This window comes from Balaenoptera ricei, chromosome X (assembly GCF_028023285.1).
Source record: "Balaenoptera ricei isolate mBalRic1 chromosome X, mBalRic1.hap2, whole genome shotgun sequence".
NCBI classification, from domain to species: Eukaryota; Metazoa; Chordata; class Mammalia; order Artiodactyla; family Balaenopteridae; genus Balaenoptera; species Balaenoptera ricei.
In genome coordinates, this window is record NC_082660.1 from 51,234,103 (window position 1) to 51,306,191 (window position 72,089).

Sequence of the window (72,089 nt, forward strand, 5' to 3'; positions counted from 1 at the left end):
CTTCAGCTCTTCTTAAACTTTTACACTGGGCATACATGGCTGTTCTATAGAGATCCTGCATTTCTTTCTTCCCCTGCTTCCTTTAAGTATTTAATCAGGGCTGTAAATTTCTTTATTCCTCCTGGGATTCTATACTCTTTGTGTGAAACCACCCAGGATGATCCAGAGAGGCTGGTGGCAGAGCAATTCATGTTTCCCACTTAATTCTTCTCTACATGTGGCTGAGTTTCATCTAGCACTTATGGGACAGGAAAATACAAACATCTTTTCCTACTATATGTTTAGATGTGGAGGTAACACCGAGATTGCAAAATATTGGTCCAAAGTGTTTCATTCACAAGGTCATATTCAGGTTTTTCCTATTCTAAAGCTGGCCAAAACCTATGTCCCAAATCTGGATGCTGTTCCCCTCCACGGGTCCTGTAGAATAGTGACTTGGGCATCCATATCTAACAGAGCCATAAAAGTTTGATTCTCTCTCCTCACCAAAATTCTCCAACCTACTCAGTTGAATGCGTATGGCATCTGATCTCCATTGGGGACAGAGAGTACTCATTGTCATCTCTAATTATTTTTCTACTTATAGCAGCTGTGGTTGAGTAGGCCAGCTGTTTACATTCTTCATTTACAATCATTACCTGTCCACCACTCTCATCTCCCAAGCCAGTTACCAAAAGTTCTAAGGATTCTCCAGTTTGTGCCTGGGGTGCTTGTGATTTCCTTCCTTAACTCTGGGTCATTGTGTGTGTGTCTCTGTCACTATTATCTGAAAGGATACAAAAACTTCTGCTTACCTAGGATCAATCTTAGTACTATTTGTTACAATGTAGTGGGCCTGAGGTTAATGACCAGACTGAGGAGCAAGTTGTCTCACCAGGAGTTGAATTATCAAGAAATAATGCATGATTCCAGCCTGTCTTTGAACCTACTTCCTGGTACTCATCCTGCAACCATTTCCTCAATTCCTCCTTGTTAACAGTTTATTATTCACAGCAACAGCCATAGTCAGACTGATAGGCAGTTTTACCCTGAATCCCTGGGTCCCACTTAACACAGGGTGATAGGAAGTGGGCATGAGACACATGTACACACAGTAGATTGCATTAGAGGAAAGGAAACTAGTTTAATTAACTTAATCTTTTATAATGGGCAGTGAACATGCCTTCCTCTTGTTCTGGAAGGAGACATTATATTTATTATATTGCAGTAAGCATTCCTGCTCATTGCTACAGAGGGAACCACTATCCCATCTCGCAAAGGTGTTTGTTATTCAAACATCCTTCAAAGGAATGTGGTAAACCAAAACCATTCATTCCCTTGCTTGCAAAATGTACAGAGATCCATACAATATTGTCCTCCAACAATGTATAACAGTAAAATTATTGGAAATATGCCATCTTCAAACTCACTAGGTAATGGCAAACTTATCTCCAACTGAACTCCCACTAACAGTGGATGGGATCTCCCACTTTTTTATCTGGATGACAACAAATATTTTTGAACTTCAACATGCTGCTCATCTTATGCATATAAAAGCGTATGTGATTTCAATTTCCATTTTTCTGATTCCTAGTGAGACATAAAGCCAAGACATATTTCCTAAGCAACTACCACATGCTAGATACTATTTTAAGTATCTGTGATACCTCAGTAAAAAAAATAAGGAAGGAAAATCAAATACTTATGGACCTTATAGTCTGTCAAGGAGAAAAAAATAAAGTTATTAACTAAACTACATAGCATGTTAGAAGATATGTGGATGGAAAGGATAGACTAAGGTAATGGGGAGCAGATTAAGATAATGCAGGTTTACTGACCATATGATCTTCTATTTTGGAAATCTCTGTTCATATTATTTGCTAAGTTCTCTATGGGCTGTTTGTTTTATTCTTATTGAAATATTTTTATTTATTTCTTGTATTTTCACTATCAAAGTTAGTAGCCTAATCTTATTTTGTCCCAATTTGTATAGCATGATTTTTTCAAATTAGAGGATTCATATTTTAATATAATAACATTTATCAAAATTTCCATCAAAATCTGTCAATTCTTTAGCTTTAAAAGAAATTTTCACCAATTCCATGGGAAAAAATATAAACACTCTCTTCCATTTTATTTTAAAATTTTATAAATGTTACTTCCTAAATTGAATATTAACTTTTTAACCATTTGGAATTCATTTTGTATGCAAGGTATGATGAAGGGATTGGAGTGTATTTCCTAGCATATGGAAAATAGATTAATACTGCACAGTTTATTGAATAAAATGTCTTTTCTCATTCATCTGAAATGTCACCTCTATTATGATTTCAGTTTCTTATATTCAAATATCTTTCTAGGTCTCTCCTCTGTTTCACTGAAATATTTGATGTTCCTTTCTCCCTCCTTGTACCCCATTACAGATTATACTCCAGAGACTCCAGTGATCCTGTTAAAATATGAGACAAATCATGTTATGCTTCTGCTGAAAATACTCGAATGGTTCCCCATCACACACAGTGTAAAAGTCAAATTCCATTCTAGGCCCTCCGAGGCTCCAAGCTATCTGCTTCTCCCAGATCCCCATCACCTCTCTGAACTCACTTCCTGAAATTCTCTACCTTGCTCACTCAGCTCCAAGCTATCTGTTTCTCCCAGATCCCCATCACCTCTCTGAACTCACTTCCTGATATTCTCTACCTTGCTCACTCAGCTCCAGCCATGCTGGTATCCTCAGTGTTCCTTGAACATGCCAGGCTTACTCCTGCCTTGGGACCTCAGCACTTGCTGTCCCGCTACCTGGAATGCTCCTTCCCCAGACAGCCACAGGGCCAGTTCTCTCATTGCCTTCAGGTCTTTACTCAAAAACCAGGCTCTCAGTGAGGCCCACTCTTCAGCCTCCTCCCTGGAATTTCAGTCCCCCTGTTCTTTGCTTTATTTTTTCCTTCTTAACACTTATCACTTTGAAAATACTTTATATTTTACTTATGGTCTCTTGGCTACTGTCCGTCTCCCACACTAATATGAATGTTCCATGAAGATAAGATTATTTATTTGTTTCTTTTGTTTATAACCATATCATAAGGACCTGTGTCTAGAAGACTGCCTGGCAGAGAGACCACCTGAAGTAAGTATTGGTGAGACGAAGATAGATAGAGCAAATAAATTAAAAAGCAAATGGAGTTAAAGTAAGCCAAAGGGGGGCTAGGCAATTTTCCCTGGGCTTAGCCCCAAAACTACCAATGCAAGTGCCTCCAGGAGACAACTGGGCATTTTATTAGAGTGAAGCAGGCCAACTGGGGGCGTGGCCCCCTTGAGAGAGCATTCTGAGTCTAAAATGGCTGAGCCCTTCCTCAGAGCCAGCTGCTTGTATCCTTGTTGGAATGTGGGCCCTAATCCTTGGTCTATTGTTTTTGTTTTTATTTTTTCAGGTAAGCCAGAAATGTGGATTTTTGAAATGTGAAATCCCCCAAATGTCTAAGTAGCTAATTTTAAAATGGAGAATGATAAAAACATGACGATCAAGCAAAATATGACAGCGGGCTGAAATTGGCCCATGAGTGGCCTGCAGGTGTTTGCTAGCCTGAATTATGTGATGTATGAAAGAAAACGTATCCCTGTTCTGGTGAGGTGGGCTTGCCTTGTGTAATTCTTGAGGCAAACAGCTTCAGGCCGTGTTGGGTGGAGAGAATGAACTGGAATTACCAACTTCTTTCAACTCCTGGAAGCTCCCTGCCTCCCCCTCTCCCTGCTATGCCTGGAGTTAAGGAAGCCTGGGCAGTGGGGAGTCACCAGAACTGTTTCTTTGAGGGTAGGGGTATATTTCAGTGAAGTGTGGAGCGGGAAAACAAGATAGAGGGTTTTGAAGGAAACTTCCACAGCTGGACCGGGGAAAGGAAAGAAGGACAAAGACCCATGTGTTGGGACATTGTATCTCTGAGGGAATTTATTGGGGGTTACCACACCCTCTCCCCACCAACCACCTATATGGCACCATACAGTCGAAGGACTTAGTTATACAAAGTCACAACTCCCCGCCCAACTGCGCATGCCATCTATCTCACCTGGAAATAGAGCTGCGAAAATTTCCATCACAGCTCCCCGTGTGCGTGAAGTGGGCAAGACTGGTCAGGAGGTACCTATGAAAGGTCAGTAGCCACTGGCTTTGTCGGGATATAGCCAGAATGGGGCTTCTGGAGGCAGCAGACCTCCATCTGGTGAAGCACTGGGTGGAGCCACCTGTGGTTTCAGGCAACTGCTGAGAGAAGCATGGACAGTCAAGTATTCCCCATGCCCGGCAGAGAAACATTAAGCTCAATCCTCTGATGCCCCTCCTCTATAAGGAGGCCAGGTATAGTCCAGGAGGAGGAAGAACAGTGAGGAGAGTGCTGTACCTGGGTTTAGCAAGTTTCCATTTTTCTGGATAAAATGCTATCCAAATGCAAGGTGGCACATCTCTTAAGTTCTGAGCACCCCACTGACCCGTTCCCCACAAGAATCGCTTATTTAGTGTAGGGGAAGGGAACCAAGGCCTTCAGGTCTGAGATTTACTGCTCTTGGGTCCTCTGGAAAATACGAGGTGGCTGCCCACAGGCGCCTGTTTATGGAGTGCCATGTTAGTGTGTTTAGGCTGAGGGTTGGGGTTCTGCTCAGCAGGTGTGGCATGAACTCCCTGATATTATAAAAGCCTTTTAGGTATAAACTTGGCTCCTGCTTAACTCTTGAGACATTCCTGTCAAAATGTCCTTCTAGGGAAGCTCCAATCCATCTGGTTTCTTTGACTGTTGCCACCTCCTTTGTGCACAGAGCTAGGGAGGGCAATTTGGAAATTGCCAGAAGTCCTATTTTTCCTTGGGTCTTCCCATCTCTCATGGACCCCACTCCCCATATCTTGTTTTCTGTATTCTCACTCCCTCTGTCAGTCTTTCGTCTTAGAATTCCTCCTTCCTCCGTGTCCCTCTCCTCTGGCCCCTCACTCATGCATAGACCTCCATTTAAGTATCCTTTTAGCCTCTCCCCAGATCTCTGCCGACTTCATCTTTCTCTCCCTTGCTCTGGATCTCTTCTAAACGTCTTTGTGTCCCTCTCTACTCAATTTATTCTGTCTGTTTTCCTCTAAGCCTCAAGATCTCACTCTCCCTCTGTTATTCTTCACCCCCTCCCAGTTGGGTGCCTCCCCCTCTTAGGTCATCCCTCCTGCTAGGGAGCCTCTCCACTTCTGACCCCTCCCCACCTCCTCCTAAGCAGCCACCTCCCCTTCTCCCTTCCCCCACAGCCCATCTCTACTTCCTTCTCCTCCCCCCTCCCTAGACCAGACCAGCTAAGTCCTATTCCATTTTTAGATGACTGATTATGATACTAGCTGAACTTTATTCACAGCCTGAATTTACAGCTGTTCCTTCCTTTCATGCCCCATCCACCAAACACACCCAATCGTTTCAACATGACAAATTCCTTACACACAGCGTGTCATGGCCACATAAATTTGTATTTTTCAGGACAAAACAACAATTATGCTGGCAAAGATGTTGGATTAACAGGGACCCTAAAGCTTTCAATACACTGAAAAGTAACATTATTTTGCATGTCTACAAAGTACACATTTGTTTTCACAAATGTGGCAAAGTTTACCCTAACAGTTAGGACTTTTTCACCAAATCATAGACATAGATATGGAAATCATCATCAAACTTGATGAAATACACAGAGGGTTTGGCTTCCACTTGGTGAATGACCATGCCGATCCGTTTGGAGCCATCTTCTTTGGTATATTCCACATGTTTACCTATCAGGCCATCTACAACTCCTCCTGGCTCCCTCTCTGCTGGAGGAGACTCACTGGACTCTGGCATGATACGGAGGTCTCCTTCTTTATAATCATCTAGAAGCTGGTACATGTACAAGACAGGATCTTTCTCATAGGTAATATAAAACCAGGCTTTCATGATAGGTGCTTGGGCCAAGACCATTCCTCTCCATTCATCCTTAGAACCATGCTCACCCTCAAACATATGTTCCACAGCTTTACCAATTATGGTATTTGCAAGGTTTGCATCACTGACTTGAGATGATGCCACCCTGTCGGAAAGAATTTTAAGAGACAAAACTCTTTCATCTCTGTGAAGTTCCAGTCCATAGACACAGTCAATTCCATCATATTTCACCAGATAAAGAGAAGGATTTATAGGCACCTGATCCAGAACGGTTCCTTTCCACTGGGTGATGGGCTCATCGCCTTCCTTCCATCCGTGTGAAATCCTGCAGCCCACGATGTTCCTGCGGGGCTGGGACGAAGGTCTGCCTCTCTGCTTCTTTTGGGAGGCTTTTCTCTTCGTCATGTTTGCAGACCCAGTGGCCCGTCCTGCGACTGCCCTGGTTTGTTGCCCTTCGGCCTCCTGCGAGTTGGGGGTTTTCATGTCTGCAGGAGGAGGAGAGAAGATAAGAGAGGAACATTCAATATGCCATAAGGTGAAGTTCTCCCGACAGCGTCGTCTGCAGGTACCCTGCGCCAGCGCCTAAAATTTCCCCATGAGCCTGGCAGCAATGCTGGAAATCCTGGCTGTGTGCCTGAAAGTGCTCTCCCTTCTAGGTTCCTTGAGGCTGCGGGAGAAGGCGGCAGCGGCAGTGGTGCTGCCTGGGGTTAGGAACCCTGCAGGAGGGGGCGGGCTACCTCCTTGTTCAGAGACCCCAGCCTCCGTTACCCGCCACTGGCGCCCACTCTCAATCCCCTGCAAAACCCCTATCCCTCCACCGCCCTGACCCGCATGCACTCGCTCACTGTCCTCCTGCTCTGAACACCCTAGTCTGCTACCCACACGCCCCCGTCCACCCCCACTCTCTTTCGTGGCCCCCAGCGCCCTCGCCTCCCCGTGCTCACCTTCAATGTCTTGCTTGATTCCTTACGCTATTCCCCTTTCCTACTGCACATTGCACTCCCCCTCCCACCCCGGCGCCCGCCTCCACCCCTTATCTCCTGCAGGAGTCCATCCCATCCCCCTTTTCCATCCCAGCGCCCACCAATGGCCTTGCCTTGCCTGGCGTCCACCGCCCCGGATCTCGGGCTTCACGTGTGCAAATCGGACACCTCGCAGCTTCCTTTGCGGTGAGCCTGCGTCCAAGAAGGATCCTCAGGCGAGGAGCCGGGTGTTTGCAAGAGCTGGAAGGGGAGGATCCTTAGGCGAGGAGCGTGTTTAGGAGGGCGCCGGAGCAGGCGAGGAGGATGGCGGCGGTGTCTTCAGCACTCTGCTCTCGGGCCCTCCGCCTCCCCCTTGGTGGTGGCAGCCCCTCTGCCACATGGGGCTCCCACCAGCCGCTACTGGTGCAGTAGTCTCCTCCCTCTTTCCGTAGCGCAGCTTCCTGCCAGGAGAGAGGCCTCCCCTTCCTGCCAAACACTGCCTGCCCCACTGCAACTCTCAAGCCCACCAGTGCTTTGAGCGTGGGTGGTGCTCCTCGTCTCCCGATCCCTCCCTTTTCCCAAATCTGGAGCAGCTGGGCCTACAATCCTCCACCCTATTGCCCCCTCCTCTCTCCCCCCCTCCCTTTCAGGGCCCTTTGGCTCCTGTGCTCACCTCCACCTCCACCCTGTCAGTGCCCCTGCTCCATCTGCTTTCCACCTCCCAAGAATTTGTTTTTTCTTTTTCTCAGTGCCCTTATGTATTTATTCTTTATACATAAATATGCCTTTCCTGTCATTTACAGGAATTTGTGGTAGGGAGGGAGAAATGTGCTCAGTCTGCCATCTTGACCCAATCTCTGTGTAATCTTTCCTTACTGGTCATTACTGGAATTTACTTCTTAAGGATTTCCTCCCTTTTCTTTTTCTTTTACTTTTACTCTATTGCAAATGAATTCCTTCCACAATGTTAACACTGTGTAAATTTCAGAAAATTGATAGGAAGAAAACAATCAACTGCAATTCTAGCTCCCATTCCCTTGGGCTCCCAGCAAAATATTAATACTCGTTATTTGTCTTGCCATTTTTCTAGGCTCTTACGAAACTGGGATCATTTTGCATAGGCAAGTTAATGCCCTGATTTTTTCCATATAGAGTATGCATCTTCTAAGAATATTAAATATTTTGAAAACTATTATTTCTCTTATTCGTTCATCAAATATTTATTGAGTACCTACTGCATATATGGCCTTTGATCCATAAAACTCAGTTTTACAGGGACCACAATTTAACTTTTCTGCCATTATTGAACATTGGGATTATGTTTCCACAATAACTGATAATTTGATCTATTTGTCAGAAAAGATAGCCTCAGAAAAAAATAAGTTTATAAGAAACAATTAGGTAAAATGATGGTTTTATAATTCGTTGCAGAAGTATTCTTTAAGGAAGGCTAGAATGACTCTTTAAAAATTTGAGGAAAATTTTACACTGAATTTATTCTAATATCAACAGATCTATTAAAATGCAAAATGCAGCAAAATAATACAGAAGAAAAAGCAACTGAACAAACCAAAACCCAGTGAACAACCTGAATGTTTAATAGTTACGCATAATATCTGAATCAGATGATGGGTTAGATGTTAACAGAGCAGCTAAGCTTAAAAACAATAAAATAATTACTAAAAGGGAGAGAAGATCAATAAAAAATTTTGATTCAACGATCAAAGTATACAAATGTTAATATCGAGTGTGAAAAAAGAATTTCACATCTAGAGCTGATGCAAATAAAAGTTCATACAATTTTTTATGGATAGCAAATTACAGGTATGCTTTAGTTCATGGGAGAGTTTATTTAGTTTTGGCAAACTTTTATTCCTAGGATTTTACCCTTGGAGTCCCAAGCAAAAGTGAAGGAGTTTTACCGGGGCTCTGGACTCCAATTTCTGTATCCTTAGCTTCAACAAGAAGTCATAACCTCTCCTGTTCTAAGCCTTTCAGCAGTTCCCTCTAAAGTGGTTACATTTCCTCAAGGGAAAAACATCCACCAAATTCACTGTCTCTTGGACATGTTCTCCCCTATATCTTGGCTGGGTAATTATTTCCTATCTTCTTAGTTTTCAGATACCTTTGAGTTTATTGTTTTACTATTTCATCCAGCTTTGATTGTTTAATTAATGAGAAAGATTTTTGAACTGCTTAGTCTCCTATCACTAAAATCCAAAACTCTATATTTTTTGAAAAATATGTGTTCAACTATTTGTAATAGCTCCAAACTGGAAATCACCCAAATTTCCATCAACAGTGGACTGCATATGTTGTAGTATATTCATTCATACAATGGAATATCATACAGGATTGAGAATGAGCAAACTACAACTACATGCAACAACTTGAATGAATCTCACAAATATGTTGAAAAAAAGAAGACAACAAAAGGCCACACATTTTCTTTCCAATTTATTCAAATTTCAGAAATTGTAAATAGTCTATGGCCTTAAAAATTTTTAAAGCAGTTATTCTTGCAAATATATTTTCCAAATAGATAGTGGCAATTCACATTTCATCGGTAATTGATGAGAGAACACAATGGAGACATTTTTGAACATGTATAAATGGCAAGAATGGTTCATATGGTTGATGGGCAGCAAAATATATTGAATTGAACCATCACTTGGTATTGCAGCCTAGCATTCAATCACACCTCTTCTGGTAATAGTGTGCCCATTTTCCTCTTGGGAACAACTTAAGTCTGCCCTTTCAGAGAACTGAAATACTGTCAGAGTGATTGTTTTAAGACTAGGCACCCCACCTAGTCAGAGCCAATGAGGCACAATGATATTTTGCACAAACTCCTGGGTATGAAGTAAGTGATCTTGTCCACTGGACATGAGTTAAGCTGAGAGGATAAGAAGATCAAGCTGCTCTGTTCACCTTATCATCATCTGGAGACAGAGGACAAAGCAGCACAGAGAAGAAATCACAGCCAAGCTAAGCAAAAGAGGGAGACTGCTGTCCTAGTGACACATTCCGTACCTGTAGGTGGTCATGGCCACTGACTTCTCAATATTCATCCCACTCTAAAAGGTTACTCTAAGCTAATTGTGATAATGTTATTCCCCCTGCAAGTGATTGGCATAGCATTTGGCATATGATCTAATCTTGGCCAATTAAACATGATGATATACGTTGGGGTACTTCTGAAAGAAATTTGTTAAGGGAAACAGAAAATGATGTTTCCTTTTCTTCTTTAGGGTGATGCTATTTCTGTATATGACCCTTGGAATCTGTGTAACCAGCCTGAGGGCAAAACCAACACATTGAATATGGCAGAGGAGGAAATGAGAATACTCTGAGCCCTTTGATCATTTCATTTAGCTGCTGATCATACCATTCCTGGAGTCCTAGTTCTGACTCCAAGTGATGAGATAAGAAACTTCTTTATAGGTACAGCAATTTGAGTCTGGGTTTTCTAATACTTGAAATGGAAGGTATCTGAAACGGCAAAGAGTCTGTTTAATAAATGTATGTGCATCTGTGCTTTATACATAAAAATACCCACATACATAAAAAATAGCAAGCCTTATGTAGGGTTAAGAATAAATGAAATTTGAAGATAGAAGTTAAATTTAAAATTCACAAACTATTAACATGTAACAACTGTATTTGTTGAGTGACTTTTAATAGAATTTATTTACTTATATAAATTATAATGTATAAAATCTATGAATTGCAAATTAGCAATTTATATACATATCAGTATAATCAAAATATTTTAAATAATTCAAAACCTATTTTTCTAGCCAAAGCAAAACAACTGAAATTTTTAATTTCTTAAAAGTTATTTTCAGTGAATTCAACTTTTAACTTTTGCTTGATATGAGAAAATAAGTTTTAACTAGCTGCTAGATATTCATTCATATATCACTGACGTTTTTTCTTTTCATCATTTGACATAATAAATGATGTGCTAAATAACTTTTGTAGAATTAAATAAATACTATTTTTATTTAATTCTCAAAGCCCAAGTCATATACAAGGACATAGAGGACAAAATATAAAGGCCTTCAATGGCAGCCAATAGGCACACATAGGTCACTTCTCAAGATATGACTTCAGGAATGAACAATGAATTGAAAGCCCTCCAATCACAGCCATTATTTTTGCTAGGATTTTGTAATACTGATCTTGCATATATTTTGTATATTTCTATGTACTCAATGTCAATGTTGCTCATGCTATGTCTAAGAAAACCCAGTGAGAGTAATTAAATTCTAAGGAATAAGATTTTGAGCTTTGGAAGACCACAAACCATTCTAATAGCTAAGATTTTTTTCACCTCCCATACCAAGGATCAATTTTCTCCCCTTTGGGGGCAATGTCTTCCTGGTTGAGAATGCATGATCTAGGGCTTGCAGGGTAAAGCAAGAAGATCGGGTTGTATATCAACTGCAATAGGAAGCCTTTGGAGAGTTTTAAGCAAGAAGGTGATATAATCTCATTTATATTTTTAAAAGATCACTCCAGCTATTATGTGGAGATTTGAAAGGAAAGCAAGGAAATCTTCATTCCCAACACCCAATTTAATAAACTTAAGGCCTTATCTTCTATTCTAAATCCTTTAGTCACTGAGATAACACATTTCTCTCCCCAGCTGCCAAAGCATCAGGTCATGTGCTTACTGCTTTTGTTTTCAGTTATTTCTTCATCGTTGGCCCCTTGGGATTTTTCTCACAACCTTTAAAGTTCAGCTATATATTTAAAAGGAGACCTGTCATATTTTTTTTAATAAATTTATTTATTTAATTTATTTATTTTTGGCTGTGTTGGGTCTTCGTTGCTGTGCACGGGCTTTCTCTAGCTGCAGTGAGCGGGGGCTACTCTTCGTTGCGGTGCGCAGGCTTCTCATTGCGGTGGCTTCTCTTGTTGCAGAGCATGGGCTCTAGGCACACGGGCTTCAGTAGTTGTGGCTCGAGGGCTCTAGAGCACAGGCTCAGTAGTTGTGGTGCACGGGCTTAGTTGCTCCGCGGCATGTGCGACCTTCCCGGATCAGGGCTCGAACCCGTGTCCTGTGCATTGGCAGGTGGATTCTTAAGCACTGCACCACCAGGGAAGCCCAATCTGTCATATTTTATCCAACATTTTAAAGTGATTTAGTAAAAGAGTTTCCCTCTACCTACATTTTACTCTTTTTTTAAGCCAGTGAGTTTATTAGCCACTCTTTTGGTCAACTAGTGGTGTACTTCTCTTCCTTCATGATGGATACAAGAAGATTATAGGGGAGTCAGAGGAGTCATGCCCACACTTCATGAGGGCCCTCCTTCAATATCTACTGTTTTTTCTTTAATGAGTGAACTAGGCAGTTCATGGCTTATTTCAGAATCCTCTCAAATTGATTTTGAGGGGACATGGGGATATATGTATACATATAGCTTATTCACTTTGTGATACAGCAGAAACTAACACACCATTGTAAAGCAATTATATTCCAATAAAGATGTCGAAAAAAAAAGATGACAATAAAACCACACTGAAAATATTAATCCTTTAAACTATAACCCATTGCAAATTGTGCCCAGGTATGTTGTACAACATATTAACTGCACAACGTAAGAAACGGTGGGTGAAATGGGTGAAAGGGGTCAAAAGGTACAAACTTCCAGTTATAAAATAAATGTCATATAGACATAATGTACAGCAAGGTGACTATAATTAATAATACTGTGTTGCATATTGAAAGCTGCTAAGAGAGTAGAGCTTAAAAATTCTCATCACGGGCTTCCCTGGTGGCGCGGTGGTTGGGAGTCTGCCTGCCAATGCAGGGGACACGGGTTCGAGCCCTGGTCTGGGAAGATCCCACATGCCGTGGAGCAACTGGGCCCGTGAGCCACAACTACTGAGTCTGAGCGTCTGAAGCCCGTGCTCCGCAACAAGAGAGGTCGCGATAGTGAGAGGCCCACGCACCGTGATGAAGAGTGGCCCCCGCTCGCTGCAACTAGAGAAAGCCCTCGCACAGAAACGAAGACCCAACACAGCCAAAATAAATAAATAAATAAATAGAATTAAAAAAAAGATTCTCATCACAAGAAAAAAATAGTAACTATGAATGGTGATGGATATTAACTAGACTACTGTAATCATCTTGTAATATATACAAAATCAAATCATTATATTGCACACTTGAAACTAAGTAAGTTATATGCCAATTATATGCTTCAATAAAATGAAATATTTTTTGAAAATAAAATAAAAATAAAAATTATTTTTAAAAAAGAGGTTTCATTTTGTTTCTTCTACCAAGTACTATGTATAGTGGTTGTCAAGTAGGACCCTCATTCCCCTGGCTTCATATCTCCCAGTGACTTCTTTAATTGGTGAGATTAAGAGGTTGGACATGTCAGAAAACTTTTGAGTTCTTTTTTGTATTTATCTCTTTTAGGCACAATCTAATTTATTTAAAACATAGAGAAAACTCTGTGGGCCAGTGGCACCTGTAGTTATATCCAACTTTGCCTGTGACTGGGTGAAATATGAGGAAGTACTTGTGTCCTGAGAGCTAAGTATGTCCTCCAAGCCATCTTTTGTCAATTATAAAGGAGATATTTTGACCTCCATTTGTGTCATTATTTTGCCTGTCTCTCAAGTGGTTACAAACTTGCACGGAGAAAAAAGGCTTTAATTATTGGTCTTTGGGGACCTCAACCAAAACATTATGATGAGCTGTGGCACAATTTCAATCTGGAAGGGAAGGAACAACCATTATAGGTATGCCATGACCTGGCCTTACTTCTTCAAGATAAATACAGGACCTGGGTCATTAGGGGATGTACTGTCATCTCTAAGACATGAAAGGAAACTTTTGCCATTCCAAAGCAGCACTTTGTAGTTGTTTCCTGGGGGAAAGGGTTGGGAGAATCTGACAATATTCCTTTAAATGTAATGCATGACCAAACCAAGACTGATTGTGTGATCCCATAACTGATAATTAATCACTAATATCATACCTACCTCCATTTTAACTCAGAAAGGACAATATCACTTGGGCTTGGGGAAGGGGGATGGAATGTGATCTAGGCAATGCACTTAAAACACTTCTACATTAGTATATGCATCTATACAAATAAGAAAGTTTAAGACCTGCCCAAAACCAGCCTCCTTTTAAATAGCTAATTATGTTAAAGTCTTTACTAACTGATTTAAAACCATGATAAACTCTGGGGTACCTTCTGCTGTTATCATGATAGCAACATTTAGTTCTTACCTGGTTCCAATAGAAGGAGAAGGGAACATTCCAAGGAGGTGAAGCAACAGTAGGAATGTATACAGGTTTTCTTGGTCAGTTTCTCATTCTCACTTCATCAGAATTATACACTCAGTCTAAGGAAGGAAGAGCCCAAATTCTTCATCTGTTTTTTCATTTGGGAAATTGTGTGTCTCAAGGATATTAGCAAACCTAGCATTGTCACCGACACCTCTCTTCCACCAAATATCTTGTCTAAAGACAAATCAGGCAAGACACACTGCAAAATATAGCCAGAACTACACCAATTTCACATTGCACTCACTGCTGCCAGACTGGTTTAAACCATCATATCTGTTACCTGGATTATTGGAATAGTCCCGAATTGATCTCCTGTTTTCCATCTTTGTACCCCATTACAGACTATACTCCAGAGTCTCCAGTGATCCTGTTAAAATATGAGACAAATCATGTTATGCTTCTGCTGAAAATACTCGAATGGTTCCCCATCACACACAGTGTAAAAGTCAAATTCCATTCTAGGCCCTCCGAGGCTCCAAGCTATCTGCTTCTCCCAGATCCCCATCACCTCTCTGAACTCACTTCCTGAAATTCTCTACCTTGCTCACTCAGCTCCAAGCTATCTGTTTCTCCCAGATCCCCATCACCTCTCTGAACTCACTTCCTGATATTCTCTACCTTGCTCACTCAGCTCCAGCCATGCTGGTATCCTCAGTGTTCCTTGAACATGCCAGGCTTACTCCTGCCTTGGGACCTCAGCACTTGCTGTCCCGCTACCTGGAATGCTCCTTCCCCAGACAGCCACAGGGCCAGTTCTCTCATTGCCTTCAGGTCTTTACTCAAAAACCAGGCTCTCAGTGAGGCCCACTCTTCAGCCTCCTCCCTGGAATTTCAGTCCCCCTGTTCTTTGCTTTATTTTTTCCTTCTTAACACTTATCACTTTGAAAATACTTTATATTTTACTTATGGTCTCTTGGCTACTGTCCGTCTCCCACACTAATATGAATGTTCCATGAAGATAAGATTATTTATTTGTTTCTTTTGTTTATAACCATATCATAAGGACCTGTGTCTAGAAGACTGCCTGGCAGAGAGACCACCTGAAGTAAGTATTGGTGAGACGAAGATAGATAGAGCAAATAAATTAAAAAGCAAATGGAGTTAAAGTAAGCCAAAGGGGGGCTAGGCAATTTTCCCTGGGCTTAGCCCCAAAACTACCAATGCAAGTGCCTCCAGGAGACAACTGGGCATTTTATTAGAGTGAAGCAGGCCAACTGGGGGCGTGGCCCCCTTGAGAGAGCATTCTGAGTCTAAAATGGCTGAGCCCTTCCTCAGAGCCAGCTGCTTGTATCCTTGTTGGAATGTGGGCCCTAATCCTTGGTCTATTGTTTTTGTTTTTATTTTTTCAGGTAAGCCAGAAATGTGGATTTTTGAAATGTGAAATCCCCCAAATGTCTAAGTAGCTAATTTTAAAATGGAGAATGATAAAAACATGACGATCAAGCAAAATATGACAGCGGGCTGAAATTGGCCCATGAGTGGCCTGCAGGTGTTTGCTAGCCTGAATTATGTGATGTATGAAAGAAAACGTATCCCTGTTCTGGTGAGGTGGGCTTGCCTTGTGTAATTCTTGAGGCAAACAGCTTCAGGCCGTGTTGGGTGGAGAGAATGAACTGGAATTACCAACTTCTTTCAACTCCTGGAAGCTCCCTGCCTCCCCCTCTCCCTGCTATGCCTGGAGTTAAGGAAGCCTGGGCAGTGGGGAGTCACCAGAACTGTTTCTTTGAGGGTAGGGGTATATTTCAGTGAAGTGTGGAGCGGGAAAACAAGATAGAGGGTTTTGAAGGAAACTTCCACAGCTGGACCGGGGAAAGGAAAGAAGGACAAAGACCCATGTGTTGGGACATTGTATCTCTGAGGGAATTTATTGGGGGTTACCACACCCTCTCCCCACCAACCACCTATATGGCACCATACAGTCGAAGGACTTAGTTATACAAAGTCACAACTCCCCGCCCAACTGCGCATGCCATCTATCTCACCTGGAAATAGAGCTGCGAAAATTTCCATCACAGCTCCCCGTGTGCGTGAAGTGGGCAAGACTGGTCAGGAGGTACCTATGAAAGGTCAGTAGCCACTGGCTTTGTCGGGATATAGCCAGAATGGGGCTTCTGGAGGCAGCAGACCTCCATCTGGTGAAGCACTGGGTGGAGCCACCTGTGGTTTCAGGCAACTGCTGAGAGAAGCATGGACAGTCAAGTATTCCCCATGCCCGGCAGAGAAACATTAAGCTCAATCCTCTGATGCCCCTCCTCTATAAGGAGGCCAGGTATAGTCCAGGAGGAGGAAGAAAAGTGAGGAGAGTGCTGTACCTGGGTTTAGCAAGTTTCCATTTTTCTGGATAAAATGCTATCCAAATGCAAGGTGGCACATCTCTTAAGTTCTGAGCACCCCACTGACCCGTTCCCCACAAGAATCGTTTATTTAGTGTAGGGGAAGGGAACCAAGGCCTTCAGGTCTGAGATTTACTGCTCTTGGGTCCTCTGGAAAATACGAGGTGGCTGCCCACAGGCGCCTGTTTATGGAGTGCCATGTTAGTGTGTTTAGGCTGAGGGTTGGGGTTCTGCTCAGCAGGTGTGGCATGAACTCCCTGATATTATAAAAGCCTTTTAGGTATAAACTTGGCTCCTGCTTAACTCTTGAGACATTCCTGTCAAAATGTCCTTCTAGGAAATCTCCAATCCATCTGGTTTCTTTGACTGTTGCCACCTCCTTTGTGCACAGAGCTAGGGAGGGCAATTTGGAAATTGCCAGAAGTCCTATTTTTCCTTGGGTCTTCCCATCTCTCATGGACCCCACTCCCCATATCTTGTTTTCTGTATTCTCACTCCCTCTGTCAGTCTTTCGTCTTAGAATTCCTCCTTCCTCCGTGTCCCTCTCCTCTGGCCCCTCACTCATGCATAGACCTCCATTTAAGTATCCTTTTAGCCTCTCCCCAGATCTCTGCCGACTTCATCTTTCTCTCCCTTGCTCTGGATCTCTTCTAAACGTCTTTGTGTCCCTCTCTACTCAATTTATTCTGTCTGTTTTCCTCTAAGCCTCAAGATCTCACTCTCCCTCTGTTATTCTTCACCCCCTCCCAGTTGGGTGCCTCCCCCTCTTAGGTCATCCCTCCTGCTAGGGAGCCTCTCCACTTCTGACCCCTCCCCACCTCCTCCTAAGCAGCCACCTCCCCTTCTCCCTTCCCCCACAGCCCATCTCTACTTCCTTCTCCTCCCCCCTCCCTAGACCAGACCAGCTAAGTCCTATTCCATTTTTAGATGACTGATTATGATACTAGCTGAACTTTATTCACAGCCTGAATTTACAGCTGTTCCTTCCTTTCATGCCCCATCCACCAAACACACCCAATCGTTTCAACATGACAAATTCCTTACACACAGCGTGTCATGGCCACATAAATTTGTATTTTTCAGGACAAAACAACAATTATGCTGGCAAAGATGTTGGATTAACAGGGACCCTAAAGCTTTCAATACACTGAAAAGTAACATTATTTTGCATGTCTACAAAGTACACATTTGTTTTCACAAATGTGGCAAAGTTTACCCTAACATTTAGGACTTTTTCACCAAATCATAGACATAGATATGGAAATCATCATCAAACTTGATGAAATACACAGAGGGTTTGGCTTCCACTTGGTGAATGACCATGCCGATCCGTTTGGAGCCATCTTCTTTGGTATATTCCACATGTTTACCTATCAGGCCATCTACAACTCCTCCTGGCTCCCTCTCTGCTGGAGGAGACTCACTGGACTCTGGCATGATACGGAGGTCTCCTTCTTTATAATCATCTAGAAGCTGGTACATGTACAAGACAGGATCTTTCTCATAGGTAATATAAAACCAGGCTTTCATGATAGGTGCTTGGGCCAAGACCATTCCTCTCCATTCATCCTTAGAACCATGCTCACCCTCAAACATATGTTCCACAGCTTTACCAATTATGGTATTTGCAAGGTTTGCATCACTGACTTGAGATGATGCCACCCTGTCGGAAAGAATTTTAAGAGACAAAACTCTTTCATCTCTGTGAAGTTCCAGTCCATAGACACAGTCAATTCCATCATATTTCACCAGATAAAGAGAAGGATTTATAGGCACCTGATCCAGAACGGTTCCTTTCCACTGGGTGATGGGCTCATCGCCTTCCTTCCATCCGTGTGAAATCCTGCAGCCCACGATGTTCCTGCGGGGCTGGGACGAAGGTCTGCCTCTCTGCTTCTTTTGGGAGGCTTTTCTCTTCGTCATGTTTGCAGACCCAGTGGCCCGTCCTGCGACTGCCCTGGTTTGTTGCCCTTCGGCCTCCTGCGAGTTGGGGGTTTTCATGTCTGCAGGAGGAGGAGAGAAGATAAGAGAGGAACATTCAATATGCCATAAGGTGAAGTTCTCCCGACAGCGTCGTCTGCAGGTACCCTGCGCCAGCGCCTAAAATTTCCCCATGAGCCTGGCAGCAATGCTGGAAATCCTGGCTGTGTGCCTGAAAGTGCTCTCCCTTCTAGGTTCCTTGAGGCTGCGGGAGAAGGCGGCAGCGGCAGTGGTGCTGCCTGGGGTTAGGAACCCTGCAGGAGGGGGCGGGCTACCTCCTTGTTCAGAGACCCCAGCCTCCGTTACCCGCCACTGGCGCCCACTCTCAATCCCCTGCAAAACCCCTATCCCTCCACCGCCCTGACCCGCATGCACTCGCTCACTGTCCTCCTGCTCTGAACACCCTAGTCTGCTACCCACACGCCCCCGTCCACCCCCACTCTCTTTCGTGGCCCCCAGCGCCCTCGCCTCCCCGTGCTCACCTTCAATGTCTTGCTTGATTCCTTACGCTATTCCCCTTTCCTACTGCACATTGCACTCCCCCTCCCACCCCGGCGCCCGCCTCCACCCCTTATCTCCTGCAGGAGTCCATCCCATCCCCCTTTTCCATCCCAGCGCCCACCAATGGCCTTGCCTTGCCTGGCGTCCACCGCCCCGGATCTCGGGCTTCACGTGTGCAAATCGGACACCTCGCAGCTTCCTTTGCGGTGAGCCTGCGTCCAAGAAGGATCCTCAGGCGAGGAGCCGGGTGTTTGCAAGAGCTGGAAGGGGAGGATCCTTAGGCGAGGAGCGTGTTTAGGAGGGCGCCGGAGCAGGCGAGGAGGATGGCGGCGGTGTCTTCAGCACTCTGCTCTCGGGCCCTCCGCCTCCCCCTTGGTGGTGGCAGCCCCTCTGCCACATGGGGCTCCCACCAGCCGCTACTGGTGCAGTAGTCTCCTCCCTCTTTCTGCATAGGACTAGGTTCTTAGTTTCCTGTTAGTGAAGAGGCCTCCCCTTCCTGCTAAACCCTATGCTGCCAGCCTCCATTGCCCTGGAGCCACTCCTAGGCTGCTCCTCTCCTTTCCAAAATTTAGATCTCTGGAAACTCTAGGTGGTCTTTTCCTCTGCAGGTACTTCCCACCTCCACCCTCTCAGGCTCTCTAGCTCCACCCCTCAGCTGCCCTGCTAGGGTGCCTCTTAATTTTTCACACGTTCTTCACGTTTTTTGCCCACACAAGTTCACACAAAACATATATGGATACAGAAATCCTTTATATTCATACACAAATATATTTATGTGCATACATATTTTTCTGTATATTTCTGATATTCATATTCACAGATATATAATCCTAAATACACACCTTTTCCCAATCACATAACGCACAGGCATCTTTTTTGGTATACAACTACACAGAAATACATATAATGAGAATTTCTCCAACGCATGTGTAGGCTCTTTTAGATTTGGAGACTTAGCTTGGAAAAATAGTGACTTATTTTAAGCTTAAAGAGTTATTTTTTTGTGTGACTCCAATTTGTAACAAATCTTATCCAGTTTTGCATAAAGTGACATTTATTTTGTATCTTGTTTGTATCCTTTTTTTTACTTATAGTTTTTTCCACCATATCGCATAATTCTTTAAAATATCACTATTATGGTGTCATATCAGTAAGAAAGCAATCTCAAACTGATTTAAAATAACAGTAATTTATTGGGTAATTATTTGAATAATCTAATAGGTGTCAGATTGGGCTTAATCTAAGTGCTCAGTGTTATGGGCTGAATCGTTTCCCCTGCAAATTCGTATGTAGAAGTCTTAGCCCCCAGTACCTCAGAATGTGAATGTATTTGGGAGTAGTGTCTTTAAAGTGGTATTTATAGTGAAATGGGGTTCCATGGGTAGGCTTTAATGTAATATAACTTGTGTCCTTATAAGAAGAGTTGATCAGAATGCAGACATACCTGGAAGAACAACCATGTGAAGATAGAGAAGATGGCTATCTGGAACGCCAAGGAAAGTGGCCTCAGAAAAGAATCAACCCTGCCGACACCTTGATCTTGGACTCATAGCCTGCAGAACTGGGAGAAAATAAATTTGTGTTGCTTAAGCCACTGAATCTGTGGCACATTTTTATGACAGCCCTAATAAATATATATATTCAGTGCTGTCACCAAAAACCTACTTTTGTTCCATCTTCTATTTTCTCTGTGTTGTCAGTTTCATTCTGAAGCTTATGTTACAATATGGCTGTCAGCAACTTTGGGAATTATATGCTCCCTTATTCATATCCAGTGACAGAGAAAAGCTTTTTAGAGCAACTTTTGATCAAAATTTTGCTTTACTTTGATTGGGAACTTCATAGATCATTTGCCTGTCCTTGTACTATGGCCAAAGACAATGCTGTGTCCACTTATTTTAGTTTCAGTTTATATACTTATTTCAGAAAAAATCACATTAACAAAGTGAATCTGTTTGAATAATTGGCTCATGCTAATCAAGTGCCACTCCCGAAGTTGGGGTTGGGGTCAATCCCACAAAAATTGTATAGGTCCTATACAATGAAGGAGGATTGAAATGGATACTGGTAGAATAATCAATAATGTCCCCAGCAATTCCACGTTATTATTTTGAAAGACAGTCTAAAAGTTTTTATTCTTCTAAAATTTGTGTTTCTCTGATACTACTCTTAAATCTATGTGACTGCCAATTAATTGCAGATTTGTTCATATTTCTTTGATGAGGTAGTAATAATTTATCCCCTTTCAAAATTTTTATTCCTAAATTTTTGCAACTTGTTGGTATATTTACATCATCCCCTGTTGTTGAGTTTCGTTTATGAAAATCTTTCACAGAGAATCAAACCAGCCTCTTTTACAGTTATCCTTTCATATTCATGGTTTTGAATTATCTGACCCCATAAGGGTAACCAGTAGGGTAAGACTAGTATCTTAAATGTTCCAAGGCATCAAAGTTCACTCTGTACTTAGAAACCAACACAAATATCCTCTCCTGAAAACACAGCTTTCTGACCTCCTTTTGTTGAGGGTCACCATCTTCAAGGGAATCTTGAATAACTAACAAGTCCTAACCGACGTACCTTCTTGGGAATTAAAGTTGATGCAGGAAGAATTTGGTAATAGTCCCATTGAGTATCTACAGAAGGGACTTTGGTGTTGTCCTAGAAAGTGTTTTTCCAGTGCCACTAGGAGCTAGAAACTATGCAGTGTGCACGAATGGTCCCTTAAATACCACTGAGGTATTACATTTCCCAACTGTTTTCACTTATCCCACCTTGTGCTTTATCCAAACTACAAAGATTTTAAGGCCAAATATATTTCTTATATGCTATCTTCTCTTTCGTCTTGGCCTTATTTATTCATTTCTCAAACTGACTCCCACATCTTGCCAGTTGCCTTTGAGATCCCATTGCCCACAACTTTCAGGTTTCTTGTCCTCCTTTAAAACAGTTATTACACCCCAGATTCACCCAGAAAATCTCAAAACTGACTGCACTTTCTTCATTTTCCATGTATTAACTTGACCATACATCTACTAACAAATTCCGGTTAAATTCCTTGAGCTGAACATGTATAATGGCATTGCATGGAGCTGTGGTACAAACTCAATCTCGAAGAAAGCAAGGACCATTCCACATCTAAGGTTTTTGGTCACTGGCCTAGCACTCTACTTTTAAAACACAAGTTTTTAGGCAACACAGTTACAGTGATCTTTAAGAAAGGGGGAAAGTTATTGATGCCCCCAACTTCCATTTCCTCATCATATCATATTGAGTTCCTCACTTTCCTTGGTTTGCTGCACTGGGGAATAATGGCAACTTCTCACTATGACTGACATGCAGTAGAGTTGTCCATCTAAAGACTGACTTGAGCTGGGATTACTGGCCTGGCTGTGATAATTGAGCAGTCCATTCAGAAGTCCCATTGAAAAAATGTGTAGCCACTTTATGTGAGTTTGTGGACTTTCTCATCATGGTTCAGTTTCTTACAAAGCTACTTTTCACGATGAAGCTATGATAGGAAAGTACTATCCAAGACAGCATCAACGTTCTCTTTATTTATACATGTGGCAGACACTACATAGACTTCTAATACTCCAGCTTTTTTTGGGGGTGAATGACTCAATGGCTAGAAGTCACAGAGCCATAGAGAGGGGGACATTCTAGAGCTATTCTTTACATATATCTCTAGTTTTAAGCTGTGAAGAAAAGGTTGAGTGTTTTTTATGATAATTCTTTAACTCTGATGCATGAAAAAAAACAGGGCTGATTGACTTCATTATTCTAGATGTATATATATTACCTCTTCTTAGATCCTAACTCACATTGACCCATCCCAGTGTGGCTTGGGAAATGGGTTGTGCTATGGACTGAATTGTGTCCCCCCCAAAAAATTATACGTTGAGGCCCTAACTCCTGATGTGATGATATTTGGAGATGGGGCCTCTAGGAGATGATATGGGTTAGATAAGTTTACGTGGGTGGGGCCTTCATGATAGGATTAGCAAACTTATAAGAAGAGGAAGAGACACTAATGCTCTGTCTATACCATGTAAGGACACAGCAAGAAGGTGGTCTTCTGCAAGCACCTTGATCTTGGATTTCCAGTCTCTAAAATTGTGAGAAGTAAATTTTTGTTGTTTAAGCCACCCAGTCTATGGTATTTTGTTACAGCAGCCCAAGCAGACTAATACCTGTTGTGACCTTGGCAATGAGCCTTGAGCAATTTTCCCTCCAGGTCAACACCTACTCCTTTACTACGCATGTACATCTGCCCTGGATCTTACTCTCTTTCAAACAACAAATTTATTTAAATCCTGCACTAACTGTTATAACTCCTTGTCAAACTCACAGTTGTACTTAACTCCCACTGTTGGAAGTACTGGGGATGGGGGTCTCAGTGTATTAAAACACTTTTTCCCCTCAATTGTACGCTATTCCTTGATTTCTATGGCAACAACACAATTGTCATTGATTTCTGTCTTCTGAGCAGATAAGAGCTTTAGCACAAACAGAACCTAAGCATTACAGTTCATCCTAATGAGTATAAATAATTCAGTGTACCGTGTGCAAGAGTTGGGATGGTGAGCTTTGTGTAACCACACCCCAATTCTTGGGACACTTCAGCTGAATTCAGGGTTTCAGGACTTCTGCATTCTGTAGTAGGAAAAAAAGGCATTTCTGCGGGGTATTGTATAGAGGTAGGGGCATTCACCTACTTTGGGAGCTTTGGCCCAGTGAAATCAATTTCTCAAGAAACAAACTCAGAAGTATTTGGCAACAGGTCAGAGTGGACCTCCTGTATTTGTACCCGTAGACTCTGAAGTGTTCCTGGGGAGATTTAAGATCAATAGACAGCATCACAGTCTCAGCCAGAGGAGGATCCCCACAGGCCTTGGACCCATAGGTCCATTTCAACAGGTTTTGTCTGTGATGTCAGAGACTCTACAGGAAAATGATAGTAGCATATCAACTCAACTGTTAGGGGTGCCACTGACTCTAGTCTTCCTACAAGTATTATTAGCAGCAAGTACGTGAAAGGGATTGTGGTCTATACAGATAGAATTTCAAAGAAATAGAAAGGTTTCTTATTCTTCCTTGGTATTCTAAAGCCATTGGAAAATCCCTTTAAGGGTTACTTTGGCCCTAGATAAGATCTTTGTAATTTCCTCCAGTGCTTATATTCTAAGAGGTCATTTTATTTGATCTGTTAATTACAAAGCAAATTGTTTAAAATGATAAGTTAAATTGTGAATTGACAAGTATTCAAGGGTAATGAGTTTAAATGGTTATTAGAAAAGATTTCATTGAGCTAATGTGATAATAACTGCTTATATTGGGATTTCTAATTAAAATATGTTCTTATACAATAATTGCCTACATTGGGATCCTTGTTAAAATAACTGTAAAAATAATCATAAAGTAAGAAATAATTGCCTAAAGTAGTTTAAATTGCTTTTTGAAGTACATTCAAAATATTTATAAGTGATTGGCTCCCCTTGGAGCTGCACTATGGAATCTTTCCCTAAGTGATAATAGTTAATGCCCTATCCTAGACTCCAGATTGTACAGCCTAAGCCTTCCTAGAACTCAAACTTTAAGGTGCCTATGAATGGTCTAGGGATATTATTTAAATGAAGATTCTGATTAAGTAGGTCTGAAGTAGGGCCTGAGATTCTGCATTTCTAACAAGTTCCCAGGTGATGCCCATGCTGCTGGTACACGGACTACACTTTGAGAAGCAAGGGGTAAAATTTCCATTAAGTAACTTCTTGGCCAAACAAAACTGGGGTAGAATGCCTCCTAAGGAGCCTCAGTTAATGAGGCTTTTCTTTTCTCAATATGAAAAGAAGACTTAGTTCTGGGAACTATAAAAAACTAGAATAACTTATTACCTGTGTTTCTCTAACTACTGTACTAAGATACTAATATGCTTTATTTTATAAATCTTGACATATTATTTGAGGACATAAGTTGTAGGTGTGGTAGATATCTACAAATGAAATTCATTAAGCTTGAATATATTGCTTCAAAAATTTTGTCTCATGTGTCCACAAGGAGTATTCTGAAATACTAATGTACCCACTCACAACTTTTAGGGTGATATCAAAATGTTTTCATTACAAATGTATGTAATTGCAAAGGATGTAACTTCCTTTGTACTGTAACTGCTGAAATTTTTAAATGAGATGGTTAAATTGCTCTTTTAAGTAGATCCAATGAAATAAAATACCATACCTATTTGACATCTGCCATCATCCATTTTAAAAAAAATGCACATTTTTTTAATATTGGAAATTTAAAATAATTTTTTGAACTTGAACAGAAATTTTATATTTTACATATAAAATTATATTTATAAATTTATATGTATATATCCTACATTCATCACAAAATTCTATCCTAATATCATATATTTTCATGCATAAACATTTTTACACTCTGGTATTGCTTTGCAACAGAAACATATATACATGTTGAAGTTAAAAGTTTTTAAAATTCCCCAGTGATCAAAAGAGACGGAATTAAATTTTTCTGCTAGATTAAATTATTAAAATTATTATTAGTATACAAATGCTTACAATAGCATAAATATACATCATTAAACAAAAAGGTAAACATTTAGTGGAAAAGCATCTCCAATACAGTCTGTGCTTATTTTTCCCCACGCAATTAGGTTATATGCTCATTAATGAATATTATTTATTTCTAGAATGAGACAAAATTCAGAACCAATACCAGATCTATTTCTCATTTGTATAAATCTAAGTGCAGGGAATACTTCTTTACATAAACACATAGATGGGACCAAAAGGAATTTTGATATAACAATATCACTCAATTCTCTAAATTCTAAGCTACACGACAAAAAACACAATAACCATTCATAAAAATTACTTTTTTTTTTAAAGAAATTCACGTTCTTTTATTTATTTATTTATGACTGTGTTGGGTCTTCGTTTCTGTGCGAGGGCTTTCTCTAGTTGTGGCAAGTGGGGACCACTTTTCATCGCGGTGCGCGGGCCTCTCACCATCGCGGCCTCTCTTGTTGCGGAGCACAGGCTCCAGACGCGCAGGCTCAGTAATTGTGGCTCACGGGCCCAGTTGCTCCGTGGCATGTGGGATCTTCCCAGACCAGGGCTCGAACCCGTGTCCCCTGCATTGGCAGGCAGATTCTCAACCACTGCGCCACCAGGGAAGCCCAAAAATTACTTTTTAAACAATATGTCAGTGGGACAACTTAAGGGCTTCCTTTGATGTGGTTGAAAGCAGTTAATTGTAAACCACCTGACTTGCAAAAGTATTTGTTATACACTCATTAGAGTCAGTCACAGTCTCAACAAATAAAGTATTTTTAAAAATAACCTCTTTTATTTTAGAATAGTTTTAGATTTAAAGAAAATTCTAAAGATCATACAGAGAGCTTCCATGCACCGCATACCCAACTTCCCCTATAGTTAGCATCTTATATCAGTATATCACATTTGTCACAATTAACAAACTAATATTGATACATTATTACTTACCAAATCTATACTTTATTCAAATTTTCTCAGTTTTTATTTAATGTCCTTTCTCTTTTTCAAAATTCCATCCAGGATGCCACAATACATTTACTTGCCTTAGACTCCTCTTAGGTGTGACAGTTTCTTAGGCTTTCTTTCCTTGTATGACCTTGAAAGTTTTGAAGAGTACTAGTCAACTGTATTGTAGAATGTCTCACAATAGTGGTTTGTCGAGTTTTTTTCTCATAATTAGTTTGGGGTTATGGGTTTTTGGTAGCAAGAACTTAAGGCAAATTTCTATTCTCATTACATCATATCACAGGCAGAAACTATCAACAAGAGATATCACTGCTGATGTTAACCGTGATTACCTGACTGAACTAGTGTTTGTCCGAATTCTCAACTGTGAAGTTAGACATTTTCTCTCCTTAACCTTTAGAAGGAAGTCACTATCGACAGCCCACACTTAAGGAATGGAACTTATGCTCCACCTCCTTGATCTATATACATTTTTTGGATTATTAAGCTACATAATTGTTTGAGATCTTCTGAATGGAAAATTTATTTATTTATTTATTTATTTTAGTGTAGATTAATCGATATTTAGTTTATACTTTGGGTTATAAAGTACGCTATTTTAATTATTTTATTGCTCTAAGAGTTCTAGTTTTGGCCATCAAGAATTTTTTTTTTTTTTTAGAATTTCTATTTTATTTTATTTATTTATTTTTAACATCTTCAGTGGAGTATAATTGCTTTACAATGGTGTGTTAGTTTCTTCTTTATAACAATGTGTATCAATTATACATATACACATATCCCCATATCTCCTTCCTCTTGAGTCTCCTTCCCACCCTCCCTATCCCACCCCTCTAAGGGGTCACAAAGACCGAGCTGATCTCCCTGTGCTATGCGGCTGCTTCCCACTAGCTATCTATTTTACATTTGTTAATATATATAAGTCCATGCCCCTCTCTCACTTCGTCCCAGCTAACCGTTCCCCCTCCCCATGTCCTCAAGTCCATTCTCTACCTCTGTGTCTTTATTCCTGTCCTGCCCCTAGGTTCTTCAGAACCATTTTATTTGTTGCTGTTGTTTAGATTCCATATATATGTGTTAGCATACAGTATTTATTTTTCTCTTTCGGACTTACTTCACTCTGTATGACAGTCTCTAGGTTCATCTACCTCACTAAAAATACCTCAATTTCATTTCCTTTTATGGCTGAGAAATATTCCATTGTATATATGTGCCACATCTTCTTTATCAATTCATCTTTCGATGGACACTTACATTGCTTCCATTTCCTGGCTATTGTAAATAGAGCTGCAATGAACATTGTGTTACATGACTCTTTTTGAACTATGGTTTTCTCAGGGTATATGTCCAGTAGTGGGATTGCTGGGTAGTATGGTAGTTCTATTTGTAGTTTTTTAAGGAACCTCCATACTGTTCTCCAGAGTGGCTGCATGAATTTACATTCCCACCAACAGTGAAAGAGGGTCCCCTTTTCTCCACACCCTCTCCAGCACTGATTGTAGATTTTTTGATGATGGCCATTCTGACTGGTATGAGGTGATAACTCATTGTAGTTCTGACTTGCATTTCTCTAATGATTAGTGATGTTGAGCATCCTTTCATGTGTTTGTTGGCAATCTGTATATCTTCTTTGGAGAAATGTCTGTTTAGGTCTTCTGCCCATTTTTGGAATGGGTTGTTTGTTTTTTTGATATTAAGCTGCACGAGCTGCTTGTAAACCTTGGAGATTAATCCTTTGTCAGTTGCTTCATTCGCAAATATTTTCTCCCATTCTGAGGGTTGTCTTTTCCTCTTGTTTACGGTTTCCTTTGCTGTACAAAAGCTTTTAAGTTTCATTAGGTTCCATTTGTTTATTTTTTTTTTTATTTCCATTTCTCTAGGAGGTGGGCCAAAAAGGATCTTGCTGTGATTTATGTCATAGAATGTTCTGCCTATGTTTTCCTCTAAGAGTTTTATGGTGTCTGGCATTAAATTTAGGTCTTTAATCCATTTTGAGTGTATTTTTGTGTATTGTGTTAGGGAGTGTTCTAGTGTCATTCTTTTACATGTAGCTGTCCAGTTTTCCCAGCACCACTTATTGAAGAGGCTGCCTTTTCACCATTGTATATTCTTGCCTCCTTTATCAAAAATAAGGTGACCATATGTGCGTGCGTTTATCTCTGTGCTTTCTATCCTGTTCCATTGATGTGTATTTCTGGGTTTTTTGCCAGTACTATACTCTCTTGATTACTGCAGTTTTGTAGTATAGTCTGAAGTCTGGGAGCCTGATTCCTCCAGCTCCGTTTTTCTTTTTCAAGATTGCTTTGGCTATTCGGGGTCTTTTGTGTTTCCATACAAATTGTGAAATTTTTTGTTCTAGTTCTGTGAAAAATGCCACTGGTATTTAGGGATTGCATTGAATCTGTAGATTGCTTTGGGTGGTATAGTCGTTTTCACAGTGTTGATTCTTCCAATCCAAGAACAAGGTATATCTCTCCATCTGTTTGTATCATCTTTAATTTCTTTCATCAGTGTCTTATAGTTTTCTGCATACAGGTCTTTTGTCTCCTTGGGTAGGTTTATTCCTAGGTATTTAATTCTTTTTGTTGCAATGGTAAATGGGATTGTTTCCTTAATTTCTCTTTCAGATTTTTCATCATTAGTGTATAGGAATGCAAGTGATTTCTGTTCATTAATTTTGTATCATGTTAATTTACCAAATTCATTGATTAGCTCTAGTATTTTTCTGGTAGTATCTTTACGATTCTCTATGTAGAGTATCATGTCATCTGCAAACAGTAACAGCTTTACTTCTTCTTTTCCAATTTGGATTCCTTTTATTTATTTTTCTTCTCTGATTGTTGTGCCAAAACTTACCAAACGGTGTTGAATAATAGTGGTGAGAGTGGGCATACTTGTCCTGTTCCTGATTTTAGAGGATATATTTTCCATTTTTCATCATTGGGAATGATGTTGGCTGTGGGTTTGTCATATATGTCCTTTATTATGTTGAGGTAAGTTCCCTCTATGCCTACTTCTGGAGACTTTTTATCATAAATTGGTGTTGAATTTTATCAAAAGCTTTTCCTGCATCTATTGAGATTATCATATGGTTTTTATCATTCATTTTGTTAATATGGTTTATCACAATGACTGTTTTGCACATATTGAAAAATACTTGCATTCCTGGGATAAACCCCACTTCCTTATATTGTATCATCATTTAACGTGCTGTTGGATTCTGTTTGCTAGTATTCTGTTGAGGATTTTTGCATTTATGTTCATCAGTGATATTGATCTGTACTTTTCTTTTTCTGTGACATCTTTGTCTCATTTTGGTATCAGTGTGATGGTGGCCTCATAGAATGAGTTTGGAACTGACCCTCCCTCTGCTATATTTTGGAAAAATATGAGAAGGATAGGTGTTAGCTCTTCTCTAAATGTTTGATAGAGTTAGCCTGTGAAACGATCTAGTCCTGGGATTCTGTTTGTTGGAAGATTTTTAATCACAGTTTCAATTTCAGTGCTTGTGACTGGTGTGTTCACATTTTCTCTTTCTTCCGTGTTTAGTCTTGGAAGGTTGTGCTTTTCTAATAATTTGTTCATTTCTTCCGGGTTTTCCATTTTATTGGCATAGTGTTGCTTGTAGTAATCTCTCATGATCCTCTGTATTTCTGAAGTGTCAGTTGTTACTTCTCTTTTTTCATTTCTAATTCTATTGATTTGAGTCTTTTCCAATTCTTTTAATTAGTTTGGCTAATGGTTTTTGTTTTTATTTTTATCTTCTCAAAGAACCAGCTTTTAGTTTTATTGATCTTTGCTATTGTTTCCTTTATTTCTTTTTCATTTATGTCTGATCTGATCTTTATGATTTATTTCTTTCTGCTAACTTTTTTTCTTCTTTCTCTAATTGCTTTAGGTTTAATGTTAGGTTGGTTATTTGATTTTCTTCTTGTTTCTTGATTTAGGATTGTATTGCTATAAACTTCCCTTTTAGAAAGGCTTTTGCTACATCCCATATGTTTTCGGTCATCACGTTTTCATTGTCATTTGTTTCTAGGTATTTTTTGATTTCCTCTTTCTTTTTTTCATTATCTCTTGGTTATTTAATAGCATATTGTTTAACCTCCATGTGTTTGTATTTTTTACACATTTTTTCCTGTAATTGATATCTAGTCTCACAGCGTTGTGGTCAGAAAAGATACTTGATATGATTTCAATTTTCTTAAGTTTACCAAGACTTGATTTGTGACCCAAGATATGATCTCTCCTAGAGGATGTCCCATAAACACTTGAGAAGAGAATGTATTCTGTTGTTTTGGATGGAATGTACTGTAAGTATCAATTAAATACATTTTGTTTAATGTGTCATTTAAAGCTTGTCGTTCCTTATTTATTTTCTCTTGAATGATCTGTCCATTGGTGAAAGTGGGGTGTTATAGTTCCCTACTATAATTGAGTTACTGTTGATTTCCCCTTTTATGGCTGTTAACATTTGCCTTATGTATTGAGGTGCCCCTGTGTTGGGTGCATAAATATTTACAATTGATTTATCTTCTTCTTGGATTGATCCCTTGATCATTATGTAGTGTCTTTCTCTGTCTCTTGTAGTAGTTTTTGTTTCAAAGTCTATTTTGTTTGATATGAGATTTGCTACTCCAGCTTTTTTTTGATTTCCATTTGCATGGAATATCTTTTTCCATCCCCTCACTTTCAGTCTGTATGTATCCCTAAGTCTGAAGTGGGTCTCCTGTAGACAGCATATATAGGGGTCTTGTTTCTGTATCCATTCAGCCACTCTATGTCTTTTGGTTGAAGCATTTATTCCATTTTCATTTAAGGTAATTATTCATATGTATGTTCTCATTACCATTTTCTTAATTATTGTTGGTTTGTTTTTGTAGTTCTTTTCCTTTTCTTTTTTTTCCTGCTTAGAGAAGTACCTTTACCATTGGTTGTAGTGCTGGTTTGGTGGTGCTGAATTCTCTTAAATTTTGCTTGTCTGTAAAGGTTTTAATTTCTCTGTCGCATCTGAATGAGATCCTTGCTGAGCAGGGAGATCTTGGTTGTAGTTTTTTCCCTTTCATCATTTTAAATGTGTCCTGCCACTCCCTTATCCTTGCAGCGTTTCGGTGAAAGATCAGCTGTTAACCTTATGGGGATTCCCTTGTATGTTATTTGTTGCTTTTCCCTTGCTTCTTTTAATATTTTTTCTTTGTATTTAATTTTTGATACTTTGATAACTATGTGTCTTGACGTGTTTCTCCTTGTATTTATCTTGTATGGGACTCTCTGCAGTTCCTGGACTTGACTGACTATTTCCTTTCCAATGTTGGGGAAGTATTCAACTATAATCTCTTCAAATCTTTTCTCAAACACTTTTTTTTTTCTCTTGTCTTCTGGGACCCCTATAATTGTATTGTTGGTGCATTTAGTGTTGTCCCATAGGTCCCTGAGACTGTCCTCAATTCTTTTCATTCTTTTTTTCTTTATTCTGCTCTGTGGTAGTAATTTCCACTATTTTATCTTCTAGGTCACTTTTCCATTGTTTTGCCTCAGTTATTCTGCTATAGATTTCTTCTACAGCATTTTTAATTTCATTTTTTGTGTCGTTCATCATTGTTTGTTTGCTCTTTAGGTCTTCTATGTCCTTGTTAAACATTTCTTGTGTTTTCTCCATTCTGTTTCCAAGATTTTGGGTCATCTTTACTATCATTACTCTAAATTCTTTTTCTGGTAGACTGCTTATTTCCTCTTCATTTGTTTCGTCTGGTGGGGTTTTTTACCTTGCTCCTTCATCTGCTGCATATATCTCTGTCTTCCTATTTTTCTTAACTTACTATGTTTGGGTTTTCCTTTTATCAGGCTGCAGGTTCATAGTTCCCGTTGATTTTAGGGTCTGCTCCCAGTGTTTAAGGTTGGTTTACTGGCTTGTGTAGGCTTCCTGTTGGAGGGGCCTGGTGCCTGTGTTCTGGTGGTGAGGCTGGCCACATCCAGTGGTGTGTTTTGTGGTGTCTGTGTACTTAGCATAATTTTAGGCAGCCTCTCTGCTAACCGGTGGGGTTTTGATCCTGTCTTGCTAGGTATTTGGCATGGGGCGGCCAGCACTGGAACTTGCTGGCCATTGGGTGGAGGTGGGTCTTAATGTTGAGACAGAGATCTCTGGGAGAGCTCTCACTAATTGATATTACATGGGGCTGTGAGGTCTTTGGTGGTCCAATGTCCTGAACTCAGCTCTCCCTCCTCAGAGGCTCAGGCCTGACACTAGGCTGGAGCACCAAGACACTGTCAGCCACACAGCTCAGAAGGAAAGTGAGAGAAAAGAACGAAAATAATAAAATAATGTAATTAAAATAAAAAAATAAAAAAATATTAAAATAAAAAAATAAAAAGTAATAAAAAAAGAAGAAAGCATCAAACCCAATAAACAAATCCACCAATGATAACAAGCACTAAAAACTATACTGAGGTAAACATAAAACTCAGAAACAAGTCAGTTGCAGACAGCAAACCCCAAGTCTACAGTTCCTCCCAAAGTTCACTGCCTCAATTTTGGTTTGATTCATTGTCTATTCAGGTATTCCACAGATGCAGGGTACCTCAAGTTGATTGTCAGGATTTAATCTACTGCTCCTGAGTCTGCACGGAGAAATCTACTTTTCTGTTCTTTGCTTGCACAGCTCCGCAAGTTCAGCTTTGGTTTTGGTCCCACCTCTGCATGTAGGTTGCCCTCAGGCTTCTGTTCCCACCCAGACAGGACAGGGTTAAAGCAACAGCTGATTAGGGGGCTCTGGCTCAGTCATGACAGGGGGAGGGAGGGGTATGGTAGTTATAACTGGAATGCGGTTGAGCCTACAGCGGCAGAGGCCGACAAGATGTTGCAACAGCCTGAGGCATGCATGTTTTTCCTCTGGAAGTTGTTCCTAGATCACGGGACCCTGGCAGTGGCAGGCTGCACAGGCTCCTCGGGGGGAAGTGTGGATAGTGACCTGTGCTTGCACACAGGATTCTTGGTGGCTGCAGCAGCAGTTTTAGCATTTCATGTCCGTCTCCGGGGTCCAAGCTTATAGCCATGGCTTTCGCCCATCTCTGGAGCTCATTTAGGCAGTGCTCTGCCTTCTGTGGGCAGTCAGGGAAGGAATCCCCTCTCCTTGCACACCCCAAAACAATGGTCTCTTGACTCTTAGGCAGTTCCAGACTTTTTCCTAGACTCCCTGTTAACTGTGGCACGCTTGTCCCCTTCAGCCTGTGTTCATGCAGCCAACCACAGTCCTCTCCCAGGGATCTGACCTATGAAGCCCGAGCCTCAGCTCCCAGCCCCCACCCGCCCCAGCAGATGAGCAGACAAGCCTCTCAGGCTGGTGAGTGCTGGTCAGCACCAATCCTCTGTGCAGGAATTTATCTGCTTTGCTCTCTGCACCCTTGTTGCTGAGCTCTCCTCCATGGCTCTGAAGCTCCCCGACCTCCCACCCACCGTCTCTGCCAGTGAAGGGGCTTCCTAGTATGTAGAATATTTTCCTCTTTCCCAGCTCCCTCTCAGAGATGCAGATCCTGTCCCTCTTCCTTTTTCTCTGTTTTTTTTTTTTTTCTTTTGCCCTACCCAGGTACGTTTGGGAGTTTCTTGCCTTTTGGGAAGTCTGAGGTCTTCTGCCAGTGTTCAGTAGGTGTTCTGTAGAAGTTGTTCTGCATGTAGATGTATTTTTGATGTATTTGTGGGGAGGAAGGCGATCTCCATATCTTACTCCTCCATCATCTTGAGGGTCCACTTGGTTATCCATTTTAAACATAGCAGTGTGCACATGTCGATTCCAAACTCCTTGACTATCCCTTCCCCCCATCCTTCCCCCTGGGTAACCGTAAGTTTGTTCTCTAAGTCTCTGAGTCTCTTTCTGTTTTGTAAATAAGTTCATTTGTTTCAGTTCTTTTTAGATTCCTCGTATAAGAGTTATACGATATTTCTTTCTCTGATTTACTTCACTCCGTATGACCATCTCTAGATCCATCCATGTTGCTGCAAATGTCATTATTTTATTCATTTTAATGGCTGAATAATATTCCATTGTATGCATATACCACATCTACTTTATCCATTCCTCTGTCAATGGACATTTAGGTTGCTTCTATGTCTTGGGTATTGTATACAGTGCTGCAGTGAATATCGGGGTGCATGTATCCTTTTGGACCATGTTTTTCTCTGGATATAAGCCCAGGAGTGGGATTTCAGGGTCATTACTGTAGCTCTATTTTTAGTTTTTTAAGGAACTTCTGTGCTGTTCTCCATAGTGGTTGTACCAATTTACCTTTTCACCAACAGTGTAGGAGGGTGCCCTTTTCTCCACACCCTCTCCAGCATTTACTGTTTGTGGATTTTTTGATGATAGCCATTTTGACTGGTGTGAGGTGATATTTCATTGTAGTTTTGATTTGCATTTCTCGAATAATTAGCGATGTTGAACATCTTTTCATTTGCCTATTGGCCATATATATGTCTTCTTTGGAGAAGTGTCTATTTAGGTCTTCTGCCCATTTTTTGATTGTTTGTTTGTTTTGGTTCTTTTTTGATGATATTAAGCCTCATGAGTTGTTTGTAAATTTTGGAGAGTAATCCGTTGTCAGTCACATCATTTACAAATATTTTCTCCCAATCTGTGGGTTGCCTTTTTGTTTTGTTTATGGTTTCCTTTAATGTGCAAAGCCTTTTGAGTTTAATTAAGTCCCGTTTGTTTATTTTTGTTACTATTTCTATTACTCTGGGAGACCAATTGAAAAAGATATTGCTGCAATTTATGTCGGAGAGTGTTCTGCCTATGTTTTCCTCTAGGTGTTTTACAGTGTCAAGTGTCACATTTAGGTCTTTAATCCACTTTTAGCTCTTTTTTGTGTATGGTGTTAAAGAATGATCTAATTTCATTTTTTTAAACACATACCTGTCCAGCTTTCCCACCATCACTTATTGAAGGGACTGTCTTTCCACCATTATGTAGATTTTCCTCCTTTGTCATAGATTAATTGACCATAGGTGCATGGGATTATTTTTGAGCTTTCTATCCTGTTCCATTAATCTATATTTCTATTTTTATGCCAGTACCATCCTGTTTTGATGAATATAATTTTGTAGTATTGTCAGAAGTCAGGGAGCCTGATTCTTCCAGCTCCGTTTTTCTTTCTCAAGATTGCTTTGGCTATTCTGGGTCTTCTGTGTCTGCATACAAATTTTAAGATTTTTTGTTCTAGTTCTGTGGAAAATGCCATTGGTAATTTGATAGGGATTGCATTGAATCTGTAGATTGCCTTGGGAAGTATAGTCATTTTGGCAATATTGGTTCTTCTATTGCACGAACATGGTATATCTTTCCATCTGTTATTGTCTTCTTTGATTTCTTTCATCAGCATCTTATATTTTTCAGAGTACAGGTATTTTGTCTCCTTAGGTAGGTGTATTCCTAGGTATTTTATTCTTTTTGATGTAATGATAAATGAGATTGTTTCTTGAATTTCTCTTTCTGATCTTTTGTTTTTAGTGTATAGCAATGCAACAGATTTCTGTGTATTAATTTTGTAACCTGCAACTTTACCAAATTCATTGATGAGCTCTAGTATTTTTCTGGTTGCATCTTTAGGATCTTCTATGTATGGTATCATGTCATCTACGAACAGTGACAGTTTAACTTCTTTTTTTCCATTTTGGATTCCTTTTATTTTGCTTCTCTCAATGCCTTAGTAGGACTTCCAAAACTATGTTGATAAAACTGGCCAGAGTGGACATCTTTATCTTGTTCCTGATCTTAGAGGAAATGTTTTCACTTTTTCACCTTTGAGTATGAGGTTAGCTGTAGGTTGGTCGTATATGGCCTTTGTTATGCTGAGGTATGTTCCCTCTATGCCCAGTTTCTGGAGAGTTTTTATCATTAATGGGTACTGAAGTTTTTCAAAAGTTTTTCTGCATCTATTGAGATGATCATATGGTTTTTATCCTTCAGTTTGTTGATGTGGTGTATCACATTGATTTGTGGATGTTGAAAAATCCTTGCATCCGTGGGATAAATCCCACTTGATCATGGTGTATGATCCTTTTAATGTATTGTTGGATTCGGATTGCTAGTATTTTGTTGATGTTTCTTACGTCTATGTTCATCAGTGATACTGGCCTGTAGTTTTCTTTTTTCTGTGGTATCTTTGTCTGGTTTTGGTATCAGGGCGATGGTGGCCTCACTGAATGTGTTTGGGAGTTTTCCTTCCACTTATGCCCACTTTCTGAGAAGTTATTTTTTAATCATAAATGGATGCTGAATTTTATGAAAAGTTTTTCTGCATCTATTGAGATGGTCAGATGATTTTTATTCTTGAATTTGTTAATGTGGTGTATCACAATGACAGATTTGTGGATATTCATAATCCTTTGCATTCCTGGGATAAATCCCACTTGATCATGGTGTATGATCCTTTTAATGTACTGTTGGAGTCAACTTGTTAGTATTTTGTTGTGGATTTTTGCATCTATGTTTATCAGTGTTATTGGCCTGCACTTTTCTTATTTGGTGATATCTTTGTCTGGTTTTTGTATCAGGGTGATGGTGGCCTCATATAATGAGTTCGGAAGTGTTCCTTCTTCTGCAATTTTTTGGAATAGTTTCAGAAGTATAGGTGTTAACTCTTCTCTGTTTCGTAGAATTTACCTGTGAAGAATTTGGGCTTGCACTTTTGGTTGTTGGAGTTGTTGTTTGTTTGTTTTTTTTAATTAGTGATTCAAGTTCATTACTGGCATTGGTCTGTTCATATTTTCTATTTCATCCTGGTTCAACTTTGGAGACTGTACATTTCTAGGAATTTCTCCATTTCTTCTAGGTTGTCCATTTTATTGGCATATAGTTGTTTGTAGTAGTCTCTTATGATCCTTTGTATTTCTGTGGTGTCAGTTGTAACTTCTCCTTTTTCATTTCTGATTTTATTCATTTACGTCCACTCTCTTTTTTTCTTGATGAGTCTGGCTAAATGTTGGTCAATTTTGTTTATCTTTTTGAGGAAGTAGCTCTTAGTGTCATAGATTCTTTTGCATCTATTGTTCTTTTGTATTGTACTTTTAGTCTCATTTCATTTATTTTATCTCTGATCATTATGATTCCTTTCCTTCTACTAATTATGTGTTTTGTTTATTCTTTCTCTAGTTCCTTCACGTGGAAGGTTATGTTGTTTATTTGAGATTTTTCTTGTTTCCTGAGGTAAGCTTGTAGTGCTATAAACTTCCCTTTTGAAGTGCTTTTGCTTCATTATATAGGTTTTGGATCGCCATGTTTTCATTTTCATTTGTCTCTAGGTATTTATTTTTATCTCTTCTTTGATTTCTTCAGTGATACGTTGGTTGTTTAGTAGCATATTGTTTAGCTTCCACCTGTTTGTGTTTTCTGCAGTTTTTTTTTTCTTGCAGTTGATTTCTAGTCTCATAGGTTTGGGCATGGAAAAGATGCTTGATATGATTTCAATTTTCTTAAATTTACCCAGGCTTATTTTGCAGCCCAACATGGGATTTGTCTTGGAGAATGTTCCATGTACACTTGAAAAGAATGGGTATTCTGATGCTTTCTGATGGAATGCTCTCTGTGTATATGAATTATGTCCATTTGGTCTAATGTGCCATTTAAGGTCTGTGTTTTCTTATTGGTTTTCTGTCTAGATGATGTCTCCATTGATGTAAGTGGTGTGTTAGAGTTGTTTCTGTCATTTCCTTCTTTCATGTCTGTTAATATGTGTCTCTTTGTACTGAGGTGTTCCTACGTTGGTTGCATACATACTTAAAATTGTTATATCTTCTTCTTGGGTTGATACCTTGGCCATTATGTAGTGCCCTTCTTTGTCTCTTGTAACAGTCTTTATTTTAAAGCCTGTTTTGTCTGATATGAGTATTGGCAGTCCATCTTTATTTTGATTTACATTTGTGGGGATTACCATTTTCCATCCCATCCCTTTCAGTCTGTGTGTGTCTCTAGATTTGAAGTGAGTCTCTTGTAGACAGCATATATACAGGTGTTGTGTTTTTTACCCGTTCAGCCACTTTATGTCTTTTGGTTGGAGATTTTAGTCTGTTTACAATTAAGGTAATAGTCGATATGTATGTTCTTACTGCCATTTTGTTAATTGTTTTGGATTTGTTTTTGTAGGTCTTTTTCCCCCTTTCTTCTTTTGTTCTCTTCTCTTGTAATTTTATGCCTATCTTTAGTGTTACATTTGGATTCCTTTTATTTTTTTGAGTGTGTATCTATTATAGAATTTTATTGCAGTTGCCATGATGTTTTTGTGTAACAGTCTGTATATATATATATGATTATTTTATGTTGCTGATCTCTTAATTTCAAATGCATTTAATAAACCCTTCATTTGTACTTTTGTCCCCCCATGATTACTGATTTTGATATCATATTTTATGTCTAATTGCTTTGTGTATCCCATAACTGCTTATTGTGGATACAGTTGATTTTACTACTGTTGTCTTTTAACCTCCCTACTTGCTTTGTGTGTAGATGATTTCCTACCTTTACTGTATGTTTGCTTTTACCAGTGAGCTTTTTCATTTTTAAATTTTCTTGCTTCTAGTTGTGGCCTTTTCTTTTTCACCTAGAGAAGTTCCTTTAACATTTGTTTTTGAGCTGGTTTGGTAGTGCAGAGCTTTTTGGTTTTGCTTGTCTGTAACTCTTGATTTCTCTAACATATCTGAACAAGAGCCTTGCTGGGCAGATTATTCTTGGCTGTTGGCTTTTCCCTTTAATCACTTTAAGTATATCATGGCACTCCCTTCTGGCCTGCAGAATTTCTACTGAAAAGCCAGCTGATAGCCTTATGCAAGTTCCGTTGTATGTTATTTGTTGCTTTTCCTTTGTTGATTGTAATATTCTCTTTTTACCTTTAAGTTTTGTCATTTTGATTACAATGTTTTGTGGTATATTTCTCTGTGGGTTTGCCCCATGTGGGACTCTCCACATTTCCTAGACTTGATATACTGTTTCCTTCCCCAGGTGGGGAAGTTTTCAGCTATTATCTCTTCAAATATTGTCTCAGGCCCTTTCTCTTCTTCTCCTTCTGCTACCCCTATGAAGCAAATGTTGGTCAATTTGATGCTGTCCCGGAGGTCTCTTAAACTGTCCACATTTCTTTTCATTCTTTTTTGTTTATTCTGTTCCACACCAGTGATTTCCACCACTGTGTCTTTCAGCTCACTGATCCATTCTTCTGCTTCATTTATTCTGCTAGTGATTCCTTCTAGTGTATTTTTCATTTCAGTTATTGTATTCTTCAACTCTGTGTGGTTGTTGTTTATATTTTCTAATTCTTTTTAAAAAAAACTTCTTGTAACTTCTTGCTCTGTGACTCCATTCTCCTCCTGAGTTTTTTGATCATCTCTAAGCCCATTACTCTGACCTCTTTCTTGAGTAGGTTGACTATCTTCATGTCACTTAGTTCTTCTTCTGGCCTTTTTCTTGTTCCTTCCTATGAAACATATTCCTCTGTCACCTCATTTTGTCTGAATTGCTATTTGTATTTTTATGTATGTGGTAGGTTGGTTGTTTCTCAAAGTTGTAGAATCAGCCCTCTGTAGGAGACATTCTATGTGTTCCAGTACTGCAGTCCCCTCTCATCACCCAAGTCCCCAGGGCCAGCTCATCCCAGGGTAGTGTCTAGCCTGCACTTTTGGATTTGGTCTGTAGGCTGTGGGACTGCAGTTTTCTTGCCTATTTTGTCTGCCTCCTGGTGGGTGAGGCTGGTCTAGAAAATTGTGCAGGCTTCCTGGTGGGAGGTGCCATTGTCTGTCCCCCTGGTGGGTGGAGCTGGGCATTGGTCCTCTGTTGGGCAGGACTTTGTCTAGGGGTGTGTCTAGTGGTGGCTGTGAATTCAGGAAGTCTTTAGGCCACCTGTCCACTTTTGGGTGGGGCTATGTCCCCACCCAGCTTGTTATTTGGCCTGAGGCATCCCGGTCTGTTAGGTGTGGCCAGGTCTTGGTGCCACAATGTCAACCTCCAGGAGAGTTCATGAAGATGAATTCTCCCTGATATATCTTCTACCAGTGTCCTTGTCCTCATAGTGAGCCACAGTCACCTCTTTCTCCCCAAAAGACACCCCAAGACCATATGGTAGTTCTGGCTCAGGCTCCTTTCAAATCACTGCTTTTGCCCTTGGTCCTGGTGCACATGAGATTTTGTGTGCACCCTTTAAGAGTGAAGTCTCTATTTCTCCCAGTCCTGTGGAGCTCCTGCAATCACGTTCTGCTGGCCTTCACAGCTAAATACTCTGGGACTTCCTCTTCTTGGCACTGGATCCCCAAACTGAGGAAACTGACCTGGAGCTCAGAACTCTCACTCCTGGCTGTGAACCTTTGTAATATAATTATTCTTCAGTTTGTGAGTTGCCCACCCGGGCAATGTGCAATTTGAATATATTGTGAGTCCACCCCTCCTGCCAGTCTCATTGTGATTCTGTCTTTACTTCTCTAGCTGTAGAGGATCTTTTCTGGTAGGTTTCAGAGTCTTTCAATGATGCTTGTTCTGCAGATGGTTGTGATTTTGGTGTGCTTGTGAGATGAGGTGAGCTTAGCATCCTTCTATTCTGCCATCTTGGCCACTGTCCCATATTTTGTGTTTTTGATATCATATTTTATATCTTCATGCTTTTCACTTCACTGTTTATAGTAGAAATAGTTGCTTTTACAATTTTTTGTGTTTTAATCTATGTACTGGCTTATTTGAATACTCTTCAATTTATGTATATATATATATGAGTTGTAAAAGATATATATATCTTAGTAGGATTTCCCATTTTCTATTGATCCTTACTTCTTTTGCATTTAGAGAACAGTCTTCAAAATTTCTTTTAGAGTATGTCTATCTAGTATTGATGAATTCTTTTAGATTTTGCTTGTCTGAGAAGTTCATTATCTCTGCTTCTATGGTAAATGATAATCTTGCTGGGTAGAATATCCTGGGTTGCAAGTTTTTCCCTTTGAGCACTATGAATATAACATGCCACTTCCTTCTGACCCTCAAATATTCTGAAGAGAAATCCCTGATAGCCTTTTGTGAATTTCCCTGTATAAGACTCTTTGTTAATATCTTACTACCTTTAGAATTCTCTTTTTATATTTAACTTTTGCCATTTTGATTATGATATGTCTTGGTGTGGATCCATTTGGGTTTATCTTTTTTTGGACTCTCTGTGCTTCCTGTATCTAGATATTTGTTTCCTTCTTCATGTTTGGGAATTTTTCAGCCATAATTTCTTCAAATACATTTTCGATCACCTTCTCTCTTCTCTTTCTGGAACCCATATGCAAATGTTGGAACACCTGATGCTATCCCAGAGATCTCGTAGATTGATTTAATTTTTTTTTCATTTTTCTTTTATTTTCTGCTATTCTGATGGGATGATTTCTATTATTCGATCTTCCAGATCACTTATGTGCTTTTCTCTATCACTTAGCTATTTACTCATTTTAGTATTTTTTGTTTGTTTCAGATATTAAATTATTCATTTTTACTTGTGTCTTTTTTATATTTTCAAGACCTTGTTAAAATGTTCAGTGTTTAGATTAATTCCTTTCCCTAGTTCAGTTAACATCTTTATTACCAATGCTTTGAATTCTGTAGCTGATAAATTGTTTACTTCTGTCTCATTATTTTTTTTCCATGGGTTTTCTCCTGTTCTTTCATTTGAGAGTAGTTCCTTTGCCTTTTCATTTTAAATAACTTTCCCTGCCTTTACAATTTTAGGTGAAACTCTTACCTATTGTGGTCTTGAATTGGTGTTCTTATGTGATTGTGTCCCTATACAGATTACATGTGCCCAATGCTTTTGGTGGGAAGGCTGGATTACATGTGGATGCCAGTCACGTCTTTCCTCAGGGTGCGCTGCCTGCTGTCACATTTGTAGGGGATGGGGCTGGAGATGGAGGGGCTAGAGCCTGTACAGGGTGTGAAGCAGGACTTCTTTCTACTCAGTGGTCATCACCACACTGTCAGTGGTGGGGTCTGATCCCACGTTGCTGGAGCAGAAGTCCTGAGGTTCAGGCTTGAGCTGGCTCTCTTCCCTTTAAGTATGTATTTTTCCACCTCCCCACACTCTGATCTTTGCCTCAGATTTTTGAAGAAAGTGGGGCTCTTAAACCTACAGAGGTTTGATGCTCTGCCTAGGTAGGCATCTTTGGCTCTGCTCAAATGCAGCCCATGGTCATGTCTTACCCTGGTCTTGGCCATCTCAGACCTAGTGCTGTGGAGTGTGGCTGAGTGGTTTATTAAGTTTAGGTAAGGGTGTGTGATGAGGTGGTCATGGGAAACCTGGAAGTTACTGGGGACAACCTTTCTCTGTCCTGCCTGGGGTAAGACAGCATGCATGCACTCCTTATGAACAGAGTCCATGCTTCTCCAGCCTTTGTATCTGTGCCAGTGGTTCTCCAACCAGCCAAGGGTGCTTATCTCCTCCATGTGGGACCTCAGGACTGGGACACCCTATCTGTGGCCCAACTTGCTCATTCCCTAAGGCAGGTGTCTGCCTGTGCAATCTCCTTTTTCCTCTGAGTCCTCACCCAGGGCCCCAGGGCCTGACTCAATCACTTTGTTCCCTGTCCTACTGGATTATAAGTGTATCTTTCTCTCAGATTTCATTGTAAAGAAGTTCTTCTGCCAGTTTTTAGTTACTTTTCAGTGAAAATTGTTCCACAGGTAGATGTATTTTTGATGTGTTCACTGGAGGAGGTTTTCTCCTCATCATCTTACTCCACCACCTTGATCTCTCCCCTCTCTATTCTAATTTCTTTATTCTCCTATGACTAGACAATATGAAGAAATTTGTCTTCAAGTTCACAGATTTTTTTCTTCTGCTGGATTGAGCTAACTGTTGAAACCCTACTGCATTTTTTTTTTCATTTATTGTATTTTTCATCTCTAGAATTTCTCTTTAGTTCTTTTTTATGGTTTCTATTTCTTTTTATTGACATATAGTTGATTTATAATATTGTGTTAGTTTCCAGTGTAACTTCTGTTCATATATTGTTTTCCTAAGTTCATTGAGTTTTTTATCTTTGTTCTCTTGAAATCTCACTTAGCTTACTTAATTATTTTCAATAACTTACAAATCTCTGTTTCTTTGGAGTCATTACTGGATAACTATGTGTTCCTTTGGTGGTGTCATGTTTCCTTGACTATTCATGGCTCTGTATTGATGTCTGCACATTTGAAGATGCTGTCAAGTCTTCCATCCTTTTTGTAACAGCTTTGGTGGGGAAAGATTTTCACATGGAGGCAGTTGATAGGGTACCAGGTGAGTAGGATGCACTGTCTTTGGTTTCTTGGAAGGCACTGTGGTGTAGTGTACACACAGCTTGTCAGCTGAGGTGGAGGTCAGCATGGGTCTTCAGTGTTCAGTGGCCAAGACTGCATAAGTAATGTGGGTAGCATTTGCATATAAGGCTATTGGGATCCTCTGAAGAGAATGCTGTTTAGGTTTTCTTGTTTTTTCTTTTTTCTTTCCTTTTTTTTTTTTTTTTTGCCTGAGGGGGAAATTTCTAGCCAAGACCTATATCTTGGCTCCTGTAGTCTGGCATGGTGGCACTCAGAGCAGTAGCAGAGCCAGTGTCCTGGTATCAGGCACATAAAGAATTGTCCTGGGACACCAGTGAACTTGATGCTGCTGTGGGGCTTGTGTCTAATTTGTGGGTTTGTGTAGATCTCCCATTGAACAGGGACATGGGTCTCAGAGGCTCACCACAGTGACTCCAGATAAGGGGGGGTTGGACATTGGAGGTGGAGTGTATGGGCCCTTGGTTAATAAGAAGCAATGGTGGCTTCAACCCAGGGGGCAGAATGCAATAGCAGCACAGCCTGGGGATAGGCATCCGTCTCAATTATGGCCCGAGGGGCCAGTCACAGGACAGCAGCAGCATGACACTGATGGGGATCAATTAAAGCTGAGTCAGGACCCAGGGACCTGGGCTCAGGTTTGTGGTAGCATTCCTGGGCAATGGCAGCTTAGACCTGCAACTTGGGACCTGGATCATGAATTTTATGAAAGTGGCACTACCCCCAGAAATTATGGTTCAGAGTTTCAACTTGGGAACCAGGAAGTGGGGCTCAGGGCAGTGGTAACATGGCTCTGATAATGGTGGGACAAAGTGCTGATCTGGGGCTGGGAGTGGGGTGCAGAGTAGGGGCAGTCCTGGTCCTATTTATGATGAGGTGATATGGCATCTCAATCTTAAAGTGTGTGACACAGCAGTTACTGGAGGCCATGAGGGCAGATCTTTCTGCACTGACAACTTTGGGGAGTAAATGCAGTGGGGGGAACTCCTGGGCATCTCCATCAGTTGGCATTAGCATTGATGAAGACTATGGGAGACTTCTGCATCAAAGGCTGCAAACATCAACAGGTGGTGAGGCTTGCTGGGGTTCTTGTGCTTTCCTTTTCCCCATGGAGTAAAGTTTCTCTGAGGGAATCCTTCCTTGTGCCAAGTTGCTTTTGAATGGGGGATAGGTGACACAAGTAATATGCTCTCTTAACTTTTCTATGAGGCCATCCTCAATTATTGAGCTCCCTGAGTTTTTACTTCTTATTTGTAGTGGAGATATTTCCCTGAGCTCTGTTCTTCAGTTTGTAGTTGTTTATTTATTGTTATTTTTATTTTGAGAGAGAGACAAATATCAGGACCTACAAGTCCTTTAACTTGCTGACATCACTCCCAAAAAAGCTTTTTTTGTTCTGCAAACCTTTCTTGAATTAACAACACCAATACTACATCCTCCATTATTTCTTATTTGGGCTTGTTAAAATCTGAAAGTAGAATAAATTTTTAGGGATTTTTCCCCAATCTATTACACATTTATTAAACTTGCTCTTAATTTGACAGTATTTTTTCAGGTTTTATTAAGGTATTGTCAAGAAAAACAGAGCTATACACTCGTTAAAGGTGGCAAGACATATTTTATTCAGACAACTTCAGTAAGAGAGAGAGACTACGGTATGAACTGAATTCAAATCCCACTAAGACAAAGATAACTAAGCTTTTAATTTTTAAGGGAGTACCATTAGGGAACAAACAGAGATTATAGGGAAGTAAAGCAGGAAAACAAGAAAGAGAATATTGGGCAATAGTAAAATGGAAAATTACAAAAGGGGTAGGTGGAGAATTACTGAAAATGATTTGGCAAGGTGAATTTGAAAAATGTACATTTTGTGGCTTGCCAACATTCCATTTTCTTGAGCAAAGGCTCAGCATGGGGACTGATATCACCTTTAGCAACATAGACTAGTGCAGGTGGAAGCTAAGCTAAAGTTTGGTCAAATCCCTTAGCACAATGTTCGGGCAAGTTCCTTGTGCATTGTCAGAGTCCACAGTGTAATTTACACATAATAAAATTCAAGTTAGTTGTTAAATTCAATAATTTTTAATAAATTTACAGATGTTTTCAGGCACCAAAGAAATATAATTTTAGAGCATTTCTATCACCACAAAAAGATCCCTCATGTACATTTGCAGTCATGTCCCTTTCCCAGTCCAAGCCCCAGGCAATTACTAACATTTCTGCCTCTATAAAATTTCATTTTCTGAACATTTCATCTAAGTGGAATAAAATAATTTTTGGCACTTTTCATCTGGCTTTTACTTAGCAGATTATTTTTGAAGTTTATATATGTTGTAGCATCTATCATTACATAACTCTTTTTTATAACAGAATGGCAGTTCATTGTACAGATATACCACACTTCATTTATCCATTTACCAATTGAGTTGAATATTTGTGCTGTTTTCACTTTTTGGCTATTATGAGTAAAACATATACAAATATTTGTGTGGAAATATATCCATTTCTGTTGAGTACGTGCCTAGGTTTGGAAATGTTGAGTCATATGGTAGATCAATGATTGACGTTTTTAGGAAATGTCAATTTGGTACTCATTGTGATTTTAATTTGCATTTTCCTAATGGCTAAAGATGTTGAATACTATTTCCAAGGCTCACTGGCCATTCACATATTGTCTCTGGTAAAATTTACTCTAAAATCGTCTGCTAATTATTCCACTATATTATTTGACAACAATTTTAATTATTAATTAATTTTTTATTGAGGTATAATTGACACAACATTATATTAGTTTCAGGTATACAGCATGATGATTTGATATTTATATACATTGTAATGGTAAAATGATTACTTTCCATAATAACTCTAGTTAACATCCATCATCTTATTGTATATATATGATATATATCACATCTTTTATCCATTAATTTGTCAGTAGACACAGATTGCTTTCATATATTGGCTATTGTAAACAATGCTGCAACGAACATGGGAATGCTTATATCTTTCTGAGATTGTGTTTTTGCTTTCTTCTCAGAAGTGGAATTGCTGGGTTATATGGTGGTTCTATTTTTAGTTGTTTTTTTTTTTTTATAAAACTTCCATACTGCTTTCCATGTGGCTGCACCAATTTACATTCCCTCTAACAGTGCAGAAGGGTTCCCTTTTCTCTACATCCTCACCAACACTTGTTATTTTTTGTCTTCTTGATAATAGCCATTCTGACAGGTTTGAGGTGATATCTCACTGTGGTTTCGAATTGCATTTCCCTGATAATTAGTAATGTTGAGCATCTATCCTTGTACTTGTTGACCATCTGTATATCATTGTTGGTAAAATGATTATTCAGACTCTGTGTCTATTTCTCTTTTTTTCTTTTTTTTTACCTTGTTCATTTTTTTTAAACATCTTTTTTGGAGTATAATTGCTTTATAATGCTGTGTTAGTTTCTTCTGTAGAACAAAGTGAATTAGCTATATGTATACATATATCCCCATATCTCCTCCCTCTTACGTCTCCCTCCCACACTCCCTATCCTAACCCTCTAAGTAGTCACAAACACCGAGCTGATCTCCCTGTGTGATGCAGCTGCTTCCCACTAGCTATCTATTTTACATTTGGTAATGTATATATGCCCATGACACTCTCTCACCCTGTCTCATCTCACCCCTTCCCCTCCCAATATCCTCAAGTCCATTCTCTAGTAGGTCTGTGTCTTTCTTCCCGTTTTGCCACTAGGTTCTTCATGACCTTTTTTTTTCCCCTTAGATTCCATATATATGTGTTAGCATACTGTATTTGTTTTTCTCTTTCTGACTTATTTCACTCTGTATGACAGACTCTAACTCCATCCACCTCATTACAAATACCTCCATTTCGTTTCTTTTTATGGCTGAGTAATATTCCATTGTATATATGTGCCACATCTTCTTTATCCATTCATCCGATGAGGGACACTTAGGTTGCTTCCATGTCCTGGCTATTGTAAATAGAGCTGCAATGAACATTTTGGTACATGACTCTTTTTGAATTTTAGTTTTCTCAGGGTATATGCCCAGTAGTGGGATTGCTGGGTCATATGGTAGTTCTATTTTTAGTTTTTTAAGGAACCTCCATACTGTTCTCCATAGTGGCTGTTTCAATTTACATTCCCACCAACAGTGCAAGAGTGTTCCCTTTCTCCACACCCTCTCCAGCATTTATTGTTTCTAGATTTTTTGATGATGGCCATTCTGACTGGTGTGAGATGATATGTCATTGTAGCTTTGATTTGCATTTCTCTAATTATTAATGATGTTGAGCAGTCTTTCATGTGTTTCTTGGCAATCTGTATATCTTCTTTGGAGAAATGTCTATTTAGGTCTTCTGCCCATTTTTGCATTGGGTTGTTTGCTTTTTTGTTATTGAGCTACATGGGCTGCCTGTAAATTTTGGAGATTAATCCTTTGTCAGTTGCTTCATTTGTAAATATTTTCTCCCATTCTGAGGGTTGTCTTTTGGTCTTATTTATGGTTTCCTTTGTTGTGCAAAAGCTTTTAAGTTTCATTAGGTCCCATTTGTTGATTTTGGTTTTTATTTCCATTTCTCTAGGAGCTGGGTCAAAAAGGATCTTGCTGTGATTTATGTCATAGAGTCTTCTACCTATGTTTTCCTCTAAGAGTTTGATGGTGTCTGGCCTTACATTTAGGTCTTTAATCCATTTTGAGTTTATTTTTGTGTATGGTGACAGGGAGTGTTCTAATTTCATTCTTTTACATGTAGCTGTCCTGTTTTCCCAGCCCCACTTATTGAAGAGGCTGTCTTTTCTCCACTGTGTATGCTTGCCTCCTTTATGAAAGATACGGTGACCATATGTGCGTGCATTTATCTCTGGGCTTTCTATTCTGTTCCATTGATCTATATTTCTGTTTTTGTGCCAGTACCATACTGTCTTGATTACTGTAGCTTTGTAGTATAGTCTGAAGTCAGGGAGCCTGATTCCTCCAGCTCCATTTTTCGTTCTCAAGATTGCTTTGGCCATTCGGGGTCTTTTGTGTTTCCATACAAATTGTGAAAAATTGTAACAAGTTTTAATGGAGTATAAACTATTAGTAAAAATACTGAATCACGATGCTGTGCATCTGAAACTAATATATTGGAAATAAACTGTACTTCAATAAAAAATAAAAATAAAATAAAAATAAACAAATTTAAAAGTTCACTTTTAAAATTTTGGAATAATTATAGATTCCCTGGAAGTTGCAAAGAACTGTACGAAAGTGTCACATTCATTCTTCACTCAGCCTCCCCTAATGTTAACATTTTGAGAGAGAGGTGTCCCCAAAGTGGCAACACAGGTTATTCTCAACTTTTATCCCCTTCACAAGAAGGACAACTAACAACTATTCAAGGACAAGATTTCACAGAATACACTAAGGGTGAAACTGAAGCTCCTACTTGCATCACAGAGACCAAGACAGACCACATTAGAGGGTAAGAGGAGTGGCCACATGTTGATGGCATTACCCTCTCCTAGGCCAGTACAATGTCACACTGAGAGGCTTCTCCTGAGCCCATGGTAGACATCCAGCTAATCCAGCATTGTGGGTCACTTCTTGGGAGCCCCCACTCAAATTTCTCTTCATGAGGATCATGGGGTAATCACAGGTCTTGACCACTAGGAATCTGATTGTCATGGAGAAGGGGGAGGGGCTTACAAGTACCCAGATCTTGGCAGACCCAGCTCCTACCTGAAACACCCAAGTAGTAATTACAACCAGCAGCTTTTCTCATCTGCAGAGCCAAGTTCGTGGTGCAGTCTGATCAGAGAACTCATAGGGATGCACGTGTGATTTGATTCAGGTCCTCAAACAAAGAAATTTGCTAGACCTGGGGTGTGGTTTCCTCCTCTTTGCCCAGGCAAAGTAGCTGAATCAATGCCCCAATCAATGCTGAGTGTCGTCCCACATTTCTCCCAACCAAAAAAAAAAAAAAAACTGACTGGAAACACCTGAGAAGCTGCTTGGAGCTGACCCTCCAGTTCCACCCAGGCAGGGGAGATAATTCAAAGCCCCATGCACTGCTGAGTGTAGCTCCTGGCCCTACCTCACGAGGAAGCCTGGCTGGAATACAGAAAAGCTGCATAGCCCAGCAATTTTTGAGCCAAGAGTCTGGTATACAGAGATGTTTATCTTACATAGCAAAGCTTGTAACTCCTTTCAACCAGAGAACTTAGGGCATGAGTCAACTTGAGTTAACACTATAAAAAAAGACCCTTTCTGAGCTCGGAGCAAGTTCTTCTCTGCCAGGCTGGAAATCTAATACATATCCATTCCCATTGCTGAGTACAGCCCTCATGAAGCCCAAATAGGCAACCCAACCAGAACACACAGGAAGCTGTATAGTCTATCTTCAAGCTCTGCTTATGATGGCACTTGAACAGAGAGCACAACCTGTGGCTTTCCTCATCTGCAAAGCAAAATCTGTGGACCTGACTGGCCTGGTAATTCAATACCCAAACTTGCCTAATTCAGCCCCACCTGCAAATGAGCCATCTTCATGGGATCTTCTTGGGACATGTTCTGCTGCTTCACCAGGGCAGGGAAACTAATTCAAATCCCCAACTACTGCTGGGAGTATTATCCAGTCCTGACTATCTAGGAAGCCTAGCCAGAGAATGTAGGCAACCACAGAGCCCATCTGACAGCCTCATGTGTCCAAGGAACCAAGCCAGCAGTCCTATCCAACGGTTCTCAGCCAGTGACATCATCCCCAATCACAGAGCATGGGTAGTCCCTTCAACAAAAAAATAGACCCTGTTAGCAACTGAATGATCTTACCAACAGACATATCCAGAAACCCAAACAAATATTATTGTTGAAGAACTGTCTGTGCCAAATCAAACCTGTAATATATGGAAGAGGAGACCACTTACCCAAATATGCAGATACCAACAGACATAATCAAGGGTCATGAAAAATCAAATACAGATGACACCATCAAATGAAACTAATAAAACGCCAATAACTGACCCTAAAGAAATGGAGATCTATGAACTGTCAAAAACTTCAGAATAACCCTCTTAATGAATTTTAGTGAACTACAATAACACACAGAGAGACAATTAAGTGTAATTAGAAAAACAATGCATGAATAAAATAAGTTCAACAAATAATAGAAACCATAAAAAATCAAGAAATCCTAAGCTGAAAAAAGAGTGACTGAACTGAAGAATTCAATAGATAGCTTCAAAACCAAACTCTACCATGCAGGAGAAAGAATCAATGACTTAGAAGACAGGCCATTTGAAATGACCCTTTCAGAGAAGCAGAAAGAAAAAAAGAGTTAAAAAAAAAGCCTATAGGACACAAATAAAAGAAGCAATAAAAACATTATGGGAATTCCAGAAGGAAAAGAGAAAGAAAAAGGGAAAGAAAGCATATTAAAAACAATAATGGTTGAAAACTTTCAAAACCTGGGGAGAGACATGGACATCCAGATACATGAGGCCCTAAGGACCCCAAATAGGTTGAACCTAAATAGTGCTACACCAAGACACATTACAACTAAATTGTCAAAAGTAAAAGACAAAGATAGAATTTTTAATGAAGCAAGAGAAAAGAGATAAATTACAAGGGAACTCCCATAAGAATATGGACAAATTTCTCAAATAAACTTTTCTAGCCAGGGGAAAATGCATTGATATATTCAAAATATTGAAAGAAAAGACTGTTAACCCATAATTCTATACTAAGTAAAAGTCCTGCAGAAATGGATAAATAAAGACTTTCACAAACAAACAAAATCTGAAGGAGTTCACCACCACTAGACCTACCTCAAAAAATGCTAAATGGAATTTGTGGAGTGGAACCAAAAGGATGCTAATTAAAATTATAAAAATACATGAAGGTGGCATAAAACTCAGTGGTAATGATAAAAACATAGTCAAAGTTACATTCTGCAATATCATAATGGTGGTGCAAAATTCAATACAACTCTAGTATAAAAGCTAAAAAGCAAACATATTAAAATGACCAAAGCTGCAACAATCTGTTATTGAATACACAATATAAAATATGCAATATCCTAAAATGTGAGAGGGAGGAGAAGTAAGGGTATAAAGTTCTGGAATGTAATCAAAGTTAAGTTTTTATCAGTTTAAAATTGGCTGTTATAATTTGAAAGTACATTATGTAAGCCTCATGGTAACGACAAGGGGAAAACCTATAGTAGTTACACAAAAGAACATGGCAAATAAATGAAAGCATACTGGTAACAAAAGACATCAAAGGACACACAGGAAAGAGCAGGATAAGAGGCAAGAAAACATGGACCTACAAGACAGTCACAAAATAGTAAACAAAATGACAACAATAAGTCCTTACCTATCAAAAATTACTTTAAATGTAAACAGATTAAATTCTACAATCAAAAGACATATTATGGCTAAAGAGATTTTATTTAAAAACCAATATTTTATAATACATTGCCTACAAGAGATTTATTTGGGTCTTAAAAACATACATGAACTGAGGAGGAAGAGTTGGAAAAAGATATTTCAAGGAAAGTGTAACCATAAAAGCAGGGGTAGTTACACATATACCATGCAAGTTAGACTTTAAATTAAAAATGGTCAAAAAAGACAGAGGGTAATTATATAATGATAAAGAGATCAATCCATCAATAATATATAACAACTGTAGGTATTTATACATCCAATATTGGAGAACCTAAATATATAAAGAAAATCTAACACAGCTAAAGGGAGAAATAAACAATAAACAAATAAACAAATCTCTTCTCTGATCACAATTGTATGAAAGTAGAAATCAATAACAAGAGGAAAACTGGAAAACTCACAAATACATGGGAATTAAATAACACTCTCCTGAAAAACTATTGGATTAAAGAAGAAATTAAAGGGGAAACTTAAAAGTTGTGCTGAAGCAATAAAAAAATGGAAACACAACATGCTAATACGTATGCAACAAAAGCAGTTTGAGGTGGAATGTTCATAGCAAAAAACATCTACAGGAAGAAAGAAACAAACAAACGAATGTCAAATAATCCAACTCCATGCCACAAAGAGCTAGAAAATACAAACAAACAAAGCCCAAAGTTAATAAGAGGAAGGATATAGTAAAGATCAGTAGAGAAATAAACGAAATAGAGAACAGAAAAACAATAGAAAAAATTAACAACACTAAGAGTTGGTTCATTGAAAAGATAAACAAATTCGACAAATTTTAGTTAGACTAACCAAGGAAAAAAAGAGAATCGAAATCAACAAAATTATAAATGGAAAAGGAGACATTACAACTGACACCACAGAAATACAAAAGATCATAACAGGCAACTATAAACGACTATACATCAACATATTGTACAACCTAGAAAAAAATGGAAAAATTCTTAGAAGTATACAACCTATTAAGGCTTAATCACGAAGAAATAGGAAATCTAAACAGACCAATTACTAGTTAGGAAGTTTAATCAGTAATCAAATATCCTTCCACGAAGAGAAGCCCAGGACCAGATAGCTTCACTTTTGAATTTTACCAAACATTTTAAGAAGAATTAGGGAGAGCTTCAACACGGCGGAAGAGTAAAATGCGGAGATCACCTTCCTCCCCACAAATATATCAGAAATACAATTACATGTGGAACAACTCCTACAGAACACCTACTGAACGCTGGCAGAAGACCTCAGACCTCCCAAAAGGCAAGAAATTCCCCACATAACTGGGTAGGGCAAAAGAAAAAAAAGAGAGAAAAAAAATAGGGATGGGACCTGCACCAGTAGGAGGGAGCTGTGAAGGAGGAAAGGTTTCCACACACTAGGAAGCCCCGTCGCGGGCAGAGACTGTGGGTGGTGGAGGGGGGGAAGCTTCAGAGCCAAGGAGGAGAGCACAGCAACAAGGGTGCAGAGGGCAAAGCGGAGAGATTCCCGCACAGAGGATCCATGCCGACCTGCACGCAACAGCCCGAGAAGCTTGTTTGCTCACCCACTGGAACGGGTGGGGGCTGGGAGTTGAGGCTTGGGCTTCGGTTGGATCCCAGGGAGAGGAATGGGGTTGGCTGCATGAACACAGCCTGAAGGTGGCTAGTGCACCACAGCGAGCTGGGAGGGAGTCCGGGAAAAAGACTGGAGCTGCCAAACAGGCAAGAGACTTTTTCTTGCCTCTTTGTTTCCTGGTACGCGAGGAGAGGGGATTCAGAGCACCGCTTAAAGGAGCTCCAGAGACAGGCATGAGCCGTGGCTAGCAGCACGGACACCAGAGACGAGCATGAAACGCTAAGGCTGCTGCTGCAGCCACCAAGAAACCTGAGTGCAAGCACAGGTCACTATCGACACATCCCCTGCCAGGAGCCTGTGCAGCCTGCCACTGCCAGGGTCCTGTGATCCAGGGAAAACTTCCCTGGGAGAATGCATGGCACGCCTCAGGCTGGTGCAACGTCATGCTGGCCTCTGGCACCACAGGCTCTGCCCGCATCCATAACCCTACCTCTGCCTGGCCTGAGCGAGCCAGAGCCCACGAATCACCTGCTACTTTAACCCTGTCCTGTCTGAGCGAAGAACAGACGCCCTCAGGCGACCTACATGCAGAGGCGGGTCCCACTCCAAAGCTGAACCCCGGGAGGTGTGCGAACACAGAAGAGAAAGGGAAATCTCTCCCAGCAGCCTCAGGAGCACCAGATTAAATCTACACAATCAACTTGATGTACCCTGCATCTGTGGAATACCTGAATAGACAACGAATCATTCCAAATTGAGGAGGCGGACTTCAGGAGCAATGATATATATATATATTTTTTTCCATTTTTCTCTTTTTGTGAGTGTGTATGTGTATGCTTCTGTGTTTGATTTTATCTGTATAACTTTGCTTTTACCACTTGTCCTAGGGTGCCATCTGTCCGTTTTTTTTTTACTTAAAAATTCTTTTTTCTTAATAATTATTTTTTATTTTAATACATTTATTTTATTTTATTCCACTTTATTTTATCTTCTTCTTTCTTTATTTCCTCCCTTTTATTCTGAGCCGTGTGGAGGACAGGCTTTTGGTGCTCCAGCCAGGCGTCAGGGCTGTGACACTGAGGTGGGAGAGCCAAGTCCAGGACACTGGTCCACAAGAGATGTCCCAGCTCCACGTAATATCAAAAGGCGAAAATCTCCCGGAGATCTCCATCTCAATGCCAAGAACCAGCTCCATTCAACGACCAGCAAGATACAGTCCTGGACACCCTATGCCAAACAACTAGCAAGACAGGAACACAACCCCATCCATTAGCAGAGAGGCTGCCTGAAATCATAATAAGGCAACAGACAATGCAAAACACACCACCAGATGTGGACAGACCCACCAGAAAGACAAGATCCAGCCTCATCCACCACAAGACAGGCACTAGTCCCCTCCACCAGGAAGCCTACACAACCCACTGAACCAACCTTAGCCACTGGGGACAGACATCAAAAACAACAGGAACTATGAACCTGCACCCTGCAAAAAGGAGAACACAAACACAGTAAGTTAAGCAAAATGAGAAGACAGAGAAACACACAGCAGATGAAGGAGCAAGGCAAAAACCCGCCAGATCTAACAAGTGAAGAGGAAATAGGCAGTCTACCTGAAAAATAATTCAGAATAATGATAATAAAGCTGATCCAAAATCTTGCAAATAGAATGGAGAAAACACAAGAAACGTTTAACAAGGACCTAGAAGAACTAAAGAGCAAACAAACAGTGATGAACAACACAATAAATTAAATTAAAAATTCTCCAGAAGGGATCAAGAGTGGAATGACTGAGGCAGAAGAATGAATAAGTGACCTGGAAGATAAAATAGTGGAAATAACTAATGCAAAAAAGAAAAGAAAAAAGAAAGAAAAAAGAAAAAAGAATGATAAGAATTGAGGACAGTCTCAAAGACCTCTGAGACAACATAAACTCACCAACATTCGAATTATAGGGGTCCCAGAAGAAGAAGAGAAAAAGAAAGGGGCTGAGAAAATATTTGAAGAGATTATAGTTGAAAACTTCCCTTATATGGGAAAGGAAATGGTTAATCAAGTCCAGGAAGCACAGAGCATCCCATATAGGATACATCCAAGGAGAAACACGCCAAGAGACATATTAATCAAACAATCAAAAATTAAATACAAAGAACAAATATTAAAAGCAGGAAGGGAAAACAAAAAATAACACATAAGGGAACCCCCATAAGGTTAACAGCTCATCTTTCAGCAGAAAATCTGCAAGCCAGAATGGAGTGGAAGGACATATTTGAAGTGATGAAGGAGAAAAACCTACTACCACGATACTCTACCCAGCAACGATCTCATTCAGATTTGACGGAGAAATTCAAACCTTTAACAGACAAGCAAAAGGTAAGAGAATTCAGCACCACCAAACAGCTTTGCAACAAATGCTAAAGGAACTTCTCTAGGCAGGAAACACAAGAAAAGGTAAAGACCTACAATAATAAACGCAAAACAATTAAGAAAATGGTAATAGGAACTTACATATCGATAATTACCTTAAATGTAAATGGATTAATGCTCCAAACAAAAGACATAGTTTGGCTGAATGGATACAAAAACAAGACCCTTATATATACTGTCTACAAGGGACCCACTTCAGACCTGGGACAATACTGACTGAAAGTGAGGGGATAGGAAAAGATATTCCATGCAAATGGAAAACAAAAGAAAGCTGCAGTAGCAATTCTCATATCAGACAAAATAGACTTTAAAATAAAGACTATTACAAGAGACAAAGAATGACACTACATAATGATCAAGGGATCAATCCAAGAAGAAGATATAACAATTGTAAATATATATGCACCAAACATAGGAGCACCTGAATACATAAGGCAAATACTAACAGCCATAAAAGGGGAAATCGACAGTAACACAACCAGAGTAGGGGTCTTTAACACCCCACTTTCACTAATGGACATACCATCCAAAATGTAAATAACTAAGGAAGCACAAGCTTTAAATGATACATAAAACAAGATGGACTTAATTGATATTTATAGGACATTCCATCGAAAAACAACAGAATACACTTTCTTCTCAAGTGCTCATGGAACATTCTCCAGGATAGACCATATCTTGGGTCACAAAACAAGCCTTGGTAAATTTAAGAAAATTGAAATCATATGAAGTATCTTTTCCAACAACAACACTATGAGACTAGATATCAATTACAGGAAAAAATCTGTAAGAAATACAAACACATGCAGGCTATACAACACACTACTTAATAACCAAGAGAGCACTGAAGAAATCAAAGAGGAAATAAAAAAATACCTAGAAACAAATGACAATGAAAACACGATGACACAAAACCTATGGGATGCATCAAAAGCAGTTCTTAGAGGGAAGTTTATAGCAATACAATCCTACCTTAAGAAACAAGAAACATCTCAAATAAACAACCTAACTGTACACCTAAAGCAATTAGAGGAAGTAGAACAAAAAACCCCCAGAGTTAGCGGAAGGAAAAAAATCATAAAGATTAGATCAGAAATAAATGAAGGAAATTATAGCAAAGATCAATAAAACTAAAAGCTGGTTCTTTGAGAAGATACACAAAATTGATAAACCATTAGCCAGACTCATCAAGAAAAAAAGGGAGAAGACTCAAATCAATAGAATTAGAAATGAAAAAGGAGAAGTAACAACTGACACTGCAGAAATACAAAGGATCATGAGACATTACTACAAGCAACTCTATGCCAATAAAATGGACAACCTGGAAGAAACGGACAAATTCTTAGAAATGCACAACGTCCAGAGACTGAAGCAGGAAGAAATAGAAAATATGAACAGACCAATCACAAACACTGAAATTGAAACTGTGATTAAAAATCTTCCAAGAAACAAAAGCCCAGGACCATTTGGCTTCACAGGCGAATTCTATCAAACATTTAGAAAGAGTTAACATCTATCCTTCTCAAACTCTTCCAAAATATAGCAGACGGAGGAAAACGCCCAGACTCATTCTACGAGGCCACAATCACTCTGATACCAAAACCACACAAAGATGTCACAAAGAAAGGAAACTACAGGCGAATATCACTGATGAACATAGGTGCAAAAATCCTCAACAAAATACTAGCAAACAGAATCCAACAGCACATTAAAAGGGTCATACACTATGATCAAGTGGGGTTTATCCTAGGAATGCAAGGATTGTTCAATATACGCAAATCAATCAACGTGATAAACCATATTAGCATGTTGAAGGAGAAAAACCATATGATCATCTCAATCGATGCAGAGAAAGCTTTTGACAAAGTTCAACACCCATTTATGATAAAAACCGTGCAGAAAGTAGACATAGAGGGAACTTCCCTCAACATGTTAAAGGCCATATATGACAAACCCACAACCAACGTCATCCTCAATGGTGAAAACCTGAAACCATTTCCACTAAGATCAGAAACAAAACAAGTTTGCCCACTCTCACCACTATAATTCAACATAGTTTTGGAAGTTTTAGCCACAGCAATCAGAGAAGAAAAAGAAATAAAAGGAATTCAAATTGGAAAAGAAGAATTAAAGCTGTCACTGTTTGCACGTTACATGATACTATACATAGAGAATCCTAAAGATATTACCAGAATCCTACTAGAACTAATCAATGAATTTGGTAAAGTAGCAGGATACAAATTTAATGCACAGAACTCTCTTGCATTCTTATACACTAATGATGAAAAATCTGAAAGTGAAATTAGGAAAACACTCCCGTTTACCATTGCAACAAAAAGAATAAAATATCTAGGAAGAAACCTACCTGAGGAGAAAAATGACCTGTATGCAGAAAATTATAAAACACTGATGAAAGAAATTAAAGATGATAGAAACAGTTGGAGAGATGTACCATGTACTTGGATTGGAAGAGTCAACATTGTGAAAATGACTCTACTACCCAAAGCAATCTACAGATTCAATGCAATTCCTATCAAACTGGCATGTTTCACAGAACTAGAACAAAAAATTTCACAATTTGTATGGAAACACAAAAGACCCCGAATAGCCAAAGCAATTTTGAGAAAGAAAAATGTAGCAGGAGGAATCAGGCTCGTCACTTCAGACAATAGTACAAAGCTACTGTAATCAAGACAGTATGGTACTGGCACAGAAACAGAAATATAGATCAATGGAACAGGATAGAAAGCCCAGAGATAAATCCACGCACATATGGTCACCGTATCTTTGATAAAGGAGGCAAGCATATACAGTGGAGAAAAGACAGCCTCTTCAATAAATGGTGCTGGGATAACTGGACAGCTACATGTAAAAGAACGAAATAAGAAAACTCCCTAACACCATACACAAAAATAAACTCAAAATGGATTAAAGACCTAAATGTAAGGCCAGGCACTATCAAACTCTTAGAGGAAAACATAGGCAGAACACTGTATGACATAAATCACAGCAAGATCCTTTTTGACCCAGCTCCTAGAGAAATGGAAATAAAAACAAAAATAAACAAAGGGGACCTAATGAAACTTAAAAGCTTTTCCACAATAAAGGAAACCATAAACAAAACGAAAAGACAGCCCTCAGAATGGGAAAAAATATTTGCAAATGAAGCAACTGACAAAGGATTAATCTCCAAAATTTACAAGCAGCTCATGCAGCTCAATATCTAAAAAACAAAAAACCCAATCCAGAAATGGGCAGAAAACCTAAATAGACATTTCTCCAAAGAAGATATACTGATTGTCTACAGACACATGAGAGAATGCTCAGCATCATTAATCATTACAGAAATGCAAATCAAAACTACATTGAGATATCACCTCACACTGGTCAGAATGGCCATCATCAAAAAATATACAAACAACAAGTTTTGGAGAGAGTGTGGAGGAAAGGGAACCCTCTTGCATTGTTGGTGGGAATGTAAATTGATACAGCCACTCTGGAGAACAGTATGGAGGTTCCTTAAAAAACTACAAATAGAACTACCATATGACCCAGCAATCCCACTACTGGGCATATACCCTGAGAAAACCATAGTTCAAAAAGAGTGATGTAGCAAAATGTTCATTGCAGCTCAATTTACAATAGCCAGGACGTGGAAGCAGCTGAAGTGTCCATCAACAGATGAATGGATAAAGAAGATGTGGTACATATATACAATGGATTATTACTCAGCCATGAAAATGAACGAAACTGAGTAATTTGTAGTGAGGTGGATGGACCTAGAGACTGTCATACAGAGTGAAGTAAGTCAGAAAGAGAGAAACGAATACCATATGCTAACACATATATATGGAATCTCAAAAAAAAAAAGAGAGAGAGAAAATGGTTAGAAGAACCTATGGGCAAGATGGGAATAAAGATGCAGACTTACTAGAGAATCGACTTGAGGATATGGGGAGGGGAATTGTAATCTGGGACAAAGTGAGAGAGTGGCATGGACATATTTACACTACCGGACGTCAAATTGATAGCTAGTGGGAAGCAGTCTCATAGCACAGGGAGATCAGCTCGGTGCTTTGTGATCACCCAGAGGGGTGGTATAGGGAGGGTGGGAGGGAAGGAGATGCTAGAGGGAAGAGATGTGGGGACATATGTATATGTATAACTGATTCACTTTGTTATAAAGCTGAAACTAACACACCATTGTAAAGCAATTATGCTCCAATAAAGATGTTAAAAAAATAAAATTAAAAAATTAGAATTAATGCTCATCCTTCTCAACCTGTTACAAAATATTGAAGAAAGGAATACTTCCAAACTCAATCTAGAATGCCAATATTACCCTGATACAAAAGCCAGTACTATAGGCCAAAAATCTTGATGAATACATGCAAAAATTCTCAGTAAAATACTAGTAAACTGAATGCAGTAGCACAGTAAAAAGATTATTTACCTTCACCATGTGGTATTTATCTCTGTGATGCAAGGAAGCTTCAGCATATCCAAATCAAACAATGTTATATATTATGTTAATAGAATGAAAGAAAAAATCATATAATCCTCTCAATAGATGCAGAAAAAGCATTTGAGATAATTCAACACCCCTTCATTATAAAAATTTAAATTATGTATAGAAGGAATCTAAGTTACATTTGACACACTTACAGCTAACATCAAATGCAACTGTGAATTGTTTAAAATTTTTCCTGTAGTATCAGGAATAAGACAAGAGTGCCCACCTTCCCCACTCCTATTGAACGTAATATTCAGAACCCTAGCCAGAGCAATCAGGCACGAAGAAATATAAAGCATCAGAATGGACAATGAAGAAATACAATTGTTCTTATTTGCAGGTAACATGATTTTATGGATACAAATGCTTAGATTCCACCAAGAAATGATTAGATCTAATCAGTGAGTTCAGTAATGTTGTAGGATACAAAATAAACATGCAAACATTAGTAATGTTTTTATACTCTAACAGAAATTATCTGAAAAAGAAATAAAGAAAAAGATCCCATTTATAATAGCATCAAAAACGATAAAATATTTAGGAATAAATGTAAACAAGGAGCTGAAAAATGTCTACACTGCAAAACACAAGAGCTTAAAGAAATCAAAGAAGATATAAATATTTGGGAAGGTATTGTTATTTATGCTTTGGAAGAGTTGATATTGTAAAAATGTCCATACTCTCCAAAGCAATCTATAGATTCAATAAAATTCCAATCAAGAATCCAATGGCATATTTTGCAGAAGTAGAAAAATTCCTGAAATTTATATGGAGACTAAAAGACTCCAAATGGCAAAGCAATCCTAAGAAGAAAAACAAACCAAGAGACATCACACTTCTTGATTTCAAGCTATATTATGAAGCTATATTAAAAAAAACAGTGTGGTGCTGGCATAAAAATAGACACATAGACCCATAAAACAAAATCAAGAGCCCAGAAATAAGACCATTGCATATATAGTCAACTAATATTTGACAAGGGACCCAGGAATACTCAATGGAGAAAAGACAGACTCTTCAACAAATGGTGTCAATTAAATAGATGTAAAATATGTATTTTTATATATCAAATTTTACATAATATATATCATATATTATATACATGGTAATATATTATATATATATACATATTATAATTTATATATTATGTATTATATAATATGTATAAATGTCAATTTTATCTCAATGAAACTGAGAAAAAATATTGAATATGTATGGCACAATATATATTTGTAACTATGAAATTCGCATTGATAAATCCATCAAATTTAATCAAAATTTATCAATTATATACATACATACATTTTTGTGTGTTTGTAACTCTATAATTTCATTACATATGTAGCTTTGTTTACCACCATTATATCAAAGTATTTAACTGTACCATCTCAACAATACTCCCTCTTTTAACCCTTGTGATGAATCACACTCACTGCCTTCCTTTACTGACTTCAAGGGATTTAGATGCTGATCAAAGAAAAATATATAACCATGAGGTGGCAGCAGCATTCAACAAACTCTATTTAGGTGATCCTTTGGCAAGTGTGCCTAGAGGTATGGAAAGGAGATTGGGATTGTGGAGGCCATAAAAATGGGAACTCCTGGGGGACAGGGAAACCAAAAAGGAGCTTACATGTCTAAGTGATATTTCTCAACATCCCAGTGAGGAGTCTCTGGGTCAGAGGACAGCAGTATCTTGAGGTCTCTATAGCTCCAAAGTTTATATATCAATGGCTAACAGATGTTGGGTGCAGTTTGTGGGTTATGCAAAACAGGCGGATTCTAAATGGTTAAAGTCTGCTTATTTGGGCTCTCTTTAAAGCAAATGGAGAGGGAGATCAAGATTGCAGAATAAGAGGATGTGGAGATCATGTCCCCCCATGAACACATCAAAAATGGAATCTACACATGGAACTATTGTCACAGGAAACTAAATGGAAACTGTCAGAAGAACTCCTGTACAACCAAGGCTGTAAGAAATATACACATATAATTGGGTAGAAAGGGAAGAAAAGCATCAGGTCAGGACTTGAACCCCTGGGGGTAGACTCAGAGGAAAAAGGAGATCACATATGTAGACAGAGTCCTGGGATCCTATGCATAGGAGACAAGCCCCTGTGGCTGGTTGGAGAACTGCTAGCAGAGATAGAAAGCCTGAAAAAGCCTTGACTTGACTCATGAGGAGTGCACGAGCGTTGAATTGCCCCCCCAGGCAGGTAGAAGAGGGGTCTCCTCTAGTGGCTGCCACCTCACAGCATTCACCAGTCTAAGCTGAGTGAATGTCCCGGCCCTGCTCACTCCATGCCACACTTTGGCACTGGATCTAGGACAGTCAAGTCTCAGTCAAAGGACTCAGAGGCAACTCAGGAGCCTAAGGCCTAGCCCAGGTGGGGTGGCAGCAGACATTGTTGGTGATCACTCAAGAGGTGCCCCAGAAGGAGCCCAGACTTTTGATGGCAGCATGGATGCCAGATTTCAGTGACCACCTCACTGCATGCCCCAGCCAAAGGCCTGTGAACACTCCAGCCCAGCACCCTTTATGCCAGAGCCTATCACTAGATCTGAAGTGGCTACAAAAGGGGAAGAGATGCAACAGTGGGCTGCATATGAGAAGCAGACGTCTATAGAGGAAGAGCAACAGAAATCTGTAAGCACACGAGCCCAAATTGCTGCAGTACTCCCTTCCTTTGGGGCAAAGTTCTCAGTGTATGGAGATGGAAAAACACAAATGTAAAGGCAAAAAAGCAAACTTTAGCAACTTGGGATCAGACTCCACCCCTGACAGCACGGTGTCAGCCACTGAGCAGAGAGAAAGTCCCACCTCACAACACATGTAGGCTCTAGATCCTCTAACAAATGTCACACCCATTACCAAGGTGAGGGCTGCCAGCACACCTTGAGGAAAGACATAACTGGCATCCAAATCAAATCAAGTTCTCTCATCAAAAGCATTTGGCACATGCAGATTTTATAGGGAAGCTCCCACATAAGAACACCACTTCAAGACCACAACAGGTATATCTTTTACTTAAATTCATAGAGACAGGGAAAGTTAAGTAAATTAAAAAGCAGAGGAAAGACTGTCAATTGAAATAACAAGAGAAAACCCATAAAAAATAGTGAAATAGAAATAAGCAATCTACCAGATACAGAAGTCAAAATATTGGTAATTAAAATGCTAACTGAATTATGGAAGATAATTGATCTAAACACAGATCAATTTAACAAGGAACTAGAAAATATAAAGAAGACCCAATCAAAAATATATAATTTAATGCCTGAGATTAAAAACACTAGAAGTTATGAATAGCAGACTAGATGACACAAAGGAACTCATAAATGATCTGGAAGATAGAATAAGAAAATCACCTATCAGAACAGCAGACAGAAAGACAAATGAAAAAAAAAAAATGAGTGCAACATATGTGATCTCTGGGGTAACATCACATGCCAACAATAGGATACAGGGGTTCCAGAAGTAGAAGAGAGAAAAGTATGTATTTGAAGAGTTTGTGGCTGAAAACTTCCCAAACCTAAAAAAGGAAACTGATATGCAGGTACAAGAAACACAGAGAGTCCCAAAGAAGATGAACCCAAAGAGACTCATACCAAGATATATCATAATTAAAATGTCAAAATAAGCAAAAACGGGAAAAGAACAAACAAGTGGAGACTAAACAACATGGTATTAAAAACCAGTGGGTCAATGATGAAATCAAAGAGGAAATCAGGAAATACCTCCAGAAAAAAGAAAATAGAAACAACATTCTCAAATCAATCAATGTGATACATCACATTAACCAAAGAGTAAAAATTACATGATCATCTCAATAGGTTCAGAAAAAGCATTTGACAAAATTCACATCCATTTATTTAAAAAAAAGTCATTGAAGTGGGTACAGAGGAAACGTATCTCACCAGGATAAAGTCCATTTATGAAAAACACACAGCCAACATCATACTCACTGGTAAATGCTCAAAGCGTTCCTGCTAAATTCAGGAACCAGAAAAGAATGCCCACTCTCACCACTTCTATTTAACATAGTATTGGAAGTCCTAACCACAACAGACAAGAAAAAGAAATAAAATGTGTCCAAATTGGAAAGGAAGAGGTAAAACTGTCACTATTTGCAGATCACATGATACTTTATGCAAAAAACCCTAAATTCTCCACACCAAAACTATTAGAACTAATAAATTAATTCAGCAAGGTTACATAATGCATGATTAACATATAGAAATCTGTTGCTTTTCTATACACTAATGAACTATAAAAAAGAGAAAATTTTAAAGACTTCTTTAAAATTACATCAAAGAGAATAAAATAACTAAGAATAAATGTAACCAAGAATTTGGAAGGCCCATACTCTTAAAACTATATAACACTGATGAAAAAAAAATGAATATGATAAAAAGAAATGTAAAGATATCCCTCGTTCTTAGATTGGAAGATTTAATATTGTTAAAATAGCCAAACTACACAAAGCAATCTAAAGATTTAATGCAATCTCTATCAAAATATGAAGGACATTTTCCCCAGAACTGGAATAAATAATTCTATTATTCATATGGAATCACAAAGACAAAAACACAACAAAGCAATCATTTTTTAAAAAAATTTTATTGGAGCATAGATGATTGAAAATTGTTAGTTTCAGGGGTACAGCAAAGTGAATCAGTTATACATATACATATATACACTCTTTTTTAGATTCTTTTCCCATATAGATCATTACAGAGTATTGAGTAGAGTTCCCAGTGCAATACAGTATGTCTTTATTAGTTATCTTTTTTTAACATCCTTATTGGAATATAATTGCTTTACAAAGGTATGATAGTTTCTGCTTTATAACAAAGTGAATCAGTTGTACATATACTTATATCCCCATATCTCTTCCCTCTTGTGTCTCCCTCCCTCCCTCCCTCTCCCACCCCTCTAGGTGGTCACAAACCACAGAGCTGATCTCCCTATGCTATGCGGCTGCTTCCCACTAGCTATCTATTTTACATTTGGTAGTGTATATATGTCCATGACACTCTCTCACATTGTCTCAGCTTACCCTTCCACCTCCCCGTGTTTTCAAGTCCATTCTCTATGTCTGCATCTTTATACCGGACCTGCCCCTACGTTCTTCATAACCATTTTTTTTAAAGATTCCGTATATATGCATATGGTATTTGTTTTTCTCTTTCTGACTTACTTCACTCTGTATGACAGACTCTAGGTCCATCCACCTCACTACAAATAACTCAGTTTTGTTTCTTTTTATGGCTGAGTAATATTCCATTGTATATATGTGCCACATCTTCCTTATCCATTCACCTGTCGACGGACACTTAGGTTGCTTCCATGTCCTGGCTATTGTAAATAGTGCTGCAATGAACATTGTGGTACATGACTCTTTTTTTTTTTTAAACATCTTTATTGAAGTATAATTGCCTTACAATGGTGTGTTAGCTTCTGCTTTATAACAAAGTGAATCAGTTATACACATACAATATGTTCCCATATCTCTTCCCTCTTGCATCTCCCTCCCTCCCACCCTCCCCATCCCACCCCTCTAGGTGGTCACAAAGCACCGAGCTGATCTCCCTGTGCTATGTGGCTGCTTCCCACTAGCTATCTATTTTACATTTGGTAGTGTATATATGTCCATGACACTCTCTTACCCTGTCACATCTCACCCCACCCCCTCCCCATATCCTCAAGTCCATTCTCTAGTAGGTCTGTGTCTTTATTCCCGTCTTGCCACTAGGTTCTTCATGGCTTTTTTTTTTCCTTAGATTCCGTATATATGTGTTAGCATACTGTATTTGTTTTTCTCTTTCTGACTTACTTCACTCTGTATGACAGACTCTAACTCCATCCACCTCATTACAAATACCTCCATTTCATTTCTTTTTATGGCTGAGTAATATTCCATTGTATATATGTGCCACATCTTCTTTATCCATTCATCTGTCAATGGACATTTAGGTTGCTTCCATGTCCTGGCTATTGTAAATAGAGCTGCAATGAACATTTTGGTACATGACTCTTTTTGACCTATGGTTTTCTCAGGGTATATGCCCAGTAGTGGGATTGCTGGGTCATATGGTAGTTCTATTTTTAATTTTTTAAGGAACCTCCATACTGTTCTACATAATGGCTGTATCAATTTACATTCCCACCAACAGTGCAAGAGGGTTCCCTCTTCTCCACACCCTCTCCAGCATTTATTGTTTATAGATGTTTTGATGATGGCCATTCTGCCTGGTGTGAGGTGATACCTCATTGGTGCAGGTCCCATCCCTATTATTTTGTCTCTGTTTTTTCTTTTTTCTTTTGCCCTACCCAGGTATGTGGGGAGTTTCTTGCCTTTTGGGAGGTCTGACTTCTTCAGCCAACGTTCTGTAGCTGTTCTGTAGGAGTTGTTCCACATGTAGATGTATATCTGATGTAATTGTTGGGAGGAAGGTGATGTCCACCTCTTACTCTTCCACCCTTTTGAAGCTCCTCCCTAGTTATCTATTTTATATATAGTAGTGTGTATATGTCAATCCCAATCTCCCAATTAATGCCTCCCTGCCCTTTACCCTACAGTAACCATAAGTTAGTTTTCTACATCTGTGACTCAATTTCTGTTGTGTAAATAAGTTCATTTGTACCATTTTTTAGATTCCATATATAAGTGATATCATATGTTAGTTGTGTCTCTCTGTAGACTTACTTCACTTAGTATGACCATCTCTAGCTCCATCCACGTAGCTGCAAATTACATTATTTTTATTTTATTCTTTTTTATGGCTGAGTAATATTCCATTATACACATGTACCACATCTTCTTTATACACTCCTCTGTCGATGAACATTTAGGTTGATTCTATGTCTTGGCTATTGTAAATAGTGCTGCAATGGATATTTGGGTGCATGTATCTTTACAAATTATGGTTTTCTCCAGATATATGCCCAGGAGTAAGATTGCTGGATCATATGGCAATTATATATTAAGTTTTTTAAGGAACCTCCATACTGTTCTCCATAATGGTTGTACCAATGTACATTCCCACCAACAGTGTCGGATGGTTTCCTTTCCTCCACATCTTCTCCAGCATTTATTTTTTGTTGATATTTTGATGATGGCCAATCTGACCAGTGTGAAGTGATTCCTCATTGTTATTTTAATTTGCATTTCTCTAATAATTAGTGATTTTTAACATCTTTTCATGTGCTTTTTGGCCAAATGGATATCTTCTTTAGATAAATGTCTATTTAGTTATTCTTCCTAATTTATGACTGTGTTGTTTGTTTGTTCCTTTGATTTTGATATTGAGCTGAATGAGCAGTTTGTACATTTTAGAGATTAATCCTTTGTCAGTCACTTCATTTGCAAATATTTTCTCCCATTATCTGTGTTGTCTTTTCGTTGTGTTTATGGTTTCCTTTCCTGTGCAAAAGCTTTTAAGTGGAAATAGGTCCCATTTGTTTATTTTTGTTTTTATTATCATTACTCTAGGAGGTATAAAAAAAGATCTTGCTTCGATTTATATCAGAGAGTGTTCTGTCTATGTTTTCCTCTAAGGATTTTATAATACCCAGCTTTGCATTTAGGTCTTTAATCCATTTTTAGTTTATATTTGTGTATGGTGTTAGAGAGTGTTCTAATTTAATTCTTTTACCTGTAGCTGTCCAGTTTTCCCAGCACCAATTATTGAAGTGACTGTCTTTCTCCACTGTATATTCTTGGCTCCTTTGTCATAGATTAGTTGACCATAGGTGTGTGGCTTTATCTCTGGAGATTCTATTCTGTTCCAATTATCTATATTTCTGTTTTTGTGCCAGTACCATATTGTTTTATTTACTGTAGCTTTGTAGTATAGTCTGAATTCGGGGAGTCTGATTCCTCCAGCTCTGTTTTTCTTTCACAAGATTGCTTTGGATATTCAGGGTCTTTTATGTTTCCATACAAATTGTAAAATATTAGTTCTAATTCTGTGAAAAATGCCATTGGTAGTTTGATAGAGATTGCATTGAATCTGTAGATTGCCTTGAGTAGTATAGTCATGTTTACAATGTTGATTTGCCCAATCCAAGAACATGGTTTATCTCTCTTATCAGTTGGTGTCATATTTGATTTCTTTCATTAGCATCTTATAGTTTTCTGAGTACAGGTCTTTTGCCTCCTTACCTAGGTTTATTGCTAAGTATTTCACTCTTTTTGATGCATGGTAAATGGGATGGTTTAATTAATTTCACTTTCCGATCTTTTGTTGTTAGTGTATAGGTATGCAAGATATTTCCATGTATTAATTTTGTATCCTGTAACTTTACCAAATTCATTAATGAGCTCTAGTAGTCTTCTTCTTTTCAAATTTGGATTACTTTTAGTTCTTTTTCTTTTCTGATTGCTATGGCTAGGACTTCCAAAAGTGTTTTGAGTAAAAGTGGCAAGAGTGGACATCCTTGTCTTGTTCCTGATCTTAGAGAAAATGCTTTCAGCTTTTCCCCATTGAGAATGATGTTAGCTGTTAGTTTGTCATATACAGCGTTTATTATGTTAAGGTATGTTCCCTCTTTGCTCACTTTCTGGAGAGTTTTTTATCATAATTGAGTGTTGAATTTTGTCAAAAGATTTTTCTGCATCTATTGAGATGATCATACTGTTTTGTTCTTCAATTTGTTAATGTGGTGTATCACACGGATTGATTTGTGGATATTGAAAAATCCTTACATTCCTGAGAGAAATCTAACTTGATAATGGTGTATGATCCTTTTAATGTAATGTTAAATTCGGTTTGGTCATATTTTGTCACGTATTTTTGCATCCATTTTCATCAGTAAAATTTGCCTGTAATTTTCTTTTCTTGTGGTATCTTTGTCTGGTTTTGGTATCACAGTGATGGAGGTTTTATGGAATTAGTTTGGGAGTGTTCCTTCCTCTGCAATTTTTTGAAATTGTTTCTGAAGGATAGGTGTTAACTCTTCTCTAAATATTTCATAGAATTCGCCTGTGATGCCATCTGGTCCTGGACTTTTGTTCGCTGGGATTTATTAAATCACAGTTTCAATTTCAGTACTCGTGATTGGCCCGTTTATATTTTCTATTTCATCCTGGTTCAGTCTTGGGAGATTGTACCTTTCTAAGAATTTATCCATTTTTTTTAATCCAGTATTTTGTCAGAATTTATCCATTTTTTCCAGGTTCTCCAATTTATTGGCATATAGTTGCTTACAACTGTCTCTTATGATCCTTTGTATTTCTGTTGTGTCCATTGTAACTTCTTTTTCATTTCTAATTTTATTGATTTGAGCCCTCTCCTTTTTCTTGATGAGTCTGGTTAAAGTTTTATCAATTTTTTTTTATGTTTTCAAAGAGCCAACTTTTAGTTTCACTGATCTTTCCTATTTTCTTCATCTCTTTTCATTTATTTTTGCTCTGATCTTGATGATTTTTTTCCTTCTACTAACTTAGCGTTTTGTTTGTTCTTCTTTCTCTAATTGATTTTGGTGTAAGATTAGATTGTTTATTTTTGATTTTTCTTCTTTTCTGAGGTAAGATTATATGGCTATCAACTTCCTCTTAGAACTTGTTTTGCTATGTCCCATAGGTTCTGGATTGTTGTTCTTTCATTTTCATTTGTCTGTATGTATATTTTTATTTCCTCTTTGATTTCTTCAGTGATCCACTGGTTGTTTAGTAGCATATTGCTTAGCCTCCACGTGTTTTTGTCCTTTACAATTTTTTTCTTGCAGTTAATTTCTAATCTCACAGGGTTTTGGTCTGAAAAGATGCTTGATATGATTTCAATTTTCTTACATTTACCCAGGCTCACATTGTGGCCCAGCATGTGATCAATCCTGGAAAATGTTCCATGTGCACCTGAGAAGAATGTGCACTCTGCTGCTTTTGGATGACATGGTCTATAAATATTAATTAAGTCCATCTGGTCTAATGTGTCATTTAAGTCCTTTGTTTCCTCATTGATTTTCTGTCTGGATGATCCGTCCATTGATGAACGTGGGGTGTTAAATTTCCCCACTTTATTGTGTTACTGATGGTTTCTCATTTTATGGCTGTTAGTATTTGCCTTATATATTGAGGTGCTCTGATGTTGGGTTCATATATATTTACAATTGTCATATCTTCTTGGATTGATCCCTTTATCATTAGGGAATGTCCTTATTATCTCTTATAACAGTCTTTATTTTAAAGTCTGTTTTGGGAGATTGGTTCAAGATGGCAGAGTAGAAGGATGTGCACTCACTCCCTCTTATGAGAGCACCGGAATCACAACTAACTGCTGAACAATTATCGACCAAAAGAAACTGGAACTCAAGAAAAATGATACCGCACATCCAAAGGCAAAAGAGAAGCCAAAATGAGATGGTAGGATGGGCACAATCACAATAAAATCAAATCCCATAACTACTGGGTGGGTGACTCACAAACTGGAGAACAATTATACCACAGAAGTCCACCCACGGGACTGAAGGTTCTGAGCCAAACGTCAGGCTTCTGAACCTGGGAGTCCAGCAATGGAAAGAGGAATTCCCAGAGAATCAGACTTTGAAGGCTAGCAGGATTTGATTGCAGGAATTTTACAGGATTGGAGGAAACAAGAACTCCACTCTTGGAGGGCACAGACAAAGTAGTGTGCACATCAGGACCCAGGAGGAAGGAGCAGTGACCCCATAGGAGACTGAACCAAACCTACCTGCAAGTGTTGGAAGGTGTCCTGCAGAGGTGGAGGGCAGCTGAGGCTCACTGCAGGGACAAGGACACTGCCAGCGGAAGTTCTGGGAAGTACTCCTTGGCATGAACCCTCCCAGAGTCCTCCATTAGACCCACCAAGGAGCCTGTGGGCTCTGGTGCTGGACAGCTTCAGGCCAAACAACCAAAAGGAAGGGAACTCAGCCCCACCCATCAGCAGACAAGTGGATTAAAATTTTACTGATCTCTTCCTGCCACGGGAACACCCAGTTCTACCCAACACCAGTCCCTCTCATCAGGAAGCTTGCACAAGTCTCTTAGATAGCCTCATCCACCAGAAGGCAGACAGTAGAAGCAGGAAGAACTACAGTTCTGCAGCCTGTGGAACAAAAACCACATTCACAGAAAGGTAGACAAAATGAAAAGGCAGGGAACTATGTACCAGAAAAAGGAACAAGATAAAACCCCAGAAAAACAATTAAATGAAGTGGAGATAAGCAACCTTCCAGAGAAAGATTTTCAGAATGATAGTGAAGATGATCAAGGACCTTGGAAAAAGAATGGAGGCAAAGATTGAGAAGATGCAAGAAATGTTTAACAAA

At 39.1% G+C, this 72,089-nt stretch overlaps 2 protein-coding genes across 5 annotated transcripts; both read right to left on the bottom strand.

Annotated features, from left to right (window-relative positions):
- Positions 1-5,517: 5,517 nt before the first annotated feature.
- LOC132357307 (spindlin-2) lies at positions 5,518-14,193 on the bottom strand. Of its 3 annotated transcripts, XM_059910674.1 has the most exons (3): positions 14,133-14,193; positions 7,009-7,135; positions 5,518-6,397 (listed from the first exon to the last, which is right to left on the bottom strand). In XM_059910674.1, the coding sequence occupies exon 3, from the start codon at positions 6,393-6,395 to the stop codon at positions 5,619-5,621; it is 777 nt and encodes a 258-aa protein (XP_059766657.1). In that variant the 5' UTR covers positions 6,396-6,397; positions 7,009-7,135; positions 14,133-14,193; the 3' UTR covers positions 5,518-5,618. The 3 variants fall into 3 exon arrangements, with proteins under 3 accessions (XP_059766657.1, XP_059766656.1, XP_059766658.1); XM_059910673.1 differs by lacking the exon at positions 14,133-14,193 and having other exon boundaries at positions 7,009-7,304; XM_059910675.1 differs by lacking the exons at positions 7,009-7,135; positions 14,133-14,193 and adding an exon at positions 6,857-6,891.
- A 3,556-nt stretch (positions 14,194-17,749) lies between these two features.
- On the bottom strand, positions 17,750-19,426 carry LOC132357320 (spindlin-2). 2 transcript variants are annotated; one of them, XM_059910692.1, is made up of 2 exons: positions 19,140-19,426; positions 17,750-18,528 (listed from the first exon to the last, which is right to left on the bottom strand). In XM_059910692.1, the coding sequence occupies exon 2, from the start codon at positions 18,524-18,526 to the stop codon at positions 17,750-17,752; it is 777 nt and encodes a 258-aa protein (XP_059766675.1). In that variant the 5' UTR covers positions 18,527-18,528; positions 19,140-19,426. The 2 variants fall into 2 exon arrangements, with proteins under 2 accessions (XP_059766675.1, XP_059766677.1); XM_059910694.1 differs by lacking the exon at positions 19,140-19,426 and adding an exon at positions 18,988-19,022.
- Between the last annotated feature and the right edge of the window lie 52,663 nt (positions 19,427-72,089).

Excerpts from the sequence above, each read along its gene's own strand:
- LOC132357307 (XM_059910674.1), bottom strand. The coding sequence starts at position 6,395 with ATGAAAACCCCCAACTCGCAGGAGGCCGAAGGGCAACAAACCAGGGCA.
- LOC132357320 (XM_059910692.1), bottom strand. The coding sequence starts at position 18,526 with ATGAAAACCCCCAACTCGCAGGAGGCCGAAGGGCAACAAACCAGGGCA.